This window comes from Cotesia typhae, unplaced genomic scaffold (genome assembly GCF_013202065.1).
Source record: "Cotesia typhae breed Kobodo isofemale line unplaced genomic scaffold, CoteBio_Ctyphae contig_11, whole genome shotgun sequence".
NCBI lineage: Eukaryota > Metazoa > Arthropoda > Insecta > Hymenoptera > Braconidae > Cotesia > Cotesia typhae.
The window spans coordinates 406,828-463,172 of NW_027423711.1; the positions used below are offsets into that span (position 1 = coordinate 406,828).

At 28.8% G+C, this 56,345-nt stretch overlaps 6 protein-coding genes across 10 annotated transcripts; 1 reads left to right on the plus strand and 5 right to left on the minus strand.

Annotated features, from left to right (window-relative positions):
- Positions 1 to 3,153: 3,153 nt before the first annotated feature.
- On the minus strand, positions 3,154 to 6,557 carry LOC141538025 (uncharacterized). Of its 2 annotated transcripts, XM_074259282.1 has the most exons (3): positions 5,018 to 6,557; positions 4,568 to 4,908; positions 3,154 to 4,344 (listed from the first exon to the last, which is right to left on the minus strand). In XM_074259282.1, exons 2-3 carry the CDS (start codon positions 4,681 to 4,683, stop codon positions 3,714 to 3,716), a joined length of 747 nt encoding a protein of 248 aa, XP_074115383.1. In that variant the 5' UTR covers positions 4,684 to 4,908; positions 5,018 to 6,557; the 3' UTR covers positions 3,154 to 3,713. The 2 variants fall into 2 exon arrangements, with proteins under 2 accessions (XP_074115383.1, XP_074115391.1); XM_074259290.1 differs by having other exon boundaries at positions 4,568 to 6,557.
- A 900-nt stretch (positions 6,558 to 7,457) lies between these two features.
- LOC141525976 (uncharacterized) lies at positions 7,458 to 21,120 on the plus strand. Of its 2 annotated transcripts, XM_074240691.1 has the most exons (8): positions 7,458 to 8,763; positions 8,920 to 9,098; positions 18,448 to 18,561; positions 18,764 to 18,805; positions 18,895 to 18,945; positions 19,097 to 19,195; positions 19,281 to 19,745; positions 19,821 to 21,120. In XM_074240691.1, exons 1-6 carry the CDS (start codon positions 8,613 to 8,615, stop codon positions 19,142 to 19,144), a joined length of 585 nt encoding a protein of 194 aa, XP_074096792.1. In that variant the 5' UTR covers positions 7,458 to 8,612; the 3' UTR covers positions 19,145 to 19,195; positions 19,281 to 19,745; positions 19,821 to 21,120. The 2 variants fall into 2 exon arrangements, 1 of the variants encoding a protein (XP_074096792.1); XR_012478946.1 differs by lacking the exons at positions 7,458 to 8,763; positions 8,920 to 9,098 and having other exon boundaries at positions 13,683 to 18,945; positions 19,085 to 19,745.
- Positions 21,121 to 22,148: 1,028 nt separating this feature from the next.
- On the minus strand, positions 22,149 to 25,087 carry LOC141524667 (uncharacterized). 2 transcript variants are annotated; one of them, XR_012478744.1, is made up of 3 exons: positions 24,336 to 25,087; positions 22,490 to 24,171; positions 22,149 to 22,302 (listed from the first exon to the last, which is right to left on the minus strand). XR_012478744.1 is itself a non-coding variant. In XM_074238666.1 (2 exons), the coding sequence occupies exons 1-2, from the start codon at positions 24,517 to 24,519 to the stop codon at positions 23,618 to 23,620; spliced, it is 738 nt and encodes a 245-aa protein (XP_074094767.1). In that variant the 5' UTR covers positions 24,520 to 25,087; the 3' UTR covers positions 22,149 to 23,617. The 2 variants fall into 2 exon arrangements, 1 of the variants encoding a protein (XP_074094767.1); XM_074238666.1 differs by having other exon boundaries at positions 22,149 to 24,171.
- An 850-nt stretch (positions 25,088 to 25,937) lies between these two features.
- LOC141527015 (uncharacterized) lies at positions 25,938 to 34,306 on the minus strand. 2 transcript variants are annotated; one of them, XM_074242246.1, is made up of 3 exons: positions 33,474 to 34,306; positions 31,109 to 33,330; positions 25,938 to 30,768 (listed from the first exon to the last, which is right to left on the minus strand). In XM_074242246.1, the coding sequence occupies exon 3, from the start codon at positions 30,527 to 30,529 to the stop codon at positions 29,876 to 29,878; it is 654 nt and encodes a 217-aa protein (XP_074098347.1). In that variant the 5' UTR covers positions 30,530 to 30,768; positions 31,109 to 33,330; positions 33,474 to 34,306; the 3' UTR covers positions 25,938 to 29,875. The 2 variants fall into 2 exon arrangements, with proteins under 2 accessions (XP_074098347.1, XP_074098337.1); XM_074242236.1 differs by having other exon boundaries at positions 31,109 to 34,306.
- LOC141526530 (uncharacterized) lies at positions 27,064 to 29,708 on the minus strand. The gene is made up of 3 exons (XM_074241568.1): positions 29,630 to 29,708; positions 28,419 to 29,008; positions 27,064 to 28,068 (listed from the first exon to the last, which is right to left on the minus strand). Exons 1-3 carry the CDS (start codon positions 29,706 to 29,708, stop codon positions 27,064 to 27,066), a joined length of 1,674 nt encoding a protein of 557 aa, XP_074097669.1.
- A 94-nt stretch (positions 34,307 to 34,400) lies between the features above and the next one.
- Positions 34,401 to 52,278, minus strand: LOC141526539 (clavesin-2-like). Its single transcript, XM_074241576.1, has 12 exons — positions 52,245 to 52,278; positions 52,024 to 52,170; positions 51,101 to 51,441; positions 49,105 to 49,233; positions 48,809 to 49,043; positions 48,710 to 48,729; positions 45,090 to 45,318; positions 43,877 to 43,968; positions 39,011 to 39,256; positions 38,750 to 38,944; positions 38,123 to 38,294; positions 34,401 to 38,044 (listed from the first exon to the last, which is right to left on the minus strand). Exons 1-12 carry the CDS (start codon positions 52,261 to 52,263, stop codon positions 38,010 to 38,012), a joined length of 1,860 nt encoding a protein of 619 aa, XP_074097677.1. The 5' UTR covers positions 52,264 to 52,278; the 3' UTR covers positions 34,401 to 38,009.
- Positions 52,279 to 56,345: the final 4,067 nt, after the last annotated feature.

The following is a 56,345-nucleotide window of genomic DNA, read 5'->3' on the forward strand; positions in this document are numbered from 1 at the left end:
AATTTACAAAAATTTTTTTTTAATTTTCGAAAATCATATACAACCATATCGGTTACTTGGATTTTTTAATTTTTTATTTTATATCTTTTTGTAAAGAAATAAAATTTTTTTTTCTTAATAGTCTTATGAACGTGGACTTGGCACGATTTTTTTACAGTGAAACTGTTTTTGTTCGGATATCAAAAACTATTTATGCTTGACATTAGACCTCACTTATAATCCTATTGAATTGCAACCAATTTAGCATTTAAATCATCAAATTTAAACAATGAGTTAGACTGACAAACAACAATGTAATACAAAGAGGCCTGACGATAAAAGTGATAGGTCAAATTGGATCATGCAAGCTTTTAATTCGTTTCATAACAGTGAAAAAAACTAAATTCTTCATTACGGGTAATATCAGTATATTATTAACACTTTAAATTAACACTTTAAAAACGAACGCAGTTATCGATATAAAGTCATGTGGCGCAAGTGTGCGTACTTGGGCATTCAAACTAGTGTCAAAATTAAATGATAAGCATGAAAAGAAAAAAAAATATGTACCTGATAGAGTATTTATTTAGGTAATAATTAAATTAATAAATATAGTTTAAAACCTTGGCACGGAAAAAAAAGAAAAACGCATTAATGCAAATGATTCAAAATTATATGATCGAGCGAGGCGATGCTCGATCGTAATTATATTGATTGTTTCGTTCGAAGAGATCACATTGTAGTACTGCCTCGCACACCAATTGTCACCACAAAGTTAAGCTGCACTGAAAAAAAAGTATGAGTCCCACACTTATAAATTTCAGTGATATTGAAATACTTGGTATTGCGAATATACTTAAACACTGTTTGAGTCTCAGCGCAATATTTTTAAGCACTACACTGAAACTCGTTTAAGTCATACACTTAAACCGAGTTTGAGCGCCACCGCAAAACTTATATCAGCAATACACTCAAATCCTTATAGTAATAAATTTACAGAATAAAAAAAGAAAGGTTATGTAAATAAATATTGCTATACATTAAAGAAATGACAATAAACCCATTTATTTTAAAATTAAATTTATTTAAAAATTAATAAATAATTACTAATAATTATAATATAAAATACAGAATATTAACATATATGGGACAAGGTATATTAATATTAATATAATTAGTTTTTAGTTTTTAATGTTAAAATATTAATTTTAGTGATGGTTAGATCGTACAATTATAAATGATTGATCGGAATTTTTTGTTATTGGGAAACTGAGCATTTAAATACGCTATCTGGTGGTCAAATTTTGTACTAACGATTGTAGGATACTTAACCAAATGATAACTGTCATTTCTATGACAACAATCTTTTTTTTATTTAAAATTTAATATTTTCAAGGGACATAAGCTTTAAGTTAAATTTTAAATAAATAAATATTGAACTTGATTTAAAAAAAATTTATATACGTATATTATTATTTTCGTAAGTATGGAATTTTCTCCTCATAAAAATAAAAGTAATGTATACTTTTGTGTTTATGGGTGTAAAAGTCATGCTTCTAAGCATGAAACAGTTCGGTTTCATGTATTTCCTAAAAAAATGACAGTTTTGTGAAAATTTTAAATATTTTTAATGCTGAAGAGTTAATCGACAGAAGAGATGCTTGGATAAAAGTTCTTAGAATGGGAAAAAAGTGTCACTGTCTATGCGACTATGTTCACGTCATTTTACTGAACATGATTATATTCCTTCTGGTATGTATAAACTGTAACTTATAATCTAATAATTTTTAAATCTCGATTCTCATTGGATTGGATTGGATTAATATTATAACTTTATTCATTTTCCAGTCAAACAGCAGCATTATTTGAAGAAAACAGCTGTACCATCAATTAATCTGCCTAAGAGCTCTGTTGATTGCTCAGATAAGCTTAATCATACTCTATCGTCTCAGCGAGAAGAGAGACAAATAAGAGGATCATCTTTGAAACATAAAAAAATATCAACGCAAATGAGCAAACAGCAACAATATCTAGTGATAACCATTATAATGATAATCTACAAAGCTTTGAGGACTCAAATAATGTAACTGAGCAAAGAAGTGATAAAGAAAAATCAAGAGAAAAAGTAACAGCAGAAGAAGAAAAAGAAGAAGACTTGGGTCTCCAAAATGATCAATTATCTGGCATAGAACAAGCAGTGAAAACTTTTGACTGTGGTATTCAGTCCGTTATCGACAAAATTGTACAAAATCTGAGCGAAATTGGTATAAATATTGGTGATAAAATCATTTTTCCTCGACTATCTTCAGTTATTTTAACTGAAAATTCAGAAAACAACTCTCTCTGCTCGCCTAGAAAAAAACAGTAACTGAAAATAATTTAACATTGATTAAGGTGATAGAAAAGTTTGAATTGTGTACAAAACGTAATATTGAAATGAGTGTAAAAAAGTTTAACGATGTTGGAACTCAAGTGCGTACAGATAATTTTATTCCAAAATTTTCAGAATTTATTTCAAATGATCATGAACTTAGTACTTTAACAGGAATTCCAAATTTTTGTTTATTGTATACGATAAAAAAATTAGTAGATAAACAAAGACCTCCAACATCACATTCTTATGCAAAATTAGATTCATTGGAAGTTATCATAATGACGTTTATGAAGTTAAAACAAAATATGTCATATGCTCTTCTAGCTATTTTGTTTAAGTCGTATACCCCAGAGACTTGTAAAGATCGAATTTTTCATATGATTGATATTTTATACAAATGTTTAAAGCCAGCAATATTATGGCCTAGCAAAGAGAATATTCTTAAAAATATTCCTCTTGATTTTGTAGGATTTGAGAATGTTCGTGCTGTGATTGATTGCACAGAAATTCCAATTCAAAGACCAAAAAATTTATGCTGCCAAATTGTAACTTATTCTCGTTACAAAAGTTGTTACACTGTTAAATTTATGACTGCTGTCACGCCTGCTGGATTAATTTCTTTTATTAGTAAGCCTTACGGTGGTCGGGCTTCTGATAATGCTGTGTTTGAGCAAAGTGAAATAATTAAAAAATTTGACAAAAAGGATGCTGTGATGACTGATCGGGGTTTTACTGTTGATGATTTATGCCAAAAAAATGACGTGAAACTTATTTCACCGCCTTTTCTTAAGGATAAAAACAATTTTCGAAAATGGAAGCCATGAACGGTCGCAAAATAGCAAAAGCTCGTGTACATGTGGAACGGAGTAACCAGCGGATCAAAATTTTTGAAATACTATCGTCGAAAATGCCTATTGGTCTTGTGCATAAAATTGAAGAAATTTTTACTATAATTTGTGCCATTGTAAATTTAAGTCAACCTATTCTGAAAGATGAAAAATTCATTCAGGATTAAAACAACAAAATAGTTTTATATAAATGTTTTATTGATTGTTAATTTATTTTATAAAAATATAAAATAAAAATAAAGTTTATAAATAATGAAAAAATAACATTTTATTGATTTTCTTTTTGGTTTTCATCTTTTTCTTTTTCTCTCAGACATATATTATGTATCATCTTATTAAAATAAATTTTTTTTAAAGTTATCAATAATTTTTTTGTAAATTTTTCATCAAAACGAACAGGTATTATTTTTATATTCTTATCAAAAGAAGAATATATGATAAAATCCGTAGAGGGTAAATTAAGTATTGCCATACTTATTTGAACTTGCGCAAAATACATATGTTTTTTTTTTTTAAGTTAAAGCACCATGTTCGTTAGTTAGCCACTTGATTGATTTTACGGTGTCGTCAATATTTTTTTTTTTACCTTCTTTGGGACACTTAATTTCAATAAGTTTCCATGGTTTATTATTTTCAAAAACAATCCCATCAGGTGAACATCCCAACCAAGGATTTAACTCCGAAATAACTAGACCGCATTGGACGACTTCCATTGACATACAACTTTCATAAGCTTCGCGTGCATAAGTTTCTTGTTCTAACTCGTATTTTATATTTTCATTACTGAATGATGAGCTATAGAAGTAATCAGTAGATTTTTTTCTCCAATCTGGTTTTTTATTAAAAAAGTAAGTATATAATGAGTAAGCTCTGCTAGCAGTTATACAATGTTCTCGTTCACTTAGCCATACAGAGTAAAACTCTGTACTTTTAGAACAAATCGTTATCGCATCTGCAAACCATCGATTAAAAACTGCGGAACAACAAGTGTTAATGGGATCAATTTTATGAAAATTTTTCACATCTGTAAGTAATTGTGATGTCTTCTGATTAATAATAATTGCTCCAATGTTTTCGGGGCGTAAAAGTAAATTATTATTGTCATCATGATTAATTTCTTGCAAAGTTGCATGTCTTCCAGACCTGCAAGTTAGTATTAAAAAAAAAACAAAGGGAAACAACATTTAATTAGTCAAATTCTCATTCACTAAAAGATAAACAACAAGTTCAATAGATCGAGTGAATAATGATAATCTCACTGTAACTTAATTCCAACATAAAATATTAAATTCATAGTGTAAACTATTTACAAAAAAAAATCAATAAAAAAATTTTTTCAAATTAATTAAGATGAAAAATTATTTACATATGTTTTGCTAACGCTGATAAAGGGTTATCTTCAACCATTATCTTACGAAAATTTTCTTCATAATCATCATCAGTTCCATCAAGTTGATTAGAAGTATTTAAAGCCAAAGACATATCATCAGTTTCTTTTGTAGGTGTCGTAGTTTCAGAGTTCTCTAATTGCAGTTTATTTTTTTAATTTTCCCTCAACACTTTTTTTTTTTTTTTTTTTTTACATCAAAACAATTGTGCTCCAGTAAAGGCTTCATATCGTATTTTTCAAGGGCTGATTTATGTGGAGCACTCCAAACACATTTTTTATCTGTGCAAGTGATATTTTTTAAACTCTCCAGATCATTTCTGAAAGAGCAAAAAGATAAAATTATTACATAAATAATGTATAAGGTCATTATTTTAATAATTATGAAAGAACTTATTTTAATACTTAAAAATCAAAAGTCATAATTACCGGTTACAGAACAAAAGCACTCCCACAATATGCTTGCAAGTACCTCCTAATCCAGCTTTACATGAACATTCCATACCAATTATTTTGCCATCTTTTGAAATTTGGCCATTTATTTCGTGAGGTTCATTTTTAAACTTGTTGTTTGTAAACAAAATGCGAGAAGGTGGTAAACATCACTCTCACTATTATTATTTACGATACCACAATTTAATATATGACCACGATCAATTATATGTTCGCCACCAATAAAGTTTCTACTATTGGAGGTAGAAGAACCAAATTTACATATTTCTTGGATAGACACACGCATTTTTATTTCTCAATTCATTACTTTTTATTCACATCAACGTGTACTTTAACGGATCAGCTGATACTATAATCCTACAATCGCTAGTTAGGTTTTCTACCACCAGACGGTCAAATTTTAAGCCACGCCCCTCCCACGGATCCCAATACAATGTGGCCGGGTGTCAAATAAATGATCATACAAAACAATATCATCAGTATTTTATTTTATATTAATTTTTTGAAATTTAATTTAGCAGATATTTGATCATTTTAAGAAATTTTTTAATAAATAAATTATAGCAAAAAAAAAATTAAAAAAAATTAACATGTAGAAATTAAAAAAAAATTAATAATCCAATTTTTAAAAAATAATTTTTTGGAATAAAGTTGTTTGTTAAATAAAACTAAAAAATTATCAAGTGTCTACTAACTTTAATGTGATATTAATTTTGTACTTATAAAAAACTAAAAGAGTTGTCAGATATTTGTTTATAAAAATTTTTAAAAATTAATATCAAAATTGTTCCTGGTGACTCAAATATGTTAATTTTTTTTATTTTTCAATAATTTATTTTATTTTTTTTATTTTATTTATTAAGAAATAATGATTAAAGATTAATGTTAGGATGTTACATGTATTATAATAAAGGTTAACCTCGGTTGACAATGTGTTTAAATTTTACAATATCATAAAATTACATACCTTCAAACACTTGATGATAGGATGACAAATTCCACTCGGTTAATTTATTTTTCACTCACGGATCCATAAATTATTATTTTTAATGTCAATTATATAAATATTTTTTTTAATGCTCTTGAGAACGATCCCTGTTGAAAAGATCTTCTAAAACCTCATAAAAAAGACAAACTTTCCCTTGTGGAAATAATTCTCTGAAAAAACTCTTGAAAAGTCTTTATAACTCTGAATAAGACTTTTCGAAAGTCTTCACATCCCTAACTAAGTAAAGGAAAGACTTAATAAGTCTTCAAAACTCTGCGATACTCTTCAAAAATCAAATTTTCCCTGCAATTTCGGAATTTCTCAAAGAGTTATTAAGACTTGATAAGACTTGTTCAGTTTTACAGGAAAAGAAGAAAATATTTCTTTTCAAAAAAATTACTTATCAGAATTAAATAAAACTATAAAAAAGAATTAATGCATGTTTTAAAAAAATTTTTTTAAAATAATATTTTCATCACGAAAATACTTTGATGGGCATCGAATCACTCATAGTTGAGCAAGTCAAAACATCAACAGCAAATGAAGTGCACTTGCTATTGGAAACAGATATTACGCAAAGAGTAAATCCAATCGGTATTTAATTTGGACTATCAAATATTAAAGTCAACTTTCTAGGTAGGAAAGAATTTTCTAACCACATGCCACCTATTAGAAACTAAGAACACTCAAAGATTCTAACTGTAAATTCGTAAACTAAAATATATGTTAGGTATCAATTAATTCCAGCAGATGGCGTGTGGATAGAAAATTCTCTCCTATCTAGAAAGTTGACTTTAATATTTGATAGTCCAAATTAAATACCGATCGGATTTACTCTTTGAGTAATATCTGTTTCCAACAGCAAGTGCACTTCATTTGCTGTTGATGTTTTGACTTGCTCAACTATGAGTGATTCGATGCCCATCAAAGTATTTTCGTGATGAAAATATTATTTAAAAAAATTTTTTAAAACATGCATTAATTCTTTTTTATAGTTTTATTTAATTCTGATAAGTAATTTTTTTGAAAAGAAATATTTTCTTCTTTTCCTGTAAAACTGAACAAGTCTTATCAAATCTTAATAACTCTTTGAGAAATTCCGAAATTGCAGGGAAAATTTGATTTTTGAAGAGTATCGCAGAGTTTTGAAGACTTATTAAGTCTTTCCTTTACTTAGTTAGGGATGTGAAGACTTTCGAAAAGTCTTATTCAGAGTTATAAAGACTTTTCAAGAGTTTTTTCAGAGAATTATTTCCACAAGGGTTTATATGAGATTTTATAAGTCCGTACGATTTCTATGAGGTACAGAAAATTTAGTAATCAATTTTTTTATAAGGATTTATAAGAATCGACTTTGTATGCTATTTTAAGAGAATTTTCTAATATAATTTTTAAAGGATGAACAAGAAATTTTATGTTATAAGATTCTATGAGAAAAACTACAAATTTTTTGTATAAGATTCTTAAGTGTTATATTTTCTATGAGTCTTTACGAGAATTTAAAAATTAAATTTATATACGAATTTATGAGGGAAATCCTCATTAAATCAAAAACTCTTAAAACTTAATAAAAAACCTTTTTGTGCGAAATTGTCAAATTATATGATGTTTAATGAGAATTTCTGAAAATTGAATTCCTCATAAAACAATAAGCTTTACCCATAAGATACTATGAGAAATCACTTAAATATATTAAACGTAAAAGTTTTATGATATTCAACGAGTAATTTCAGTGCCACAAACACATCGATTTCTTATAAATAATTTATGTGGTTTTTAGAGAAATTTTTTAGTAAAAAATTACCGATAAAACATAACAGCAAATTATGGTCATTTATGAGAAATTTGTTGAACAAATTAACTTTGAGTACTGATAAATGATTTTATAACAATACTTTGTAACTTTATGATACTTTATAGCGCAAAATTTCCAGGCATACAAGATTCTATAAGAGATTTATCTTGAATGTATTGAAATATAGCCGTTTATGAGTTTTTATAAATTTTGAGGTTTACATAAGCATTTTCTATTTATTTATCTATTATCAATATTATTGCTATTTATCATATAGTGATTAACAACATCAAGTGCAATCATTTTCATATTGACATTAATTATACGTCAGTGTGTGTAAGAATTGACTCTGATCCTTAGCTGTATATAGATCTCGCTACATACTTAACCCTTCAGTACTCGCGTTGTGAAAATTTTACTCACGCCACTTTGATGCAACAATATTCAACTATAGGATGTCGTTACAGTGCAAGTGAGACACTAAAAAGAACGTGAGTCTAAAGGGTTAGCGCACACGCACACATACGCCTCAGTCCATCGTTTTCCAGATACTCTCTCTTTCTCTCTCCTCCTCTAATACACTTGTGCCTGACAAAAGAATCAGTCAACGCGTGCCGAAGAAAACAGCCAATCACAGTGATTACCGCGTTTTCTATCTTTACGGACTCTCGTGTCCCTTTGTCTAGGTTCATTTTAGTGTACGATCTCGCGCTGATAACATCATATTTATATCAATTGACAGTTTTTTTTTTTTATTAAAGTAAGTTTATGATTCGACATTACATCTCATGTATGTCCAAATAAGATTTACATTAAGTGGAAAGTTTAAAATAGTACCAGTTGATCAATTAAAAAAATATAAGCCTAATTGTCCAACTAAAATATGTTTTGCAAAGGATGGTGATGTGTATTTAAAAGCTTTGGTTATTTCAGTCCGAAGTAAGTATATTTCAATTAGATGTTGTAATCTGATATCACATATTTAAATTAAAAAAATTATCAATTTTAAAAATGCAAAATTTATTTCATTGCGATTTAATAGGTTATTGTAAATTGTTGTTAGTTAGTTATAAAAATGTTAATATTTCACTTTAGACTCAGAAAAAGAATTAGATGAACTGGCGGAATCAGTAAGGAGAAGAAATCCACCCGCTAATTTGTGGTCTGAACTTTCTGGTGACGAATTACTTAGTACAACAACATCAAAGCCAAAGGAACAAAAAGAGGACGACACTTTAAATATTGTTAATCAACGGTTATTTTTAAAAAATCCGGTAAGTTTATATCTTCTACTGCAGACAATTAAAATAGCATTTTTTTCATTAAGAATATCTAATTGTTACTTTTATATTTTTAATCAAAAATAATTTTATTTTTAAATTATAAAATAATTTAAATATTTTCATTTATAAATTTAATTCAATGTTTAACCTTTGAATTATTTTTTAATTGGTAAATTTTATAGAATAAAAATTAATTTCAAATTAAAAGTAAATAAAATTTATTTCTAAATAAGTTAATATTTTTAAAATTGATTAACTTACAGTTCTATTTTTATTTCAATTATTATTTCAAATAATAATTTTATATTTATAAGATTATAAATCAAAATTATTTTAATTCGAAAATTTTAAATTTGAAAAATTTTTAATTATTCTTCAAACAAAAGATAAAAAAATATCAATTTTCTTAAATTTCAATGATGTATTATAATTAATGTTAATTTTTTGAAAATATTAAACTTAACAAATAATTTTTATTTATTTAATTTAAAATTTTAAGAGAAATTATACATTTAATATATTTAAAAAAATTTTGTAATTAAATTTATTTTGTTTTTAAATCTTAATTTTGTAAATATTAATTTTTTTTTGAAACTAAAATTCGAATTATAGTTTAAATTTCCAGTAAAATTACATTATTACAATTTGTTTTTTAAAATTACGGGCAACATGTACATATTTTACATCATTTTTATTATTAAATTCTAATTTTTTGGTTTTTAAATATTTAAAAATATTTATTATTTCAAATTCAATTTCTAATTTACTGAAATTTTCTAAATCATCTTTTTTGTACTTTGATTTTTGAATTTATTTATTTATTTATTTATTTATTTATATACATTATACGCCAATCGGCATTATACATTAATGTTTTAAAGTGGAAAGAGAAAATTATAAAAGAGAAAAAAAGAAAATTGGAAATAAAAATTTAAGTTAAAGATCAGGAGTAGAGACATTTAGTTATTACAATAGGCAATTAAGTCTGGAAATAAACTGTTGTAAATTTCCGTTGAAGAAGTCTACATCTGAATGAAACTTGTTGACCATATTTGCGATTCTATTACGAGGACCATCCATAATATAATTTTTATTAGAACAAGATATCTTTAATAAGCGGTTGTGTCTTAGGTTCTGTTTGCTGTTGTTGATGAACTCAAAGCAGCTAGATACATCAGAGGCATCGATTAGGCCAGTGAAAATCTTGAAAAAGAATATACCGTCAGCAAGTTGTCTACGCTTTTCGTAGCTGGATAGATTATATTGCATTTTGGCATCAAGAGCTGAGATAGGAGAACCTGATTTGGATATTGCAAAGGCCAGCGTCTTGCTGAACTTATGTAGAATTTTTTCGATTTTATTGGATTGTTGTGTTGTATTCGGTGACCAAATAATGGAGCCATATTCCAATATGGGGGATACCAGTGTAAGAAAAAGGCGAACAAGTGTGAGAGGGTTGTTGAAGTCACAGCCCATTCTGCTTATGAGACCGAGCATTTTATAGGCTTGAATCGTTATGCGGTCAATATGGTTGGAGAAAGTGAGTCTGTTATCAATAAGTATGCCTAAGTCTTTGATCTCTGTGCATTCTTGAATTCTATGTCCATCGAGCAGATAATCGGTGGGTATTGAAGAGTGTGAGCGAGAGTAGGAAATAGCATAGCATTTGTTAGGATTAAGGTACAGCTTGTTTAAGAGGCACCAAGTATGTAGGCAATCAATGTCGTTTTGGAGGATGGCGATGTCAAGTACTCCTGTAACGATTCTGTATATCTTTAGATCATCTGCGTATAGTAAGAAGTCCGAGCGCAGGCTGTCGCCGATATCATTAATAAAGATGTTGAATAAGATAGGCCCTAGGTGTGAGCCCTGTGGGACACCGGAGGTAGCTTGGTATACTTCAGATGTGTGATCTCCGATTCTGACTTGGAGACAACGGTCTTTTAGATAGGAACAGAACCAGTTTAAAGTACTGCCGGTGAAGCCATGTTTTTCTAGCTTATCCAGTAAAATCAAGTGGTCCACCCTGTCAAATGCCTTGCTGAAGTCTGTGTAGACAGAATGAACGCAGACTCCGTTATCAAGGGCATTAAGAATGTAGTTAGTATAGCAGAACAGGTTAGTGACCGTAGATTTACCACCGATGAAACCATGCTGCTTGGGTGTAATTTTGTTCTTGATGTAAGATGTAACCTGAGTGAGGATCACTTTCTCGAATAGTTTGGATAGTGCCGAAAGTATGCAGACTGGTCTGTAATTGGAGACATCTGATTTGCTACCATTTTTATGAATTGGAGTAACGTATGAGTTTTTCCAGGCTGTTGGGAAAATACCCTGTTCAAGTGATTTATCGAAAATGTGTGTAATTGGGTCGCAGAGACTGACGGCACAGTTTTTTAATATTTGATTCGGAATGCCATCTGGTCCAGGACCTTTTTTAGCGTCCAAGGATGTAAGGTGTTTAAAGACGTCATCATAAGTGGCTTTGAGAGTATATTGATCATTGGTGTTTGGTATATGCTGTGCTGAGTAGGATGCGGGTGTGCTAGGTACGTAGGTGTTCTTGAAAAAAGAGGCAAAGAGGCTACAGATATCTGGTCCAGAGTTTGCTGAGGTGTTGTTTGAGGTCATCATTGAAGGAATGTCTGAACTATTACGCTTTTTGCTTCTTATAAAATCCCAGAATTTCTTAGTGTTATGATGTATATGAGTTTCAGTGTTGGCCACATAGTTTTTATAGCAAGATGTTCCCAGTTTTTTACAAATTGAGCGGAGATTACTGAAGCATTTGTAATTAGACGATGTCCTATCTTGTTTGTATCGGCTGTGAGCGTTTTTCTTCAGCTTAACTAGTCGAATTAATTCGCTGGAGAACCAGCGCGGGAAGTCGCTCGTTTTCTTCATAAACACTGGAACATGGAGTGTGAATCCTTGGAAGAGGGTTTTATTAAACTAGTCCACTTTGTCATCAATGTTGTCGATGATGTACAGCTCAGTCCAGTCAGTGTTTATGAAGAATTTGTTAAGTTCAGTATAGTCGGTCCTGTTGAACATAAAAGTAGGAGTACTCTGGGGTTGAAGTGCTGATTTGAAATCAATAGAAATACAAAGTGCTGGGTGGTATTTGTCTTCAGTTGTTAGTACAAGTGCCCTTTCAACTGAAAGCTGGCGGTTACTAAAACAGAGGTCAAGAATGTTATTGTTTGAGTTTGTTGTAAAGTTTTGTTGGCGGCATTCAAAGAAAGCAAATGATTCGAAAATATGTCTGATACAAACAGAGGATGGTGAACTCGAAGGCAAATTGTAGTCCCCAAGGATTATCATGTAGGCGTCCTTATATTTGCTCTTGAGAAATGAAATGGATTCAATATGTTTGAAGTAGACGTCGATCGTAGATTGCGGTGGAATGTAAATACATCCAATAATTAAATTGAGCCTATTTCCTTTTAAATTGATAAATACTTGTTCTAGGTTATTATTGATTGAATAAATTTGGTTTACCTGAAGTGTACGTTTAGCTGCGATGAAGACGCCCCCACCACGTTCAAGACCAGTGTTGATGTTAGATCTGTCTCTCCTGAAGAGTGAGAAGGAATTATCAATAACTTCACCGTCGAAGATAGTAGGATGAAGCCAAGATTCCGTGACGCAAATTATGTCATGAAGGCTAGTTGCTGAGGCGGCGAGGAAGCTGCTCAGTTTGGTTCTCAAGCCTCTGGTGTTTTGGTAGAATAATTGTAGGTATTCTGTCTTGACCTTTCCTAGGGATTTCGCGAAAGTTGTGAGTAACAATCTTTGGAACACCATTTATGTACTTGATAGTTTTATCAGTAACGCCGCTTTTGTTAAGTAAGTCCAGCTGGGAACGCAATGACTTTAAGTGATTTTGCTGAGCTTTGGTTAGATCAGGTTTGAATAGGATTGGTGGATCAGTGTCTCTTGCAGGCTTGGATTTTAAGATAGACCTAGCTATTGAGGCTGATTCAGTTTCAAGCAGCAGAGGACGGTTTTTACCAGCTGACGGTTTACCTAGACGTCTTAGTTTAAATTCCGTTATGTTGCTCAGTTCAGTAGGAAGAATCGTTGATATGAGAGATTTATCATCGTTGAGGCGATCGTTACCAGAGCCTTTCTTAGATTCAGCGGCATTTAAAATAATTACATTTGCTTCACGTTTTTTGCGCATATTGAGTTCTCTAATAATTTCTTCAGGGTCAGGGCTATTGTGAAATTCAAGTTTATTTTCAACTACTGAGATTCTGCTCTCAAGAGTTGAGTTTTGCTTTGAAATTTTATTGACCTCATCTTGGATAGAGGTTAAGCGATTCTCGATGCTAGAGCGGAAATTATCAAACTTATTTTCGAGGTTTGTGAAACGATGCAATAACTTATTAATGAGAGGTTTGAGCCCGTCTTGTACCGATTCACAAACGGAAACTTCATCGTCATCATCAATGTCTGATTGAATACGAACACTAACCTCATTGGTACAAGGAGGACATTTCCATGTAAGCAAGTTCTTTTTATAGCGTTTGCAGTTTTTTTAAATTCCAGAGTGCTCATGCCAGAGCACTTTAGATGGATCCAGTTGCGACAGTGAGAACATTGGATGCAAGATGAATTTTCTCTAATGTTTCCATTGCAGATTCCACAGATGTACAGGTTAGGTTTCGGTGGTGACATGTTCAGGGTGTTAACACGATCGTAAAAGTGAATAATTATTAAAAATTATAAGCCAGTATGAACGATCAGAGTGATCTGAGTAATACTATGTGATTTTCACTAATTTTTCAATATTATATTAATATTTAAGATATGAAACAGTTAGAATATATCAGAGAAACACATGTGCCTGCAAAAGCTGCGCACGCAATTATTTAATTAATAATTAATATTTTAAAAAATAGTGTTGAAATTTGTTTTAATTTTGTAATTTATTCATTGACATAAATTGTATAACCGCAATTGCTGGTACAATTATTATTTGTAAGGATAAAAGTACTTGGAACAAATTAGTTCAATATAAAAATGTTTCAACAATTTTGTGGGTAAATTATAAATTATAATATCATTTCAAATACTACGTGGTACTATCATAAAATACTTCATAATATTTTTACTTAACTTGCCTTCAAAAATTTTATAAACCTTCATTAAGAATTTATTGTATCAATAAATCAGATTAAAATTTTTATGAAATATATCAAATAAACACTTAAAACATAGTGTGTAATAAATAAAAGTAAAGTAAAAGCCCTCATTATTGACAAGGGTCTAAATATTGACACACTAAATTATTTTTAAATATATTTAATCATCTGTAATAAGAATAACTATTATATAAGTTTTCATTAAATTCTAATTAATTAAAAAATTAAAAAAATTACTGTCAGTTCAAAATATTAAATGTTAATTAATTAAAAAGAAATGAAGTTAGCACCAGTTCATCAAACCAGCTTACGAACGTCTATTCTCTTAACAACTTTGATTATAAAAACTTCTATTTAAAATGGCGAGTTTAAATTCATTTCTTTATATGATCTTTTTTTTAATTTAATTATATGATCTTTTTTTTCTTATTAACAATATATGAAAAATTTATAAAATTGAATAACCGAAATTAATTGTGTGTTTTATAATATTTAAATAATGGGTGTCAATAACTAGTTGATAATTGTTAAGTTGAATCTTATATTGACAGCCATTCGACAGCGCTATGACGCCTTTTTTTTACTTTAATATAAAAAATTTACTGTAAGAGTTTGAACTATTCTGATTCAATTATTTTTAAATTAATTTTTATATTTTTAGTGATAGATAATCATTTATGGAAATTATTATTAATAAACTTTAATAAAATTGATTACTTAATAATAAGTTTCGATAAATAAAAGAATAGGCAGATGATTCGACGCATGCGCAGTATAGGTATCAATAATTGGGGTGAAAGTATGTCAATAATTAAATCCATCAGTTTTTTAATCTGTCAATAATTTGTGAATCCGGATAATCTATTTAATTATTTAAAATTAATTAGTAAATATCACTGATTATCATTTAAAAAAAAAAGAAATTGACTAGTAAAAACATTACTTGAGACATTACCACAAACAAAATTCAACAATTTTGATATTTGATTGCTTAAAAAATATCAAATCATAACTTTATCTCTAATAGTGTCAATAATTGGGGCTTTTACTTTATTTTTCTAATTTTTAAAATAATTAATTAGATACTTCGAGCTTTGGAGACTTTTCAATTTTAACATTTGGATGTTTTAAGAAAACATACAAGTTTTGTCCACCATATTATAATATAATGGAGGGCAAAAAACAAATGTATAATCGTTTGTTAAATCCATCATTCGACGAAGGAGACGTTAGTTTACGTACTCGTTTCAGGTATCGTAAATTAATGCGTACTGTTGAAGAGCAACAAAATTTAGGTTGGTAAATTGAATGTTTTCGCGATAAATCATATTTGTTGTTCCAGTGACAAATAAAGTAACTAGGAATTTTTCTTTAATCTTCAGAATTTGCTCCAGTTTCAAGTCAAAATGAGGATAATTCTTTTTTTAGTTTTGATCGTGATAATCGTAGTGAAGGTTTACAATTCGAGAGTGACCCCTCATCATTTCTCCAAAATCATTTGTATGACACGAACTTACAGTATACTAGTGACTATTGTTTAAGAGAAGATATTGATAGTAGAAACGAAGCGAACGTTTGTGAACCTATTGTTGAAACTTTGAGTGATTATTCTGACGATGCATTTGAAATTTTAAGTGATTGCTCTTGTTGTAATGAGTTGAATTCGGAAAGTGATGAAGAGATTAATCTAAATAATAATGAATTCAACAGTGGTCAAATCCAAGATGATATTATAATGTTTCCCGCAGCTGATTTTACGGTTTCGGATGTTTTGTTTATGGTTGAAATGTTTTCAGCATCGAAAAATTTTACTAGAAAAGATGAAAATGATTTACTCAACTTAATAAAAACTTTGGCAGGGCCAGATTTTAGGGAATGGGAAAGTAGCTCATATCTCAGATCAAAAATGCATAACGTACCAGATGACAAAATTATTTTACATTTTTTTTGCGAATCTTGTAAAGTTATTTTAACTAAAAAATCTTTAAAAAACTCTGTCAAAAGAGAAAAAATCACTTGTAAAAAATGTGATGCAGAATTTGAAATTTCTTCGAAAAGTACTAATACTTTCATGAGTCCTGACCTTCGCTATCAGATAGAATTAATTTTAAACATACCTGAAGTTCAGGATGCTTTATTTCACAATATTACTCAATCAAATAATACATCATTTGATATTTGTGATGTTTATGATTCAGAATTATATAAAAAATTAAAAGTTCATGATCTAAATATACTGACATTAAATTTTAACACGGATGGGGCTCTAATCTTTAAAAGCTCGAAGAGAAGTTTTTGGCCACAACAGTTATACATTAATGAACTGCCTTTAGAACTTCGCTTTAAACATATCATACTTGGTGGCATTTTTTTAACAGACAAAGAACCCAAATCCGACTTGATGAACTTGTATAATTCAGCGTTATGCGACCAAATAATAGATTTAACTAATAACGGCGTCAATATACGTAAGTATTCCACCCATGAGAAGGTTAACTTGAAATTTACATTATTTTGTTGTTGCCTGGACACACCTGCTCGAGCTACCTGTCAGAACCGTATGAAATTCAATGGTTACTGGGGATGTAGCTGGTGCTATGAGCCGGGATTGTACGTAAGAAACGCTGTACATTATCCAATTGGTGAAGTTGAAGCACCTTTAAGAACTCACGAAGAAGATCTAGTAAATGTTAGTGAAGTAAAAAAAATGTACGAATCTTCCACCAGAAAAAAATATGTTCCTACAATTAAAGGTGTTAAAGGTTCGATGTCTTTTATCGAAAAATTTCCATTATTCGATAGTATCTGGGGATTTACGAATGATTATATGCATAGTTGTTTACTCGGAGTTATACGCCAAATTTTAGTATTATTGGATACACCAGAGAAAAAATATAGACTTAATAAAAGTGATTGGGACAAAATTAATGAGCGTTTAACTGCCATAAAGCCACTTCATGAAGTTTACAGACTACCACGTTCGACTGCTGACTTATGCAAATGGAAAGCTTCTGAATTTGAGTCGTGGCTTCTATATTATAGTCTGTTATGTCTAGATGGGATCGTAGATGAAACTTTTTTAGAAATGTATGCTCTTCTTGTTAGAGGTATTTATACTTTATTACAGCGAAAAATAACTGAGGAAGATATCACCAGATCTGAATATGATCTTCTACAATTTGTTGGTAGTTTCCAAGCTACATACGGAAAAGCTGCTATAACTTTTAACCTGCACGCCTTGCAACATTTAGGCACCACTGTTAGAAAAACAGGACCATTATGGAGTGGTTCGACTTTTGCCTTTGAAAATGGTATATTTCTGCAAAAAAAATGTATCAATGGACCTAATGGTGTCGGCCATCAAATTGTGAAAAAGTTTTTGAAAAAAAAAAAAATTATTTTCGTGGTTAAAATCATCAAAAATATCCGAGGTGTGTAAAAATTTTTGTGAAGGCTTACTTCAACATAAACGGCTTAAAAATTGTATGAGACTCCCAAATGGAGTTATTGTTACAACGAAAACTAATGTTAAAAAAGATGTTGAAATTGAGTTTAGAAGTTATTTCGCTGGTAATTGTAATTCCATGCAATTTTTTAAGAAATGTATTTATAAAAAGTCTATAATTCATAGTTCTGACTATACTTGTGCCACAAAAACCGATGATACTTATTTGCTGTCTATTGCGAATGAAATTATTCATGTTCATCATTTTGTCGTAATTAATGAAACATGTTATATTTATGGATGTTCTGTATCAACTGAACCATATTCTGTTGGTCAAGTTCAGATGGATCATATTCATTGTGTAGTTAATAAGTGTGGTGATGCTATTGTTATAACAATATTGAAAATTTTAAAGAAAAATTAAAGCATATCCAGATTGACATGAAACGATATATTTGCTTTTTTCCATATATTGTTAATTTAAATTAGCTAAAACCGTTTGAGCGTGAGAGGCACTATTCAGGTTGATGTATTTATTATACTCTGGATCTGGATTGATCATTAACAAAAAATGAATATATATTTAAAACACAAAACTGTATTTATCTATTATTAATATCTCAATAAAAAATATAAACGAATTAATAAAAAATTCTCTTTAATATTATTAAAATTCCCTCGACATATAAAAAATTTGTAGATTTATCGATAGCTTAACTTATTTTTTCTATTCACGATGGTTTAGGAACGTTTTCAAGCAGAAGCTTTTTCCAAGATGAAAAACAATGAAGAATGTGCTGAATCTAAAGAGGCAAAAATTGGGAACGTTGTTGTTAAAAATAATACATCATCAAAAAAGGTAAATATGAATAAATATTAGTTCCATTTTTTGATAAAAATTTAAACTGTAAGTACAAAATCCTATCTTCAATTTCTTTTATTATTCGAATGTTGTCTTCAAAGTTTTCGCGATGTGATTATATTGCTTTCAATTCTCTTTAATTTTTTTTATAAAAAATACAAAAATACTTGAAAGAAATTTCATAAAAATAATTTTTTAGAAATCTAAGGATATGTTGAAGAACATAAAAAAGGAACATAAAGTGAGTTCTATTCTGTTATTAGCATTTCATAAATAATCTGTTCAAAATAATTCGCAATATATGTAATAATAATCATAACTTCCTTATAGAGTAAACCGAAAAAACTATTAAAGAGGAAAGAAGAAACAGTATCAAAACCTGTAAGTTTTATATTGATTTTTTTTAAATAATTAAAATTCATAGTTGAAACTGATTTAAAAATCATTATCGATTAAAATGATAAATAGCTCCAACTTTGTAAAATATGTACTTATGAAATTTTGTAATTATTTATGCAAGTAACTATTGTAGTACCAGCCAAAAAACCCAGAATTACTGAAACACCATTTGCAAAAATAGATGGATCTCAGATTGACAAATTACCACTCAAGTTAGATGATGTTCCTCCAGGTACTGTTATGTTTAAAACTTCCATGTACTAAATTTTTTTTTTCAATCCAAAAATTCATTAGATAAAATAATAAACTATTTTCAGGATTAGCTGACACGGTTTTAATTCCTGACATTGACTTGGGACATTTGAATACACAATTAGGAGCCGGAAAATGCCATCAAACGTCAGTGATGTCCAATAAAGGTATATTTAAACTTGTTATCTTGTACACATGTATATGTCAGTCAATATTCTATAATAATTATTATCATGGTATGAATTTTCAGTCTTGTCTATCGAAAAATTGAAACATGAAAAACGGAAAGAAGATAAGTAAGTTGATTATCAAGTTTATCGTATGAGCAAATTGTAGTAGAAGTCATGTAGGTTGAAGTAGAAGTCATGTAGGTAAATTAGCACATGAGATTCAATTCATAAAAAATGAGTTAAAGAAAAGAGAAGTATTTGAAAAAAATATACTGGAGCAGATGTCTAAGCTAATAGCAACTTCGGAGCAGAATAAGAAAATGCTTCAATCGATAACAGACAACTGGAATGAATTTCGGGGTAACATTATTTTTTTTTTTTGACTCATTACAATATTCATTGGATAACTTATCTATAAATGTTTTTGATATCCAGAAATTCCATCAGATAAAAGCTCCAAAGCGCTCGAAGAGAAAACCGGTGTTCCTAGCGTTGGTTTTCACAGAAAATCTGATAAGACAGTAAGTTTTATTTAGGTACCTATGTTAGAAAATTGTAAGTAAAGTTGATTAACTTTTTGTTGTTTGGATAGATTCACATTGGTGAAGGAATATATATTCCTAAGGCTACTTATGACGCAGCAAAATTAAAAGCCAAGACAGGATCTCAATTTGTGAAGAAAATGTTGATTCCGATTTTTTCCCCTCAGGAATTATTAGATTCCAGTGTAGGTGGGGGTAAATCAAATCGGTACAAGAAAGAGACGCAAAAACCACCTTTAGATCCGACCCGGTTGTTGGCAGTAAAAAGTATGCTAACTACTTTGACATTTTATCTGACTTTTATTTAACGAATATTTTTTAGTCATAATAATTGGTTTTCAAGTAAAGATATTTTTTTTTTAATGTAATTTATAAATGTTACTGTATTTTTTAAGGTATTTACCAATTAGGGTGATTCAAAAAAAAAGAATATTTTTTTTTTCGTTTGGTACTCTGAAAAATAGGTTCCTAGACACCTCTAAGAAAGCCTCTCCAAGCATGAGTTCTTAATTGTAACGGGAAGGTCCTCCTTCTTACAGTTTTTTATTTTTTCTTATTATCAGATAGAAAAATTTATATCTCGCTTCCAACTACTTGAAAAAATATCTTGTTCCTTAGATTTTGTAGGAAATTGAATGCTCTACAAAAAGGTCTCTTACGATTTTTTCGTAAACCCAACCGTTTAAAAGATATTAACGGTTAAAGTTTGATTATTTTTGGGAAAATTTTTTATTTCTTATGAATTTTATAACTCAATGAAAAAAAATCATTATGAATGATGAAACTCATAGTTTTGTAGGAAATTTACTGCTCTATAAAAATGGTCTCTTATGATTTTTCGATCAAGTTGAGCGTTTACGAGATATTCATCGTCAAACATCAATGCATATCAATTTTTCTAGTTTTTGATCAATAATTCGAAAAATTTCAATTTATTCTGTGAGTTTCAAGGAAATTTAGACAAATTTGAGTTTCTATGAATAGAAATATGTTATGAACTATTTTTTTAATTAGTTTTTTTAGTCTTGGACATGTTTGATTACATTAAAACAAAAAATTAGTGCATTTTTTTAAATATATAATTCAATTTAGTGTGTTTCACATGTGTTTCACTTTTTTATCGAAGAATTTATTTATTTAATTATCAACTGCCATATAATTTTCAATATTTTCAACATAACGGTACACTTTTACTGTAAATAATTTCCTCTATTGCAGTTTGGGTAGTTTTTTCGATGTTCTTGATGAATTTGCAATAAGTATTGGAATTGCTCTTCATTTTTGTCAAGCATTGATTATACTCACTAACTAATGCAACAGCTCGTTCTGCTGAATCATTAACAACTTTCAATTGGTTAAAGTATTCTTTATTTTCAATGTAACTGTCATTAGTAGGCCACGATTCAATATCTTTATCAAGGAAGTCTTATGGTAAATCAAAGATTTTAAAGAGATTTAAAGACTTTTTAGAAACAAAGTCACTCAGACTTTTTGCGTTAATGAATTCAAATCGTTTTTATCAATTATAAATTTTTTAGCTTTAGAATCTGTACCGTTACGAGTATTAACAGCTCCAACAATATTTTTTTACTTCCAATGAAACGGTATCGTCAAATAATGATAAAATGGCAAGTTCATCACTTAAATACCATAAATGCAAAATCATTTTTTCACAAGTTGCTGAAGAAATCAATGAATTGATATTTTTGTACTCGAATAAATTTTTCAAAAACTGCAAGTCATGATTAGCAGCAGTTGTTGCAGAAGTTGATGAAAACCAAGCTTTTAAATACAGTGTAACTATAAATATACAAATTTGCCGAAGACCGTCCAATTCTTTATTAGAAAGTTTAAATTCATTTCTGAATAGAAACATTTTTAAACTGTAAATTGCCTTCGCCATCCACCTAGCATGATGAATTGCACCAGGACGTTTGAAAAAATTTCTTCTTGAGGCATTTCTCCAAGGAAAATCAACGACAATTCCAACAATTCTTTATAGTCATCTCGGGGTTGTAGTAACTATCAAAAACAATTAAAAATTTGTCAGAAACAAGAAAATTTTTTTCTTAAAATCGCAGTTAAATCATACCTGTAAGGATTGTGCAATTAAACTAGATATTTCATTTTTTTATCCAAAATGATATCAGCAACAACAGTATCTTCAATTCCAGATTTATAATTAGTTTTATTTATTTCATCCCATGATTTTTTAAATCTTCCGAACATTGGTACGTTTGGCCCAGATGACACAGGCCAATATACTTCAAATGCACTTCTCAATATGATCTCAAAAATGTGGTGACGACATGGTAACCAGATTAACTCTCTTCCCAAAGTCTTTTCAATTGCCTTACATGTACCGTTATGAATTCCTGTATAAAGAAAATAGATAACTATCGTTAAATTTAATATTTTCAACAAATTGTAGATTATATTTAAAATCCAAATGAGTAAATAATTCTCAATAATTTCAAAAGTGAAATTCAGTAAGCAATAAAAATTAAACTAGAACGTTAATAATTAAATATTTTTTAGATTAAATTATCATTGATAAGTTACCTGTATTAACTGCCGTCGTGTCAAAACACATCGCCTTAACATAATTAGTAATACCCCATTCCCGGGAAAAAATGATCAGACCTGACCATGCCTGTTCATGTATGATCAGGCCTGAAATTAGACCTGATCATGCCTGTTCATGTATGACCAGGCCTGAAGTTATACATGATCATGCCTGATCAGTTCTGTTCATGCCTGCTCATATCTGGAGTACTAAATACGCTCAGGCCTGATCAGGCCTGTCCATGCCTGACCAGACCTATCCATGCCTGCTCATGTCTGTTCATGTCTAAAGTGTTAAATACGTTCAGGCCTGTCCATGCCTGATCAGACCTCTCCATGCCTGATCATGTCTGAAGTGTTAAATACGCTCAGGCCTGTTCATACCTGTTCATGTCTATTCATGTCTGACCATGCCTGTTTATGACTGTTCCTCTCTGACTATAGTCAGAGATATGATAAAAATTTTTTCTTTGACAAAAAAAAATTTTTGGTCATCACAAAAAGTGCAAAATTATTTTTAACATTACGTTTATTTAAATAATTTTGAAATAAAAAATTTATTACATTTTCTATGGGATGTTATGGTCTGCTCTGCTCCTGCCTAATATGAAAATCATTACTTATTATATTATTTAAATAAATGTGATATTATAATGAGATTCGGTTACATAAATAAATTAGGACTATCAAAATATATTATAAAACCAATTTTAACATTATATTTATCATAAACTTATTCGATACTCTATGTACTTCATAGAATTGTTACATCTAATATAGCAGCACAGAAGGCGGGAAATTCAAGGCAAACGGATAACACCAGAGTTAAACAGCATTGAGCATGGTTGGTAGTTGGATGGTTGACCGCTGGTGTTACATCCTTACAATAATATGTAATTATTTTTTTTTTATTTTATTTTATTATAGAGAATTGCGTATGACTCTATCAAGTACTACAACCATAAAATTAAGCAAAATAATTAATTAAAAATAGTAATGGGTTTTCAGACCTGACCATGTCTGATCAGGCCTGATCAGGTCAATTCATGCCTGATCAGGCATGGTCATTTTTCATGTCTGATCAGGGCTGAAGACTCATGCCTGTTCATGTCTGATCAGGTCTGATCATTTTTTCCCGGGTTCACTCAATGTCGATAAAATGGCTGATGTTTGATTGTCTGCCGTCCCAGAATTCATTTTTGGAACCCCAAGTAATTGTTCGGTACCAAATGCAGTTAAAATAACTGGTAGCCGTTCCACAGATTTTGATCCAACAAGGTCATTCAGCATTTTTCCGTCCCAATGCACAACGTATTTATCGTGTGTCTTAAAGTTGTCATTAAGTCCTTTAGCAATGTCTTCTCTTTGAAGCATACGAGCTCGTTGAATTGAACTATAACTGAGCGTTGTATCTTCAATTTTAATACCTACTGCTAGTAAAACCGGAGCAATAATAAACATCGCATTTCTACTGCTGACATTAGCTCGGTCGAGTCCAAAAATGACTTCAGGAGTTAAGACATCAAGTTTTGCTCGTTTTGTCGGAATTGGAGGTTCATACTCTGAATCAGATCCAAAATTTGTAACTCCACTTAATGTATACGTAGAGAACGACTCTGATTTTTCACTTGGAACAATCGCATGACTGGTAGACGGTTGATCTAAGTCTGGAATAAGATCTGTTTTATAAATTAAACGAAGAAAATGTATAGAATTTATTCATTTTGATGACAAATAATTAAGAAAGGACTCCAAAAATTGTCTAGTCAAATGTCATCTAGTCATCTATGAAAAGTTACACTACTACCTGACTTTATAATAATTAAATATCTCAGATACTTACTACTCTCATCTATTCCCATCATAGTTGTGGTTAAGTTTGATACAGGTACATTATTAGAAAGAATCTCTTTATGGGTACCGAATTTTTGATCCAAATACAACTTTCTAATATTATCATCAAGCACTTTTAAGGATTTTTCGCTCACAATGTCGAATAATTGTTCAAGATCAGTCTGAAATTTCATTTCCTTTTGGTTTTGCGCTGAATTCTTTTTATCGAAATTTTTTTGTAATTTTAACCATTGACTGTGATAGCGAAGAAATTTTTGACTGCATTAGGAGCTCCACTAGTTGGAATCTGATTTTTTCTCCACAGTTCAATAACTTGGTCAACTGAATTTTTAGCACTTTGTTTGATTGAATACTTTAAAATTTTAAGTTGGTAGAAAAACACACGCATAACCTCTTTCACTTTTGGTAACTTACGTTCCGAAATTCTTTGTAGAGGTATTCCGATAAAACGTATTTCTTTATTCATTGTAGGTTAATTGATGATAAATAAATTTATGTGATGATTATAAGACTTATTTAAAATGAATTATTTTATTACGTATTCAAGATGATCAGTTTTAGGAACACTGAAAATACGGTATTAAATGGGTAGATACTGAAGATAGTTGAGAGTAAAAACATAGATGGCGTTAGTTTCAGAAGACAAACAGAAGAAGAAATGGAATTCAAAACAAAAATCCCCTCGAACGAAAATTTTATGTATATTTTGTGAAAAACAATTTAAAAATACGCACTGAACAAATTTCATAATAATAAATGACAACGCGATTAAGATTTTAAATTATTAAAGATAAAATTAAAAAAATATTATTAGAATAAAAACTTTCAAATGAATTTTTGAACAGAAAACATCTATAGGAGTTGCTTTTATAATAAAAACTCAAATTTATCTAAATTTCCTTGAAACTCACAGAATAAATTGAAATTTTTCGAATTATTGATCAAAAACTAGAAAAATTGATATGCATTGATGTTTGACGATGAATATCTCGTAAACGCTCAACTTGATCGAAAAATCATAAGAGACCATTTTTATAGAGCAGTAAATTTCCTACAAAACTATGAGTTTCATCATTCATAATGATTTTTTTCATTGAGTTATAAAATTCATAAGAAATAAAAAAATTTTCCCAAAAATAATCAAACTTTAACCGTTAATATCTTTTAAACGGTTGGGTTTACGAAAAAATCGTAAGAGACCTTTTTTGTAGAGCATTCAATTTCCTACAAAATCTAAGGAACAAGATATTTTTTCAAGTAGTTGGAAGCGAGATATAAATTTTTCTATCTGATAATAAGAAAAAATAAAAAACTGTAAGAAGGAGGACCTTCCCGTTACAATTAAGAACTCATGCTTGGAGAGGCTTTCTTAGAGGTGTCTAGGAACCTATTTTTCAGAGTACCAAACGAAAAAAAAAATATTCTTTTTTTTTGAATCACCTATTACCAATACTATTTGGAGTCACTGAATAAAACTCCTGAAGAAGTTCAAGTAGAATTAAAAAAAAACTAAAGACTACATAAGTAGCAAGATAAGCGATATGAGAAAACCCCCGATATCACAAGTAAGTATAAATATATTTCGAAGAAGTTTGTATACTTAAAATGGTTATTTCTTTTCACGAATAATGAAATATCAGTTTACTAAATTATAAAAATGATTTTTCTTTTATTAGAAATCTCTAAAAAAAGACGAAGAAAAGACGAGAGAAAAGCAAGATCAAGAAGAATCTGACATCGAAGATGTTGAGAAGCCGGAGTTTGCGGAAAGTGATGGAGAAAGTGATCGAAATATCATAGACGCTACCGGAAACGAATCAGAACACTCTGCGACTGAGGAGACAGATAATATTTAATGTGAAAATTGGAAAAATTTAAAGAAAATTTAAAATTTTTGATAATTTTAGATAGAAAAACTACCCTGATTAAAGAACCGAATTAAACAACAATGGAAACAGAATTAAACAGAATTGGAAAACTAATTCTGTGTAATTCTGTTCCCATTGTTGTTTAATTCGGTTTAATTCGGTTCTTTAATCAGGGTAAGGAAAAATAAGTTAATTTAATATTAATAAACATTTAATTCATTATTTAAATAAGTTCTAAGTGAAATTTTATGCATGTCCGTACAATAATAGAGATCGTGAAATTTAGTTCTTTAATAAATGTCTCAAAAAATCGTAAATTCACCAAGAAATTTTTTTTATCAAAACCCTTGCACAGATACGACAATTAGATTCTTTAATAATCTTATAGAATTGATGATATAACAGAATCTAATACATTCTTGTAAGAAATATTTTTACCTACTTAATAAGTTAACTTGAGAAATTGCGCTATACATCTAAATGTCATTGCAAAATAATTTCTTATAAAACTGGTGATTTACTAAAATCTCATAGAATCTTATAAGTAATAAATGGTTTAATATTGATTTTAATTAAATTAGGAGATCATACAATAATTTTTAAATAATAATTAATAATAAATAGAGGGTGGGGTGTGATCTTTTCGAACGAAACAATCAATATAATTACGATCGAGCATCGCCTGCCTTCGGCAGACTCGCTCGATAATATAATTATATCTCATGTTTCGTTCTCGAGATCACATTGTAGGATGTTCAGAGTATCATTTGAAAAAAAATATAATTATTTTTATTAATTTAACAATTCTTTAATTGAACAATATTTTTTTTTTTTTTTTTTTTTTTTTTTTTATAATAATACACTTTTAGCAAATGTACTCGGATCTTGTACAATAGGTCTATTATAAAAATTTTCAAAAACCTTTGAGTTTTCTAACCAGCCAGCAAGATTCTTGATAACGGAGAGATCGACTCCTTTAGCTAAAGCTGATGATGTAGAAGCATATCTGATGCTGTGAGAAGTATATTCACTTGATATACCACAGTTAAATAAGAACATTTTCAACCATCTGCTCAAAGAATCTTTTGAAGCTGCTCTAAAAGGTTGTCTCGTAATAAATAAAGCTTCTATTTTGTCATTGATCAACAAATCAGATGTAACTTTTAAATAAGCTTCTAACATTGAAGCAACACATAAATTTTTATTTTCAGGAAACCGAGGAAGAATAAGAAGAGGATGATGATGACCACGTCTTGACGTCTTAATAAAATCCGGAATTTGAATTTCATAACCGTTCTGAACTTTTTTAATATTTGATCGTTTAATAAGTGATAGAGTTTGTTTACGATGCGCCGTAATTAAGATCATTGACATTAATAACTTGTTAGTTAATTCTGGTAAACTAAGAACACTGAGCGGACTCATTTGTTCTAATTTATTAATAACCGGATCAAGACTATAAATTTTATTGTACTTAGGTTTACTGGGTTTCTCTTTATAAATCCCTTTTAAAAGACGAGATAATAAAGAACTCTGTCCAATATATTCTCCACAAATTAAAGAAAGAGCCGAACGACAAGTATTCAGAGAACTATAAGAAGCACCTTGATGAAATTTTCCAGACAACCAGTCCGCAACTTGACCCTCAGTAGGCTTGTATAAGTTCAAGTCTTGAGATTTGCAAAAATAATACCAATCTACAATAGGTTTATTGTATTGTTTAAGAGTAGATTCAGTAATCGAGTTGAGGAGAAGACTAACAGACTCTTCTTTTACTCCTTTCAACTTGAATGCTTCGCAGATAATCTTCCTGCCATCAGGGTTAATTTCGCGGCTAATGGATGCTGCATTTTCCTGTCAAGACCTAACAAAAGATTATTTGAAGGTTGAAAAAATAATGCAGGAGATTCCAATAATGACAACCACAGAGGATACCATGGTTGCGCATGCCAATCAGGAACCACTACAATTCCACAAGCTTGGTCAACTTGAATTTTTTGTAAAACTTTCAAAATTAGAGAAAAAGGAGGAAAAGCAAAAAAATAAAAATCTGTCCAACTTAAAGTGAATGCATCAATACAAAATGCACCTGGTTCTTGATGCCAGGAACAATACAGACTGCATTTAGTATTTATTTTTGATGCAAACAGATCTATTTCCGGAATACCTCATTTTCTGGTAATTTTATCATAAGCCCATGTGGCCAAGGCCCATTCTGTGTCGACATTGTCTATTCTTGGATCCAAATCAGCTTTCGTATTTTCTTGAGAGGGAATATAAGATGCAAAAAGCCACAAACGTCTTTGCTCACACCAAGACCAAATGTCGTATGAAATGTTATTTAAGTCCCGAAATTTAGTACCTCCCATCTTGTTTAAATATGCAATCGCCGTCGAATTGTCAATCTTTAGAAGAATTTCACAATTTGTTAAATCAAAAGCAAATGATTTTAAGCCATTGAATGCCGCCAAAAGTTCTAAACTGTTGATATGAAAACGTTTTTCTTGATTAGACCACTTGCCATAAGCAACTTTACCATTGCAGTATGCACCCCAACCCATCAAAGATGCGTCCGAAAAAATAGTCAAATGAAAGGCAGATTGTTTGATGATATTTTTGGATGTTAAAATATTTTGTTTCCACCAAACAAACTCTTTTTTCAAAGAGGGAGATAGGTACATAGATGCTTCGTAATTATCACCAGCTTTTAATAAAGCTAAATACTTATTTCGTTCGAACGGTTTAGAATGAAACCAACCATAATTTATTCCCGGACAAGCAGCAGTTATTTTGCCTACAAATTGAGCAAAATCCTTTATGGAACAAATTTTAATACTTTCAAATTTAGAAATTAACTCAAAAATGTGGTCTCTTCTATTTTGAGTTATTTCTATAGTCATAGAATTTGAATTAAGAATGAAACTTAAAAACTGACAAGATTGAGAAGGAATCAAATTACTCTTAGATCGATTTATTATAAAACCAAGAGATTCTAATAATTCAATAGTCATACTAATGTTTTTTAAGCACAGTTCTTCTGACGAAGCTACTAACCACCAATCATCTAAGTAGACTACTGATGTCCAACTTTGACTTCTCAAAATACTTATGACTGGTTTTAAGATTTTCGTAAATACCCACGGAGCAGTGTTCAATCCAAATAGCATGCAAATAAACTCATAAAGTTGACCGTTCCAACAAAATCTAAGATATTTCCAAAAATTTTTATGAATAGGAATCATTAAATATGCATCTTGTAAGTCAATATTAGCCATAAAACATCCTGGAATAATTAATTTTAAAGCTGTTCTAATATCCTCCATTTTGAAATGAGTGACATCAATAAAAGAATTTAATTTTTTTAAATTTAAAATAAATCTCATTTTTCCATTACTTTTAAGAATAAGAAAAATACTGGAGAGAAATTGACCCTTAACGTCACTACATTTCTGAACAGCTCCTAAAACTAAAAGTTCATTAATAGCTTCTTGCATTGCATTATTATCGGACAATAAATCATTACGAGGTTCTTTATGCTGTATTGGAGTAGTCAAAAAAGGTATTTTATAACCAGATATTGTTTCTAAAATAAAACTATCTGAAGTTATTTGTGACCAAGCTCGTAAAAAGAATTGTAGTCGACCAACTATAGAACTAACCTCTACTTCGTATTGTTTGATTGGGACTGATGGCCCTTGGATTTGCTCAGAGATCGAGTTTGTGGTGGTGTCGATCGATTGAACTGGCCAAATTTCTGGAATGGTTTCCGGTTGAAGCCCGACTGAGACGGGCCACCTCGCGACGTAGCCGGGCTCTTCCAGTTTAAAAAACGCTTCCGTGAAACAAAAGTCTTCTGCTCGGGTTTGGATTTTAAGGTTAAACCTGCTTTTTCAACCGTAGAAGAATCTTTGATCCTTTTAGAAAGATCCTTGCCGAATAAAAACTCGTCAGTGACAGATTCTTCTAAAACAGTCTTGCGTTTAGACTCCACGTACTGATAGACATGAGTTTTACAAGCCTTTTCCAGTTGAAACATTAATTCGCACATAATGTTACTGGAGTCACACAGCAACTCTAAAATGTCATCCTTCTCCAATGGTTCTTCATCATCGGAGAACATAGCGCACAGCGCTTTCCCGAGACTAACCAAGGAAAGGCCACAGAGATTTTGGTTCGACGCGAGATGTTTATCTCTGCCAACAGCAGACTTGTGAAGCAACGGCAAAAGCTCTGGATTCAAAATCGGAGCTTTTAGGTTAATATTATCTTTATCAGGATATTTTTCTAAAATTTCCTTTTTTGTAGAGGTTTCCATCCCCTTTGAGAGAGTCTCCTTCCAACACGCGACAAGCTCAGGATGGAACTCGAAACTTAGGTCTTTCTGTCGACGCTTTTCAACCCCAAGAAGATCCCGAGCCTTCTCCGGTAGTTCAATAATTTCAGAATTATTGGTGTCATTGTCTTGTGGAGTACGAGGAACCTTGTTACCGGAATCCGTTTTGGGAACGGTCTTCTTTTCAAGATCAGACTCAGATAATTCATCATGATCTGAACCTACAAGACAATAATGATCTAAGTTATATGTGTTATCAAGAAAATAAATTCTTTGACACAAATAAAAAAAATTATTTTGATATATAACCCAGTCGAATGGTACAATTTGTAACCGAAAAAAGGTACAAAATTGCCCAAATTGCTATAACAAGCAATTTAATTTTGGTTATTTATATTTTATTCATTCATTTATTTTGGGTTAACCCAATGGTGCGAATTATTATAAAATAATCGCCCGAATTTATTATGAAAAATTAAATTAATCATGATAAATAATTAATGAATAAAAATAACCATGGAAATAATTAACAAAAGTTAGCCTATTGGCATAGACATATACCTTCGTCATCTGATCTGACAGATATGTCACTTTCATGTTTGTCGGTTGACAATTCATCTATTAAATTTTAATATTTCTTTAATTTTCTTTTTAGAAAATCAAGATCAAAAGGTGAATCAGCTTGTCGCTTGCTCATAATATTTTTTATTAAATATTAACTTAATTTTTCTAAATTAATATTGAGAGAAATAAAAAAGTACGTAGTGACAAGAGGCGCACAAAAAACAGAATGAGGCTGGATATATGACGGCGTTACAACGTAGCTAACTTCATTTTATTTACAGCTTAACTTTGTGGTGACAATTGGTGTGCGAGGCAGCACTATAATGTGATCTCGAGAACGAAACATGAGATATAATTTGCACCACACATGTCAAATTTTTTTTAACTTCCCACTAAGAAAATTGAAAATTTTCAAAAATCGGGAAGTTATTGGTTTTACCCCCTTTTTCGAAAATCGAGTTTTCAAGTTGACGTTTTAAGGTCCTACACTGTAAAAAAAAATTTTTTGGACTCGGTGTGATGTAAATGATTCGGTGTAAGAATTTTTAACACGGACGGTATGCAAATCGCACTAAGTGTAATGTTAAATTTGAACGTTGTGAATCTTCAATTTTACACCATCAAGCGTGTAAATGTATTTTCTGAAAATTTCTCATTAATTAATTTGATTGTTAGGTTTCAGGTTTGTACGATATGAGACTATAAACATAAACATGTAGAAATAAATATTTAAAATAATGTTTTTTTTTTTATATTGTGCTATTTTACGGAGTAAAATCATTCCAACGTAAATCTTATTAACATTGAAAAGTCTGCAACAAAAATGCAAATATTCAAGTTGTAACAGGCCCAGGAAAATCTAAGCAATGCAATTACATAGTTAATAGTATATTACACTACAAGGGCCAAAAGTTGAATTTTTTTTCAAGGACCGAGATTTCAATTGTTGGCCCCTGTGGGTTATTAATTATACCTCTTTTAACTTTAAATGTTGACAAGTATGTTTTGATACCTGCGCCGACATTTGCGGCACGAGCGAAGCGCTTACAGCGCTACTCCCGCTGCGCTAAACAAAGTTGCCGCTTTCCGCCTTCGTCGGACAAAAAGGCTTCGCCTCGACCAACAATTACATGTGATTTGAGGCTTTTCTTATTTTCCTTCCCAAGAGGTATAATATACTATTTCAAATCGACTTCTAAAACTAATCAGCTCTTAAAATTAACATCAAAAAATCACGTCGATTGTTGCCAGCCCGGTCAAAGTCGGTTGATTCGTTCGTGAGTCAAAAAAAAACCAAAAAAAGCGTTTTTTCGGAATTATTTCGAAATTGCTGATTCGATCAATGTAAACTTAAAGATCCTTCATGAGACTTCAAAAACTGCGCTGAATGCCGCCAACTGCGTGAAAATCGGTTCATTTAATCAAAAAACAGTGTTTTATCAAACGTCTACCAGACTTTTGAGCTCGGAGAGCTCAAAATGACACAAAAATTATATTTTAAGCTCGAAGAGTTCAAAAATGTAATAAGTGCAATTTTTAGCGCTTAGGTATGGAATTAGCGGGAAGTTGCAGGGATGGTCTTTAGGTTCAACCCTTTTCCAAATTTTTTTACAACATTTTAAAGTTCATATAAGTTTACATTTTGGATCATTTCTATTAATAATTATTTAGTGTTATCTTTTTTAATGATCGCCTTATTTTATAAACGACATCATTTTCTGTTTCAAAAATTTTTAGTTCACAAACGTTCCAGTTTACAAACGGCTATTTTCTAGTAAATTTCAAAACATACTTAAATTAATGTCCACGATTGTAATATAATGTAACATAAAATATAATATGAATGGTAAGCTATTATATTTGTTAATGGTAACTATTACCATCTGAATTATACGTATAAATATATTTAAAATAATAATTATAATTAAAGCTCGTTATCATGTAGAATCATAAAGATTATTATATACAGATGATGAATGCTATAATTCAGATGATTTATAGAATCATCTAAGTAGTATTCACTACTATCAAGTTAACTCTAGAAAATTTTACCATAACTAGATAGTTATTTGAATTATTTAACTTTCTCCGTGCATGCATGATTTAAGCATGATTATGCATGTTTTTCTTTTCCCGGGACATGAACACTGCTATATGATAGTGTGTAAAGTACATAGGATTTCCATAGCGCTTAACGCACTAATCCATCACACTTCATACTATAACAAAAGCGATAACTTTAAATTAATACAAACATAAGTACTAACGAAAAAACTTAGTTTAATGATTTGAAAATATAATTTGTATGTTTATGCTAGGTTAGATTAAAAAGATGGAAAATTATCATAAAAAGCTTTTTCACCTTCAATAACATCGTTCAAATCTTTATCATGTGCACTGTTTGAAGTAAAGTTGACCCTTGCGCATACTTATTACCCTTCATATCATATAATAAAGAAGTGAACAAAAATTTCTATACTTGATACTCTAAAACAAACATGAAAGTTATAAAATTTCAAATAAAACTTATTTTCTAGAAAAAAGTTATTTTGAATTTGGTTTTTTTTTTTTTTTTTCATCACTTCCACGTAACAGAGAAGTATTTTTCTTGACCTCCTAGCAGTCAAAAAAATTAATTGGGATGAAGAAAGATCTGGAAAAAAAATCTGTAGGCGAGATCTTTTCAATCGGTTATTTCTAACAATTTTACGAATGTAACTCCTTCCGGCATGTCCCGTGCAAAAAAAATCTGATTCAAAATGAATTTAAGATTGAAATTCATATTTTGACACAAATATGAATTAGTTTTGAGATCAATCCAAATTTGAAATTGATTTGTAAATAGAAATTAGCACGCCTGTAGAAATTTCGATCCGCCTTTAGAATATTAATAAAGACTTGAAAATATTTAGGATAAATTTTATCTATAAAATATTCTTAAATTCATTTTAAATCAGAATTTTTTTTGCATGGGGTAGAACTTTCCTCATATCGTTAAATATTGCTTAGAGATGTAGGGATCTAACTTGAATCAAATCGAATCGAACATCACAATTCGATTCGATATTTGAGGGAAATATTAAACAATTCGAAAGGCTTAAGCCTATCGAATGTTAAAATCATTCGGATTGTTTTAATTATTCAAAACATATCAATCCTTTGAACTATTCAAAGTTTCTAAGTATTTGTTTCGGATTGTAGAATATATTTTTTTATCATTATAGCTATAATCTAAGGTTTAAAAAGATCAAGTAATACTAATAAATGAATTATTTTTCATCAACGTAAGTTAACCATAAAACAATCAAATATATTTGCACGAAATTCATATTACACCATTTTAAAGATTAACAAGGTTAATTATTACGAAGTTAAAATTTCACTGCATAGGTTTACATAAACATATGTTATTACGAATATTATTTCTATAATATTTTATGAAAACGAATTATAAATTCCATAATAAAAAACTATATATTTACATTTTACATTATACGAAACATTTAATTTACTCTAAATAATATGTTGAAAGTGCTACTATTGTTTACTGAGATGTAACTCTCCGCATGGGCACGTTTCAAATTCTCTCTCATGTTCGATAAAATCAAATGACTAGATTTCTTTACTCCGAATATCTTGAAACATTCAAAAGGAGAAAGAAGAATATTTCTGCCCATGTGTAATGATCAAGAAAGTTGAATCACATATGAATTAGAATATCCTATTTTTTTCCTTAAACTCCGGGGATTTTTGCATCATATCTGCAACCCGACGGTTTGAATTCTTACTATAGTTTACGGAAAAGTTCTTTACCGTGTTAATTCTTTTATTTATTTATTTTTTTTTTTTTTCAAAATAGAAGAATGCTATTTTCTCGTTAAACAAAAAAGTATTCAAAACTTTCGATGTAAATATGCGTAAAAATCAAATATTATGTGACGTGGAATAAAACAAAACTACTTCAGACGACAATAAGTTCTGAATGCTTACTCGAATTTTCAAATTATTATCAATTGATTGTATCCTTTAAGTTTTAATTCACAAAGTTTATTTTTGAAGTGTCTGCTGCCAACATTTGAGTTTTTTTAGATATGATTATTTTGGTAATTTCAACTTTAAAATAGACAGTTCTTCCATCCAACCACTTTTTTACAGATTTCGCTAATTTTTTTTCACGGTTTTTAAATAGCGTTTACTAATAAACCCCGAAGTTTCAGAATTTTTTACCGTCTAGGAAGCACAACATTAAATATGAAAATTCGTGATTTTCAGGCTTACTTCTCTTAAGAAATGAAAAAAATCAGGGGCCTAATGGATAAATAAATAAACAATCATCTGTCTAAAAGAAATTTTTATCCCAATTTTTCAATTAGTTATGCAATAGTTAATTAATAATTTTTTCTACTTCAACATTTACATTGCAAATGTAATAATTGTTGAACTATAAATTTGAAGATTTTTTTCTCTCTTGAAACAATTCTTGAAAGGCTTCAGAATAGATCCCCATTGGAAAAATTTAAAAATTTTGATTTTTCAGTTTTTTATCAATAATATTTGTTGTTGCAAAATTAAAAACTTAAATTATTCATCGAAAAAATTTATTTTTTCAAAATATTATTAATGATCTATTTTTATGTTATCCGAAGCTGCATAAAAATAATTTTTTTAAATTTTTATCTCTTATTGCTTAAAAAATCGTTATAAACAAATGCGTTGTTCATAAGATAATTGAAAATTTATTCATGGAATTTCAATCTTCGATACAAGTAATGATATCTAAAAGAAAAATTGTTCCTTAAACAAATTTCTGATGTTTATTGGAATTTACACACAACTTATTTATTTATATTTATCAATATTAATTTGTGATTTAAAAATATTAACAAGTTAATAGAGTTAACTATTTTGACGAATTAATTGTATAATTAATGTAAAAAAATGTATCATGTATGCTTCGAGTAAGATAATAGTTAATTTTATTTACCATCATTTACTAATCTATATATACGATATAATTGCTCGTAAGAAGTAAACTCCAGTCGTGCGTCGGAGCTGACACACAATTTTTTTTTGTAAAATTTTTTTTCTTATTACAGTATAATTTTATAGACAAAAAAAAATAAGTTTCTGGAAGTTTTAGTTGAAAATTTAAATTTTGAAAGGTCGCTCATAATTTTTTTTTCTTTAATTAATTATTATTTAGAGTCGGTTTGAACTGCTGCGATCATATCGCCGACTTTAACTGCTGGAAGTGGTACATTGGGGTCTTTTTGGTTTGTGAAAATCTTAACGTAGACGCCAAGGGTCGATTCTCAACCAAGCTGGTTTCTAAAACCAGCTTGGGATTCGAACCTACGCCTAGCCGGTGAGTTATTGAAATATTGTTCAAATGTTTTATTTGATTATATAAAATTATTAAATTAAAAATAGATTATGTTTTCTATGTTATGCTTGATTTTTAGTTCATCTCGTAGTTTTATTATTGTACTAAATAAAAAAAAAAAAAATGTATCGAATTTTAATTTGAATATTAAAAGGTCGCTCGAAAAAATCTAAAGTAATGCACTAATAAATAAAAAAAAATTATGAGCGGCCTTTCAAAATTTTAATTTTGAACTGAAACTTTCAGAATCTTATTTTTTTTTGGTCCATAAAATTATACCGTAACGAGAAAAAAAAATTAAAAAAAAAAAAATCGATTTTTGACGATTTTATAAATTTAAAAAAATTTGGAGCGACCTTTTAAAAAATTTTTTTTGAGCTGTCCTTTGGAGAGGGCTCTTAAATCATAAAAAACTAACATTTTTTCAATCGAGACTCGAAAAAAAAAATACATATAAAATTTTTGACCAATTGTATTTTTGGAACTTACTTGACTAATTATGACATCCCTGATTAAAAATACTGATTGAAAAGAATTGAGAAGCGGTCACTCTATGCAAACTGTATATCTATATATACAAACAAAAGAATTGAAATAATTAAAAAGAATTCAAATTTCATACTTTTGAATTCTTTTCAATCAGTATTTTTAATCAGGGATATGATAGCAAAATCGAGTAAGAACTTCACTATGAAGACGAATGCAATAGTTAGATTCCCAACGAAATCTATCTAAAAAAAAACTCCTCGACAGAATTTGAAAAAAAAAACTAGCAGAATCAAGAAGAATGTTTTTTTGAACAAGTAATAAAAAAAAAGTAGCACCACCGTTTTATTGTCAAAATATAATAATTTAAACATTTTTATTGGCCATTTTTGGTCATTTTGATGTAGTATTTCTATAGTAAATAATGATTTGACAATAGTATGAACCTTCTGACTATAGTAAATGCTCTCTGACCGCATTATACCATGGAGGAACTATCTTAAAAGATCATGTTTATTTTTTATACAGTTCATTTGCTTTAAGAATAAGAAATGTAAATAATTCAGAAATAAAATTTCTCGCTTGATATACCACTTGCATTGACAGCGCATTAAAATTGTACTGCATTTTGTCAATTACATTTAATATCTCAAGATCAGCAACATACACTTCAACTAATTGTCCACATAACTACATGCTTTTTACAGTTTAAATTCCTTAATCCAATTATAATTTTAGGCATGGCTACAATTAAATTAAAATCTTTTGCGTCAGCTCGAATAGTTAACTTCACCATGGTCTGAAATCATATTGTTCAATTTCTTTCTACACAGCATTTAATTTTTCTATCATTACAGAATGAACGAAAGAGAAAAGACGTGACCATGAAGAAAAATTTGATGTAAATATTCAATATCCAACGATTGCTCGGAATTCTGTTCGGTTTTGTGCCCTTCAGCGCGCATGATAATAATAGTTTAATTTTTTCAAGAAAATGTGTCTCAAAACGTAACATACTTTTCAACTTAATTACTTTTTTTTGCGATAACCAAGCTTATCAGCCTCTGAAAAATTTTTAATTGAATTATTTTAGTTTTCTTTCGAATATGTGAATGTTTAAATATTTTTGAAAACACAAATACCTTCAAATTCTTCTTTAAAATTACAAAAATATTCCCAAAAAGCATGACCGATTGGTTCCGCTGGTAATTCTAAGTCTCCACCATATCTCGTAGGCAAAGCTTTTCGATCAATTATTTTTGTCAATGATGCCTTGTCCGTACCATGAAAATGTATTCTTTTGCGTAATTTTTCCTAAATAGATGGATAAAAAAATTTATAAAATCAAAATCACTATTGAAGTTATAATATGAGTACTAGGGTGTGCCAAAATGTAATTTCCGTGAAGAACCTTTTAAAATTGGAATTTTGAATTCCACATTTAACAGCAGCTGTGTTTAGGAATTTCCTGAAATATTTCGGGGTATTAAGAGGATTTATTTGATTTTTACAGAATATTTAACAGGAGATTCAATTTGGCACTTCCGGCCAAATTTTGAATTTTCAGCGGAAATGCCCAAACTAAGCTCCTGTTAAAAAATTCTATGAAAATCAAATTTATCGTCTCACCTCAAAATATCTCAGGAAATGCCCGAACACATTCCCATGTTAAAAGCGGAACTCAAAATTCCAATTTTAAAAGGTTCTTCACGGAAGTTACATTTGGCACACCCTAATGAGTACCAAATGCATTAAAAACCATATTTTACCATTAAGAAAGGCTTAAAAACAGCAAAAACCATGTTGAAAATGAAAGGTTGATTAACTATGTGTACACCTTTTAATCGAACAGGAAGACATTTTTGAACCCACTCTAGGACTGCACTGGCAAAACTTGGCGTAAAGTAAGTTACGTGGGTTAAAGATAATCCGGCCATGTCCAAAATAACATGAACTCCACTGACCTGAAAAGTAAATATTTTATATTTTATATTTTTATATTACACCTATTATTTTATATTACGTATTACCTGAGTTGCAGGCTCAACAATAGCGGCATCAAGCAGCAGCATGACTCCTCGGAAAATTTGATCTAATGTAACTTCCTTGGGCTTCCATTTAGAACCACCTTCTATTAAAACTAATCGACAGCCATCATCGGTACGTGATGGAAGAGGTGTTATCACTCCTGATATAAATATTTGACGATCAACAATCGGCGTTAGATTATCACAATAACGAGAGTGCGTTACTCGATAACGGTAGAAGCGTTTCATCTGTTAATAGTAAAAAATTGATTTAATCAATCATTCGAAAGAGGTAGAGGTAGGAAAATATAAGTGACAAAAAAATTTTCATGTTTAGAAGCTGATTTTTATAGCTCTTGATTTTAACAATGAAAATCAACAGATATCTGACTACTTTTTGGTTCTACTCAACTAATAAATTAGTATGCTACAAAAATATTTAAAAAACTCCATTTATAGTTTATTAATCCTTCTACATGTGGGATTTTATTTTTTCTATAATAATTTGTTTGTTAAGAAAAATTCAAAAAATTGTCAGACTTATTAGTTAATTTCAATTACCCGTTGTTTGATGTTTGTACAAAAGAGATTGACTAGAGCGCTCTCATGAGTATACTCAAGCTTTAAACACTTATACTTGGTATCTAACATGGGTCATTCTCATGGTGGTTTCTGTTATCGTTCTTATGAACACGATGTCAAGTGGCGGCTGCACATGCGCCCCATGACTTAGCGGGAAGAAGACCGGCGAGCCCGGGGCACGAGGCCGGTGGGGACGCCATGATCACCAGTTGTACTGGGGCTTGTGACTATTGCAATATATCTGCGTTCTCTCTGACTTAGAAATTATTCCATTGTGTTTTATTATTTGCTAACGTAATTAATTATCAATTAAATATCATTTTTTCATACCTAATTAAATTCATTAACTCGGCATTTGTGCATTATTTTCAAACTCAACATAAATTCGTGGTCAAATATTTAAGACGCTAATAAAAAGTACGTCGTACTTACTTAGTGTTTAGCATCGCGGCCATTGTCTGTAGTCGCGTGATAAATTAGACGCAATAAATTATTATTGTTCAAAGTTTGTTAAGAATCTTCAATTCAGCTTGAATATTTATTAATATTTTCAATTCCGTTTATTAATTGATTATAATTGAAATTAGTGTCATTTAATTACATTTTGTAATTATTAATTGAATTTATTCAGTCGTCATTATTAAATTAACTTCACTTGATGTGCCTTATTTAACTAATTTTAATCGTTTTATTTATTAAAATCAAATCAAGAATTTCAAGAAACAAAGTGCGTTAATAATTCAATATATTTAATAATTATCGAGTTATTTAGAAAATAATTGAAGTCAATAGTAAATTCTCGCGTCAAATAGAAAATTATATTCAACTACTAATTTAAACAAATTATTTAAATCAATAAATAAATCAGATCCTCTCGGATCACAATACAACTTGATCCCAGTGATCAAGGATTCAATCCCAGCGATCAAACTCATAACACACTTGATCCCAGCGATCAAGGATTCGATCCCAGCGATCAAATTCAATACTTGAACCTACTGGTCATTTCAAACCATTCTAAACACACAGTCAATTCTCTTCCGATTACAAACACACGATCCTTTCTGATCATAATTACATCTTACATCTCTACTGAGATATTAACGGTTGGCGGTTAACCACAATAACCTAACGGCGGCTGAGATCAATTCTCACCCCTCATTGCACAACAGTGCAATTATTATATACATTCATATCAATACACATATACACTCACATATCTCTTAATTGCATTTATCTTCAAGGAGTTTTTCTCTAGCAATTGCTAGAGTTTTCTCCCATTGGGGAATAAATTAATCATAATTATTCACCCCAACACCGAGTCTTTTATTTAAAATAGATAGATCCTGCACCAATTTCCAACCAATCAACTACATACAGAAGAATTACGGAAATTCTCCTTAGTGGAGAGTTTGCGACAATACACCCGTGCAAAAAAAAAATTCTGATTCAGAATGAATTTAAGATTGAAATTCATATTTTGACACAAAAATAAATTAGTTTTAAGATCAATCCAAATTTGAAATTGAATTGTAGATAGAAATTAGCACCCATGTAGAACCTTCAATCGTGATTCAGAATTTTAATAAAGATTTAATAATATTTAGGATAAATTTTGTACATAAAGTATTTTTAAGTCTTAATTAAAATTCTAAAGCAGGATCGGAAGTTCTACTGGCGTGCTAATTTCTGTGTACAAATAAATTTCAAATTTAGATTGATCTCAAAACTAATTCATGTTTGTGTCAAAATATGAATTTCAATATTAAATTCATGTTGAATAAGAATTTTTTTTGTACGGGTAATATCACGAAAAAAAAAATTTTTTTTGTCACTTGTACTTTGCAGTCATAAGCCCTTGATTTTTTGTTGTTTAAAAATTTTAAAAGGAGAATCATCATTAATAACAGTATTTTTAAATACCCGACTATATTTATACTTGACATCACTTGATCTCAGAAATTAATCCTTAATCCTTAATCAGGATTCCGATAACTCCAAGAACCATATTTTTTTATAAGCACATTCATACATTTAGACGTTTTCTGAAAATTGTTTCCTAAAAGCTCAAATGGCTATTAAAAGAAAATTTTTTAGATCAGACATTGAAAACAATCATTTTTTTTTTTTTTTTTTTTAGTTTTAGTCTACCGTCTTTAATAAATTAAATATCTAATTAACTATATGAATGAATAGTGATAAATGATGAATTAATTTATCAATAAATTGCTATAATTCTATTAATTATAAGGTATCCTACATAATAACTTATAGCTATATATATTGCATCATAAAAAAATTGATGTAACTAAAGAAGAACACGTTTTTTGTCTCTATTACGTAACACCATAATATTTGAATGATATCTCGAAGGCCAATAGATTTATTGTTGTTATTTTCGGATTTAAAATTATAATAAGTTAGAATACCATTGACTATAAAAGAAGCATCTATTCCGACTTGAAGGAAAACTTTAGCGAATTTTTTATCGTAACGACTTTTATTAATTTTCTGGCAAAGAGTATTCTAATGTTTATAAGCCGATTTTCGACTTTTTTATTTTAATAACTTTGAGAGCAATGACCAAAGTTAAACGTCTTATTTTACGATTATCGTGATTAGTATTTTTACAACTGCTTAAACAAAAAAAAAAACTTGATTTATGAATATTACTAAAATTTTGCTTGTTATTTGAGAGCAAGAGAAAGTAAATTATTTTTTCATTTATAAAATCATAAATGAACAAAATCTTTTCACTAAACAAGTTTGATATACTTCGCAGTTAAAAAACAATAATCAAAATTAATCGATTAAAATGGCTAATCGATTTTCAATATAACATCGACACTGATAAAAAAATCAATTGGATTTAAGAGACAAAGTTTTAAATTAAAATCTTCGTGAAAAATTTGACTATTTTGAATGAAACAAAAACGTTTTTAAAACCAATTAATTTTTTAATCATTGTAGATAAATAGAGAAAAAATGTGGGCGTATAAAATACGCGTAATAGAAGTGAAATTTTATGCTTATTATTTTTAGATAGAAATAAATTATAAATATTTTTCATTGACCAAACGGTAATTATTTTAAACAGTACAGGTAAGGACATAGTCTCAAAAACTGAGAAAAAAGTTTTACTACAATTAAATAAATAAAACGAAAACAAACTGATTTAAAAAATTTTACATCAATTATAATAATTATAGCTTCCAAATGAAGATAACTACAAAAAGTTCTCAAAAGTTTGAAAATTAAATATGATTAATACAAACAAAATTAGCAAGCAAAAATTCCACTAAAAGATAATTAATAAGTACATTATAAATTTCATTTAGAAAATGATTATTATTTAAAAAAGACAACTTATAACTAGTTGCATATTTATAACTGATCGAACTTGTTCGTATTTTCCTAATTTTTTTCATTTATTATAATAATGTTGACAGTTAACAATTTATTATTATTTTGGTTGATTTTTTCGATGAATAAAATTGTTCAAATAAGAAGACGTATACTTGACCTAGTAATTTCATAAAAAAGTGTTTTTTTTTAACTGGAACATTAAAAAAATTGTGTGGAATTTACTTTCACTGAAGTTAAAAAATTATTTGGAATTCATTAATAAATTATGAGCGGCAAATAAACTCATAGTCGAGAGGCAGCATACTTAGTGTTTAAAAAACCTGAAGTGAGGCTTCATGTGTGATCATGAATTTGTTTACTGTGTTGATCAATTCTTTTTGAATTACGGATACAAATTGTATTATGATAAACGAAAATCTAAATTTCGATACCGAGACTTTTAAACATTTCATCAGCTTATCATTAATTTCTTAATTTGTTTTAATATACTTTTTCTATGGACCATTCTATGGCGTCATGTTTATCTGTTTTTATTTCTTAAATAATTCTTAAGAAAATATGATAGGATAAACGTTACAAACTCTTCGAACTTTTAGTAGTTTTGAAAGATAAATTTCGCTTACAAAGTTGGCTCTATTTTATTAATTAATTAATTGACAATTAAATGAACAAATCATGAAAAAGTTTTTTTTAGACAATCTTAGTTTATAAATATCTATGTCAACTTTCTCGAAAATAATGGTAAAAATTGAAACTTTTTTTTGAAGATATCATAGCCTACTTTCTTCCTAAAATGCACAATATCCTATTTTTCCTCATTATATACATTTACTCATCAGAAGATATCAAATCATCAACATTTAATTTTCTTAAGCGCCACTTTACTCCCTACAGTAAAGTAATGAATAATTGTGGTTTTACCAGTTCAAATGCAGGTTTCGCACTCCATTTACATGGTCGCAAAAATTTTGCAAAAAAATAATCATCATCAGGAACATAAAGTTCAGGTTCTCCTGTAAAATAAAATGGATTGATATTGGAATGATTTAAAAAATTAAGTAAAAAATATAAATATTAATTGTCTCATTATTAAACTAATTTCTTATTAGTATTAAGCATTATTAATAGTAATGAATGGAGAAATAACAATTAAAAACCGCTTGATGTTGAAATCTTTTATTAACATTTGGATGCAGAAAACTTCCGTAAGTTAATATAAGAATGTATAATTTTAACAAAGGTGATATGTATCACCAATTATGTGCAAATAAATACTCGTTTTAATAATAAGATTGCAATAGCATACATACTCATACATACATGTGAATTAATGATACGCATATTATTATCAATCTGAAATAACGATTTCTTTACATAATCTATGAATTATTTTTCCAAACATAAATTACTCGTCACGCTGAAAAATGACTTAATGTATTTGTTTCAGTTGTCATTATTGTTTATTACTTTGTTCAATCAACGCGGTAAACACAAATCAATAATTTTAATTATTGCCGTGTAAAATAAAATGTAAATTTCTTTTATTTAATTAACGTTTCGTTTTGTTACTCGATTTGTATGAAAATAAATTTTAAATAATCATGCATCATGTATAACTATTCATAAAAGATAAGTATTTGAATATTTAAATAAAAAAATTGCGTAATTTTTTCAGTTGCATAGTACTTCTAACTCACGAAATAAATTATAATGTTTATTTATGCATGACATAAGAATAAACATTTATAAACTTTCTGTGGTTAGTAAATATAATAAATATTTCGCAATGAGTAAAAATGACAATTTTAAATTGTAACATTCTGTGATAATGTTGGGAAATAAGTGATTAGAATGTAATCTTTTTTTTATGTAATTATCAAGCGTGTATAAATAGATGTATACAATAATAAGTTCAATAAAGTAGTGAGTGACTTTTAAAAATGTTGAGATAGGCATTTAATGTCGACATAAACGATTACAACACTGGAAACTGGTTTCGATTCGTTATTAAGTAAAATAAATTTTTATTTTCAGATTAAAACTAACTATACAATGAACGATAAGTGAACACAAAAATTAATTTATTGTAGGCTAAAAAATTAAATAATAAACATTTTTTAATTTACTCTGATACCTTTTAATAAGTCTCTTATTTCTTCAAGGGCTTTGGTAACGACTTCAGCTGTTTCATTTAATTCGGTTCGAGCTTTTTCGATCATTTTCCTATCGAGAGGATGTGGGTCTAATTGAAAAACTACTTTGCCAACTTTCAAAGGCTCTGATTTGATAACTTTGTCCAAAGTTGCTTCGTATCTTCCCAAAGTTTTTAATTTTATAAGATCCATTTTTGAAAATATTATGATTTGTTAAATTTATACTAATTGTAAACTTAAAAAAAATAATGTTTCTTGAGTAATTTACTTTTTTGTATGTAAGTCTTTAAAAACACTTTGTTAGTCACAACAATTAATTTACAAGCCTTTAAAGCAAACACTTTTATATTTTGTTATTAAAAACAAATGAGCGATAATAAAACATCATTTATTTATATAAAAACAAGCAATTATCTTTAAATTGTAACAAAAACGCGCGAACTCAGTTGTGCGTTAGAGTACCTGAAAAAGACTGTTGAAGAACTGCAAAGTCAGCGATAGTATTACCGGTCGTCAAGAGATATATTTCTCCTTCTCCACTTTTACACAACAAGTCGTTGGCTTTGATCATTTAACTTGACCCGTTATTGTACATTGCCAGGTCTCGGCCATCTCTTTGTTACAACCATGCTAGTTTATTACACATACATATAATTAATATTATCCAAACATATTACTTATACTAACTTAATAGAATTTTAAGAGAGGTCTAATGTCGATTGTACACGTGACTTGATGTCAATAAATTCTGATTAAAGTTGTGTTAGACTCTTTGTTGTATACGCATTATTAGTAGTAAATAAATTATAAATATACTAGACTTCAATGAAGTCTGTAATGTCTGGTGTTATATTAATCAACACACTCGAACAATTTCAATTATTTTACTTTAAAACATGATCAATCAATTCAGATAAATAATACATACACCTTTCTTCAATTTTTATACTATCGAATGAAACAGAAATTTCATTTAAAATTTATTTAATAATTTTGTAAAAAATACGTTATGTCAAGAAATATTGCTAATATGTAATTATATTTGTATGTGATAGATGCCTGAAAAAGCCATGATCCATGGCGAAACGTCGCTGAATTGAAAATAAAATTAACATTTCATTCACTGGGATCTGAATTACTTTGTACGTTGATGTAAAATTTATTTTTAATTACACGCTTTTGTCTGATGTTAACAATTAATTATCAATCTTAATTACTGTTTTCTTCATTTCCGATCTCTACACTGAAAAAAAAATTGACTTGACTCAAGAGCCAAACTCTTGAACCAAAAATTTCATTTTGAAGAAAATGATTTTCTTCAAAATGGGATTCTTGGTTCAAGAGTTTAGCTCTTGAGTCAAGTCAATTTTTTATCAGTGTGTAGGTATGTATCAATAGTAACATTATATACTTATTTTAGTCACAAGAATCAAAATATAAATTCTATTTTATGCCTCAAGGTCCTCAATTTGTTTGATTTCATTTACCACATAGAAAATAATTTTACTTTGATCCTCAAAATCCTTAATGAATAGTATGAAGTCTAAATTAAATAAAGAATTTTTTATACTTACAGTTTTTTTGTCAAGAAAATCATTGGATCATCTCATCAATGAACTCTTTGTTTCCCCACTATTATTAATTAATCGATAAATACATGTTAATTTAATCATAAACTGCAATAAACGGTTATCGTTTATTAAAATAATCCATTTTTAATTATTAACATAAAAACAATGAATAATAAAATTTGATGACTTTCTAATTTTTTAAATATAATATTTTCTTTAATTAAAATTACACAGATCAAGAAAAAGCTAATATTTTAAAAATTTTTTTTCAAGTACTTAGATTTGATCCTACATTATTAAGTTAAATATGCTAGAAGTGGTGAAAGTACATCCCATATATGTTAAAAAAACATTAAACGCAAAGAACTGAGACTGTCTGAAATTGAATGGATGAATTATTTTAATTAAATGGAAATTTTTTTTATTACTTCCGTTTTTATGTTTAATACTAAAAAAATCTGGAAATCGGTTGACCGCGCAAGCCAACCCTAGAACTTCCCGCTAAGTTTGAATTTAAAGCGCCTTAAAATGAATTTTTTGATTAATATTTGAGCTTTTCAAGCTCAAAGTACTGTTTTTAATATTTTGAGCTCTTCGAACTCAAAATGTATTTATTGAACAGCTGTCACTTTTGAATGCGTCGTTCGATTTTCATTTTCAAAAATGCATTTGACGCAGTTTTTTAAGCACAATAAGAAAATATATAGGTTGATATTAATTGGTTGAGAAATCTCGAAGATATTTTAAAATAATAACGAAAAACACAATTTTTTGAATTTTTAAATAACTATAACTTTTGAATGCGTTGTTCGATTTTCATTTTTGAAAATTCATTCGATGCAGTTTTTAAGCATAAAAAATGATTTTTCCACATGCTTTGAAGTTATTTAAAAAAAAATAAATAAAATTTTTTTTTGGTTTTTTTTTTTTTTTTTAATTTCTTCGGAACGGCTCGATGGATTAATTCTCAAATCTAATCAGATCTAAGTTATGATAAACCCTTTCGAATGACGTATTATAGAATAAAATCGGTTGATTCTTTTTCTACAAACCGGTCACCTTGACGGGATTAGTCAGAATGGCTTCCTGAGACCTCAAAACGTAGAGATTTGATGAAAACTCGACTTTTGAAAATCGAATCAAAATCAATAACTTCCCTTTAGTGGAAAATTTTCAATTTTCTTAGCGGGAATTTGAAAAATTGCTTATTTTATACGATTCAATAATTTATCTTCCATCCTTTGGAGAATAAAAAGTTATTGAGGGTAATGAAGTATAAACACATTCCGACCATCTTATGAAGAAATGCAAACAGAATGAAAAATATTTCTAACATCGATTTGAGCTTTTGAATACTATCACTAACATGATATTATTTGTAACGTTATCTACTTTTCACTTTAAAAAAAAGAAATGCAAAAATATTTATTATAAATTTATTAATCACTTAAAATGATAAAATAAATAATTCTAGCTTGAATTTTATTTAGAAAAATAAATTACGATTATAGGAGACTACAGTGATAAAAAAATTTATTTTCCTTCATTGAGATAATTCGTTGAACTAAATGTTGTTTTTTGGCAGTAGTCAAGATCGTTGAAAGAGCAATTTTTTAATTTTAGGAAATAATTCATTCACCTAATTTTTGTTGAGCGTTTAAAGACAATGTATAGTATAAAGAGCCATAGAAAATCAAATAATACCAATTTCTATATGAGCATCTTGATTTACTTCTAATATTTTTTTAGATATTATGAATATTGAAAAAGTGTTATCATCGGTCGAACATTAGTGTCGAAGAGATTTACTGTAAGCATTGTGAGAATTTGAATGTTGGAAACAATTGTTTATTATGTTATTTATTAATTATACATAGACATTAAAATTTTTTGGAACAATTTCAATTAAAATTTGAAGTATAATTTATAAAAATAATGATATAATCATTTTTAATTTTATTTTATTTTTACGCTACAAACATTGCTATTTAACAGCAAAAGATATTTATTAAATTATTTTATTCTTTCCGATATCCATACGTATTCCACGCTGAAAAAATTTTCCTTTATCATTATTTAAATTATAATATAAAACAATCAGTAATTTAAAAAAAAAAAAGATTTATTACCTCTTATAGAATCGTTGCATGATAAAATAGTTGGAAACCAATCAGCGGCAGTGTAATTAATTTCTGGTAATTCACCTCCATAATCCATAGGAAGATGACTCGGAGCTAAATATGCGTGTAGAGAGTTCATTTTAGATCCATGGAAAAACATTCGTTTTCTAAGTTTTTCTCTGGTGAAAGGCTTGAACATATTCCATACAATATTGAAGAGGAAGGGTTGCTTTACGAAATGTACCTGTAAAATAAAAAATATTAATAATTGTTCTTTTATTTAATTTTAACTGTCAAAATTTTACTTCTTTCAAACGAAGGGGCAAAGCATCTTGAATAAATGACAGTAGTCTCATACTAAATGATGGTGATAACCCCATAACTTGTTTCATTGACAATCCATCAAAATCCATTATAACGACAACACCTCGTACCTAGAATTGGAATAAAATTATTAGTAATAATGACTTATGGCATTGTAAATTCACAAAAATGGCATTCGGCAGCCGAAATGGAAGTAGATTTCTTCTTTAGATTTAATAATTTTTCCCATGGGGGCATCCATTAATTACGTGAGCTATTTTTCGATCAGTTTAGACTCCTCCCCCTTTAGGTGAGATTTGTCTGTACCCCCCTCCCCTTACGTGAGATTAACGCTAAAAATATTTTAAATTAAAATTATTTTTATTATTCGGGAGAATAATAAACCATTCAAGTATGCTATAGTTAATTTATTTAAATTAAATAAAATTTAAAGCAAAAAAAAAACATAAAAACAACGTGAACTAAATGATTTTAATAGACATAAAATTTATTTTAGCGGGCAAAATAAACACTCAAAATAATTTTTTTTTAATGTCTGTAATGTTTTATATTTTTTGAAGTTGAGGTGAGATTTTCGATTATCCACCCTTCGGTTTAGATGAGATTTCATTGTACCCCCCCCCCCCATTCTAAGCTCACGTAATTAATGGATGTCCCCCATATCATGGATTAATAAAAAAAAAAGAATTTGAATATATCTTAAATTGCATTAGTAATTTCAACATGGTATAGGCCTACTGGGGACCCGCCATGTAAAAGAAAAGGAACGCGTCTGATTACACAGTACCTCATGAGTAATGTGAAAATCTGTGTAATGACAGACTGACTTGGAAAAAAAAAAAAAAAAAAAAAAAAAACTTTTTAACCTACTAGAAACGACTGCAAGAGAAAAATTTCATTAAACTATAACGTAAGATATATGATTTCTGGCTAAATTATAAAAGTGATACATGCAAATTAAAGCTTATTAAAAAAAGCTTTGAGATGAAGTTGACAGATTTTTTATAAATTTTTTAAAAATAATACATAAAGTTTTGAACTGTATGTATTATCTGAACCAGCTCGATGAACTGAGTCAAGAAATAGTAAAATTTTTCAAAAGTTCCACAATGAGGACAAATGCAATAGTTAGATTTCATGAAATCTACTAAAAAGTTTGAGTATGTATTGGTTCAGGTTCAATTTTATAAGGTCGAGTTTTTACTATGTGTTGAGTTTCAAAAGTTCTGCACCAAAACAAAAACTTGATTTAACCCAGGAAATATTTAAGAAGATAAAGTAGTCTTAAAAAGTGTAAACCTTTTGAATTGGAAAGTACATACACCTATTAATCAGCATCAGTAAATTAATTGAGATGAAATGAGCGTTGGTAGAATAACTTGAACTTATGCTTAATTAAGCGCGCAATTTAACTAAGTTGTAAAATTAAATAACTCAGCAATTATTCCACTCGATAATTAATATTCTAATTTGATTACAAATTGATCTTAATAAATCAGTGCTTTCATTATATCTAAAACTCAGATTTAGAAATATTTTATGCTATAGACATAATCCAGAAAATTTTAATTAGCTAATTAATTTACGATAATTTTAATATAAAGATATTAATAATTTTTCATAATTAATATTAGAATAAAAATTAGAATTTCAATTTATAATAATTAAAACTTGAATATTTAACGTGAAGAAATATTTATTGATGGTAAAAAAGAAAAGAAAATATTTTTGCATGAATTAAAAATTTTTTAATGTAACTATTGTCGTATTCGTAAATGTACGCGCTATCATTAATAACTTATCGTTTGAGAGCAAAGTACGATGTACTTGTCTTTGAAATGATATAACCAAGATTATCCAGATGAAATTTCATAATGCTTGTTCAAATATGACTAGAAATAAATTTTTCGGTGCTTATTACTTTAATTTCTTGCCACTAATCACTAATTAGCTTAATTTAATATCAAATGAATTTACCTGTGATTCCGGTTCTAACATCGCGGCTTCATGTATTAAATAGAATATTCTAAACATTTGGTCAGCTGTCACTTTCGATGGATCCCATGATTTTCCGGCGTTCACTATAAGAACACGTCTTCGTTTATGATCCCGATCTTTTAATACATTTACAACGTTATTCTCAAAAATCGCGGTTTTCTCATCATCCGGCATTAAATTATCGAGGAGAGCTGCATTTTTGACCTTAAAATCGGCAATTCTCTGCATCAAAGCATACGCACTTTCTGGATAAAATTTGCAAGGTCGAAGAAATATCAATAAGAATTCATCATCTGTTCTATAATACAAGGTTTTGCTTTCTGAAAAAAAAAAAAAAAAAAAAAAAATAACAATAGTTTGAAATAAAAAATTTTTTTACAGTATAAATTTTATTATTTTTTTTATCGGAAATAATACAATAATTTGAAATAAAAAATTTTTTTACAGTATAAATTTTATATTATTTCCGATTGTTATTTTTCTATTGCGTACGGTAAACAGGCTTTGCATGTCAAAGTCTGTTAAAATTTTTAAATTATAAATAACAATATGTTATTTTTTTTATTTGAATTTATACACATAATTGAACAACTTTATTATTGACAATTATTTACAAAAATGTTATCAGAGTAAGTTCTGAAAAAACAAATCTCTTTGATAATTTTTATCATAAAAGATTTCACCGAATTGGGAGTAACCAAAGCATCCAAAAATAACTCAACTGATATTACACAATGACAGCCTATCTCTCAGGAATAATTCTTTAAAATAATTTAATAATATTCATTCTACTATTGTATTCCTTTACTCTTTAATAATTAAAATATTCTTTGTCACATAAAAAAAAATTAGACCGTCAAAAAATTTATTTTTCAAAATAATAATTACATTAAACTTTTTACCTTCAAGAAGTTTACGAAGTGTTGCAATGCCATTTTTGACATTTTCTGGGGTTTCTCTAAGTTCAACTTCAGCTAATTTCTTAGTCTCCTCATCGAGAGGTCCAACTTCGAGTTGAAACGCCATCACAATCCGTGAATTAAGAGCTCCTTTTAATTAATAATGTAAGTTATAAAATAATAATTAATTGAAAATATATATTTATATATATGACCAACTTTACTAGAAAGACTAATCCTCATAAGAAGACGTCTAAGATATATCTGGTTGAGTTGTTATATCGGGGAGGCTCTTATTACACATCACGATCTGCGTCTAATCTTTGACCATTACAAAGTCCAATCGAGTCTTTGGGATCCGTAACATTAAATAAATTATGCATCATCTTCATGACAAATGAGTATTACTGCCAAATAATCACAACACCCTGTGATTACAAAAAATACACAAATACATGCAAACTACACGCATCATATTATTGCTTTTAAACTTGTCGCGGTCTGATAAGAAGAAACAAATACATGCATATTACTAACACTCTGATTTATCATTTGTTTATTTTTTTTAATACATTGTTGTCATTGTTTAATCGTCGCTCTAAAGATAGTGCCAATACCAAGGACAATAAATTCATATTAACATATGTCATTAATATTAATTAAAATATTTTAATGTACTGAATAATTCAATTTATTAAGTTTTTGTTTATTATTTATTATTTAATGAAGATGTCATTTTTCTGATTGATCAATTCAAGTTTGATGATCCCATATTTTATTTGGTTCAAATGGTAAAAATTATTTAAATTGGGGTAATTATAATTTATGTAACTTAGTAATTTATTATTACGCATCCCCTGTAGAGAAAAAAAAATTTCTTGAACCAAGAAAATGATAAGGAAGACCAAAATTATTTTGGAGCAAAAAGAAATTTTCTTGGCTTAAATTTAACTTCGTTCAAGAAATTTTAACTTTATTCAAGAAATTTTCAGTCTTCCTTAAGATTTTCTTAATATAAGAAAATTTACGCTTGACTCAAGATTTTTTTTCTTTCTGTGTAAATATGTCTCAGAAAGTAAAAGATTTTAACTTCACATTGTAATGTCACGATATGCTTAAAATTTATACAATTTTCGAAGAAAGGTCCAGGTAATTTTTTACGCGAAAGCTTGGTGGAAATAAATCATTTAATTTGAATTTTCACAAAAATGTTCTACAAAAAAAATTTTAAAAATTAAAAATTTTTAGGTAAAAAATATAATAAAAACATATGAAAAAATAATTTAGTTTTAGTGTACAATCTTTAAAGTAGTGATTTATTGGCAAAATCTTAAGGCTACATGCGATAATAAAAGTAACGTTAATAATCGTACACTGCAAAAAATTGTCGAAGTGAATGCGGAGTGATGTGAAAGTGAATGCAGAGTGAATGATTTTCAATTAATTTACTCTCTCCGGGAGTCATATTGACTCCAAGCGGGGTAAATTTTTTATTTCGTTTTTTGAATGAAAATAAAAAAATAACTATGTTGACTCGTTTAAAAATTATAAAATGCATACTTACAGATTTAAAAAAGTACAATTATTAAATCGTTTTTTAATTTCTGAAAAAATTCGAAATTTAAATATTTTTTTTTTACAAATCAAAATAATTTTTTTTTAATTCTACTGTTACGTTCCCAAATTTTGGGTGTAATTAATTTTTAAATTTAAATAATTTATTTAAATGTCCAGATTTTGACCTCGTTAGAAAGTCGATAGACTCCAGGTGGGTCATGTCACTGACTTATCCGCGAAGTACTTTTTACATATAAGTTTTGATAATTCAGATTTTTAATTTATAAATAAAATATATTTTAATATTTTACTTTTGTTTTACCTGCCTATAGGTAGATAATGGGTAGAGTGCCTGAACGCTGGCTAGCGCTCTGGGCGATTTCACCAGGGTGAGAACAGCTAATAAGCGCTCTTACTCTGGGGGTAATAGTTAGGATATTTTTGGATAGGATACCCGAACGCTGGCTAGCGCTCGAGGTAAAGGAACCAGGGTGAAACGCTGATAAGCGCTCTCAACCCTGGTTGAAGGTTTTAATAAGTATCCATTTTAATCGATTGACAATTAAAAAAGAAGTATTTATTAATAAGGAATTGGCAGGTTCAGCCTCGGACCAGCAGAGATTCCTCCTCTGCTAAGTCCTCGGACTGACTGTTCCAGAGGAAGTCTGGAGACAGAATGTATCATACAATAATAATTACAATGAGTTTTATAATGAATTTAAGCAACGTTGCATCTCAGGTTACCCTATGAGAACATCAACGCAGTCCAAAACCCACAACGTAGACTGTTTAGTCTACTAGGCTGCGTTGACGTTCTATAAATCTGTTATCTCGAGGTATTTCCGTTACGAAATACCTCGGATAATAATTAAATGATTTAAATAATTATTTAATGATTTTTAAAATAGATTTATAAAACTTTAAATAAATTTAAAATTTACGAGAACGTAACACTACCTTTTTCAAAAATTTGTTTTTTCTAATTTAATTGTCATTCTTAAATTCGGAATATTCAACAAAAATTTTTTTTCACTTATCGAAAATAATTTTTTTTTTGGAAATTAAATTTGTTTTTGCATTTTTTCAAAATTTTGATTTTTTCCAGTTTTGATTCTTTTTTATTTTATTTATTTTACAAAAATATGTAAAATGAAAAATTCACGTAGAAACTCAAATAAAGGGTCTTGAGGAAAAGTAATTTTAAAATATGCGAAAAAAATGTTTATGACAAGATTTTTGGAGGGGGCCCACTTTGCCCCACATTCTAGATTGTTTTATTTTAATGGACACAGCTTATCAATGTGTGTCAAAAAATTACACCTATTGCCACGAATTAAATCTAAATTGAACAATTTATTCGAGGGAAATATTGATATGCTCTTGAAAAATTGCTAAAAAAATATACTTTTTTATAACTTCAAAATTTTGCGTCCTATCGTTTTTGAAGTGGATTGTAATCTTTTGTTATCATTCCAAAAAACTACTCCGAATTCCTCGAACTGGTCAACCGTTTTTAAGATTTTTTTATTTAAGAAATATATTTCGGTATCGATGTCAGCTTACAATGGAATCTCTGAACTCTGGTTAGTGGTTTACAGAATAATTCCTTGGTTTCAACTTAATTCGAACCATGATCTACCGTACACATGTTCAATCCTTTGTCCATCGCACAAACGTATGACCTTTAAATAAAGAGCATCAGACTTAATTAATTCACACAACTACGCAGATACTAAACTTGCTAGCTTCTAATGCATTCAATCCATGACTTTTATTATAAAATACACATTCTAATATTATCATTATTTTATTTACTTGAAATAACAAATTGTAAAACTTTCATATTTATTGATTAACAGCCATAGTTTGCATACTTGGATAAACTTTAAATTCAAGTACAGTCGAATCTCGTTATGAGTCCTATTAGTGTCTTTCTAGGACTTTAAAATGTGAAGATGCGATGAGAACTTAATTTTCGAAAATTGGAGTGAAACCAATAATTTCTCAGTTTTTGAAAATCATGAATTTTACGTAGCGAGAAATTAAAAAGTTTTGATTGGACTATTATTAAAGAAGTTATGAGCAAAAAACTGAAAAAAGAACAAATTTTTTTAAAATTCGATATTTCTCAAACTGATAATAAAAAAAAATCTTAGAATTCGACAAGAAAAATTTTTCGGCGGGTACTGAAAAATTCAGAATATTAAGAAAATTAAAAAAAAAATTTCTTCAAGCCGCCTGATTTTGCGTGGAATTCCCCACACATGAATGACAACAGTTATATTTTTATTTTATTTTCATTAAATTTTATTGTTTGAAATTAAACTGGAAAATGTATGAAAGCAACAATGTTTATAAATTGGCACCACTAATATTAATTGCTCAACATTGTTATCCATCTTAATTAATAGGAATGTTTCAAAAAAAAGCTTATGAAGCATTTTATCTCCAAGATAAAATGCTATTCACAAAATTACAGTAGTAACGTTACGGTGATTTTTTGTTGCAAAAATTTCTTATTTAACTCATCATTCATACGTATTAATTATTATTTCTTACACACAGAAAAAAAAATTTACTTTAATCAAGTAAATAATTTTGAAAAATTGGATCTTCTTAATTTGAGTAAAAAAAATCTTAAACTAAGAAATTATTCTTGATTTTCGTAAATTTTACTTGATTCAAAGTAATTTATTTTTCTGTGCAGTTATGTATTTAAATTTTATTAAAATAAAATTAGTAGCTATTTACGAGTGTTGGCAAAACCA

Bases quoted from the DNA above. Each gene is read 5' to 3' on its own strand.
- LOC141526530 (XM_074241568.1), bottom strand. From the start codon at position 29,708: ATGCAAGAAGCTATTAATGAACTTTTAGTTTTAGGAGCTGTTCAGAAA. The intron at 29,009-29,629 runs GTATTTTTCTTA...CTCAATTTGTAG, and splicing joins TAAGGGTCAATTTCTCTCCA to GCAAAATAACTGCTGCTTGT. The intron at 28,069-28,418 runs GCCACATGGGCT...AGGTCTTGACAG, and splicing joins TCGACACAGAATGGGCCTTG to GAAAATGCAGCATCCATTAG.
- LOC141538025 (XM_074259282.1), bottom strand. From the start codon at position 4,683: ATGTCTTTGGCTTTAAATACTTCTAATCAACTTGATGGAACTGATGAT. The intron at 4,345-4,567 runs GTAAATAATTTT...ACTAACTTGCAG, and splicing joins TCAGCGTTAGCAAAACATAT to GTCTGGAAGACATGCAACTT.
- LOC141524667 (XM_074238666.1), bottom strand. From the start codon at position 24,519: ATGAAATTTCAGACTGATCTTGAACAATTATTCGACATTGTGAGCGAA. The intron at 24,172-24,335 runs GTAAGTATCTGA...TTTATAAAACAG, and splicing joins GATGGGAATAGATGAGAGTA to ATCTTATTCCAGACTTAGAT.
- LOC141525976 (XM_074240691.1), top strand. From the start codon at position 8,613: ATGTATGTCCAAATAAGATTTACATTAAGTGGAAAGTTTAAAATAGTA. The intron at 18,562-18,763 runs GTAAATATGAAT...ATAATTTTTTAG, and splicing joins ATAATACATCATCAAAAAAG to AAATCTAAGGATATGTTGAA. The intron at 18,946-19,096 runs GTAAGTTTTATA...TAACTATTGTAG, and splicing joins AAGAAACAGTATCAAAACCT to TACCAGCCAAAAAACCCAGA.
- LOC141526539 (XM_074241576.1), bottom strand. The intron at 49,234-51,100 runs GTAAATTCATTT...TTCCAATTCTAG, and splicing joins TGTTAGAACCGGAATCACAG to GTACGAGGTGTTGTCGTTAT. The intron at 38,045-38,122 runs GTATTTGTGTTT...AAAATTTTTCAG, and splicing joins TTTTAAAGAAGAATTTGAAG to AGGCTGATAAGCTTGGTTAT.
- LOC141527015 (XM_074242246.1), bottom strand. From the start codon at position 30,529: ATGGAAACCTCTACAAAAAAGGAAATTTTAGAAAAATATCCTGATAAA.